Source organism: Tachypleus tridentatus, chromosome 2 (assembly GCF_004210375.1).
Source record: "Tachypleus tridentatus isolate NWPU-2018 chromosome 2, ASM421037v1, whole genome shotgun sequence".
NCBI lineage: Eukaryota > Metazoa > Arthropoda > Merostomata > Xiphosura > Limulidae > Tachypleus > Tachypleus tridentatus.
In genome coordinates this window covers 99009452-99081540 of record NC_134826.1, presented here as the reverse complement: position 1 = coordinate 99081540, position 72089 = coordinate 99009452, and the positions used below count along the sequence as shown (strand labels likewise).

The following is a 72089-nucleotide window of genomic DNA, read 5'->3' as shown; positions in this document are numbered from 1 at the left end:
CTTCGATGCTGATCACTAGGCAATGTAAAGTTTCGGTTATTAGGACGTTTTACTGGTTTTATGTTAAATTCAGGATGAAGTCCAGGAACCCTTCTCATAAAGGAAAGAGATGTTGTATTGATGAGTGGGTCATATTTGGAAACTGATGAATGTGTTCTAGGTGAGTGTATAGGAAACTGGTATATTAAGTAAACAGCGTGGTGTGTCATTTGTCAAGCCGTGCAGGATTTAATTAGATGATGTTGTAACTAGACAAAACCGTAACCTATTACTTAGTATGCACTACTTTCCTGTACCTCATCATTACCTGAAATACTGCTGATGACCCTACCTTACGTCATGACACCTCACCTACGATTTCCGGGAAAACTGCACGACAAACCGAGAGGGGGCGTTCTGTATGCCTCTGACACGCGTTCATGTAGCGCGTGAGCAAGACAGCCCACCAGGGTGCGCGCTCAACAAACACCCCAGAAAGAGGGATTGGTTCGGCACCCGGGCCAAAGTTGTCAGATTTTCAAAGAATCCCGATTGGTTGGGTATTTAATAAATGGGTTTCATAGAGAAGGGTCAAAACCTTGCCGAGATAACGAGCTGCCCGATAAACAGCACGAGACAAATAACTCTCCACCACCCTAACCACGAGTTGTTTGGCGAAGGTCACCTAACCCTAATTAGCTTTGACTTACGAGGGGTTGGCACAGGTAGCAAGGTCTATAGGACGCAATTAAACATTGCAATAGGCTTAGAAATCTTGCTAATTACGTGGAGGATGTATCCTTCACTAAGGTTCTATTGTGTCATAAAATTGTTGACAGTAAAATATTGCATACTCTTCAGAGAATAAAACCTTTGACCTGCAACAAAGGCTGGAGATGTATCAACTCGTCTTATAATTACAAAGACAAACAAGAAAATTTATTTGTCTGGGTAGTTTGACTGGTTTTAGTGGGCAAAAAAAATTCTTAACTAAAGATTAGCATCTCTAAAGAAAAGGTCGCACCAGTTCAGCAATATGTAGACTTTACTATACAACAGCAAATCACATCTTTATACCTGAACAAGAAAGCGTAACCCTGTTTGTGAAACAGCTGGTGACAACAATTCGTACCACAAATCGTCTCCCCGCGATATTACAAGTTATACCCCTCTTGGATTCTCTCTATTCCCGCTGTCATACGAATGTCTCCATTAGTATTTTCCCATAGGTGGTTTAATAATAAGTGATATCAACTACTGTGTGATACGGACAAAAATAAGAGCTAAAAATATGAAGGTGTAGTTCACAGTTATTTATTATTTTTTAAATTAGTGCCAAACACCATCTATGTAACTTCATGTGATAGCATCATAAAAAATGCAAAGACACTCTTCAAAAAAATATGCCTGCTATTTCCTCACTAAATTTCTCTCATGCTCTGTTATTCAGAGTTTAACCTTTTATGCACAGCAAAAATTGTGAGTGTTTTAAAAGTAGTTTTAAAACTCACTTTTAGACACTGTTCTACACTTCTTCAAATGTTCTACATAATTTTATAACTGCTTGTGTTTGAACATAATTAAAAATCTTTAAAACAACTGTATTAAAACTTGATAAAAAATGTAAACTTGTCTGTATTATTTTTTAATTATTGAAATAATTGAGAATTCCTTTTTGTCGTTGTTGATAAGCGCAGTATTGAACAATACACTATACATTGAGGAATAAAACTTCAAATGTTAACGTTATGACTTTTCTGGCTTACCATTGAGCTATCTGAAAGCAAGTCGGTGACAGAACGTGATATAATTTTCTTGATATGTGGAAAGTAAAATTTTATTATGTTTACATCGCTTTAATCTTAATACATGAATCAACGTTGATAAGTATACATCCTCCACTTGTGTTTATATAACTATAGATCCTATTCCCATGTTTAGATAAGTTATAATAAATCACGGGGGCTGACAAAGTATTATTGAGGTCGTGAACATCATTAGTAAGTAGGGTATCCAGGTAAGGATTTAATGCATTCTATTCATTATAGAGTTTGTTTTCCTTCTATACTGAATTATGATATTAGATACATCTTGTTGGTTTGCTATGTGCATTCATTTAATTATAAGCTCCGTTTTAATTCTGATTTCTAAACTAAGTTCTTGCAAGATTAATGTAGTATTTATGACAAGATCCAATTCTTTCATAAGTACATAACTTTTATATCCGTGATTCGTATGTAGTTGTGGCAAATACATGATGGCAAGTAAAGTAATAGATAATTTGGTTGTAACACGACGAAGTATTTGACAATGTAGTGTCTCTTATTGAATTTAATTAAATTTTCTATAACAAATTCAAACATTGTCATCCTTGTTGCTGTTGTTGTTTCATTATGATATTTCTTCGAAACAGAAGTATATGCTCAGTCAATATACAATTTTGTGTAATAAGTTTAATGGCATTACGACAATCACCACTATGCTACTACAGTTAAAATCGCTTATTGTTAATTTGCAACCGAAACGACATATCTTATTGAATTTTATTACGCTACAAAACTTAGTTCTAACGTAAATTGGCTTGAACATTAACAGTGCTCGTTATTTCCTTACTTCACTGGTACCATTACCTTTCCGCTTTGTTCATTTTCGTTAGTAATTAGAAATTCAGACTGATATATTAGGCTCAAGAACTTTATCAAACTTAAAGTAATTATATTCATTCACGTCGGTCTTTGTTTGTCTGGAAGCTCCTTACATAGGTTTCAAACTAAAAGAATACAATTTGGCAGCAAGTAAACTTTGTGTGGCTCGAGGGGAGCTCTTATTTACAGGTTTGGCCGGGTGGGTTAAAGCGTTCGACTCGTAATCTGACGGTCGCGGGTTTGAATCTCCGTCGCACCAAATATGCTCGCCCTTTCAGCCATGAGGGCGTTATAATGCGACGGTCAATCCCACAATTCGTTGGTAAAAGAGTAGCCCCAGAGTTGGCGGTGGGTGGTGATAACTAGCTGCCTTCCTTCTAATCTTACACTGCAAAAGTAGGGACGGCTAGCTCAGATAGACCTCGTGTAGCTTTGCGCGAAATTAAAAAAACAAATTTACATGGCATAGCTCCTTATTAAGGAAAGCTAAAAGTAAAACGCGCTCAAAAATCTAGTATTAGACTTTGTGTTTTTGGACAAAATTTCGTGCACTTTTTTGAGATAATTATAGAAATAACTGTTTGTTTGTTCTGAATTTTGCGCAAAGCTACACGAGGGATATCTACTCTAACCACCGTCCCTAATTTAGCAGTGTAAGACTAGAGGGACGGTAGCTAGTTATTGCAACCCACCGCCAACTCTTAGGCTACTTTTTTACCAACGAATAGTGGGATTGACCGTCACATTATAACGCTCCCACGGCTGAAAGGGCGAGCATGTTTGGTGTAACGGGGACTCGAACCTGCGACCCACAGATTATGAGTCGAGTGCTTTAATTACCTGCCCATACCGGGCCTGGAAATAACTGAGGATAACAGAGGAACTTCGTCAGTACCTTAGGACGTCTGTGGATCATGAGGGACCTTTGAAACTCTTAGTGGTGTGTGGGTGTTTTATTTTATTGTTAATAAAGCATAAGTTGTGAAATTTAAATGCTGTCACTTAAAGTACATGTTACTCGATCGGGTTTTATTTGAACTTTAAGTTCCAATTAGCCTACATATTTGCATACCAAAACAGTGATTCCGAGAATTCACGATGTTCTTCCTGTTGCCAGAAAAAACAAAAACATAAAGAAAACGCTCATCTACCTTCTTACTAGTTTATCAGCTCAAAATTAGAATAACTCTTAACAAACAGTCCTTGTTTCACTTTGCTCGAAAGTGAAAGAAAAATATATAAAAACTTAATTTAATACCAACAAATGAATTTTGAGTTTTATAAGCGTGTTAATATAACTTAAGGCTTTTGTTTGTTTAGAAGTAACCCAAAAGATACACAATGGACAATCTACTCTCTTGCCACCGCTGGTATCGACAGCTGGTTTTGAGCGGTTGGAGTCTTGAAGGCATATCACTGGAGGGCTAGCTTAATGCTTTTGTAAAATCCAATGCATACTAACTAATAAGTTGAAACTAAATTTTATGGAATAAAATTTGTGAGCATATTTGCAAAAACACGTTTTAGACTGATAACGTTTTGAGTTCAAACTTCCCATCGATCTCAAATTTTATTTCATCCAGAAATTTCAATCTAGTCTAAATGTACCTTTTATTATTTTGTTAAAAGATTATTTGTTTTAATGACTTATAATAAGTTATGCTATATTCAGAAAAATTCCGAATTGAACAAAAGTATGGTATGAATGCTTCATATTTTAGGGTAACACACTAATAAGTGTGAAAGAGACAATACAAATTTAAACTAACGAAACACAAACAAATTACGTCTACAAGTTAACTAAGTTAAATGTTATGATTTAAATTAATTTTAACCCCAAAGCAGCGCAATTAAAGGATGTGTCATTTGGAGTCGTCTCTCAGCAGCTAATCGATAAGTCTGTGGGCTTATAGTGATAAAAATTGGGTTTCAAAACTTGAGGTAAACAGAGCACGCTCAACTCTTTGTGTAACTTCGCTCTTAACATCAAATAAACATTTCTCGTTTCTAAAGATTTCTAATCTACCAATTCACTTTAAAAAATGTAATACGCACTGCTAAAAAACATATTTACAAAATATAACTATATATTTGTGCTTGGTTTTAAGACTATTGCATAACTTCGTATTAGCTTTAACTTAAAGATTGAAATCAAACTCATGACATAACTAAAAAACTTCTGTTTTACAAAGATTTTTCATTATTAGTAAAAGGAATCTGGTTATTAGTCATGTTCCCCCCAGTGGCTCAGCGGTATTTCTGCGGACTTACAATGTTAAAAACCGGGTTTCGATACCCCTGGTGGGCAGAGCACAGATAGCCCATTGTGTAGCTTTGTGCTTAATTCAAAACAACAACATTAGTCATGCGATCTGAAATATAAATGATTCGTTTATACTATATGTTATCGCCTCACTCATTTTAGTCTTTTACTTGCCGTTTGGAACCAAAACATAAAACTCAAAGTGCTAGAAGTTATTAAACATAAGCTACGGCTAAATCTCAGGGACAATCACATGTTTCACTTATGTGGATAGTCATCGGACGGACAAAAAGAACCAGCCCATCAAAGGAGGCTTTTAATGGAATGTGGGACCATTTTCAAACCAATGTTAAAGTTACTCGAACACCATGACAAGACAGTCAATCAAAACACAAGCACATTATACTGATATTGTCGACTCTGGCTCACTGCAGTAGTAGGGGATCTGTACTAAGATTCAATCTTTAAATTACGCTAACAGTAATTGTAACAATATTCGTTACAAAACTAAATATATTATTATAATTTTAACTGGACACTGAAGGTCTCTCTGTACAGTTTCTTCGGAACGTTCCACCTAACCATAACCATAACTGACAGTACTTAAGTTTTTAAACCAATTGAAGCTTTGAAACTTTATTATGTTGCGTATTACAATTTCAGATAGCTATAACTTTTAATTTTAATTTAGACGTTAATTAAATATTAATATCTATCGATTTTATGATGTTTGCCAACGGGGTTGATACACATAATTTTCTTTCTTAACACATGTCCTCCGCTGGGACGGCGGTAAGTCTATGGGTTTACTAACGTTAAAATAAGGGGTTCGGTGGACACAGCAGATAGCCCAATGTGGCTTTGCTATAATAAAAACACTTCCTAATAAAAATATATATTTAATATACAAACGCCAATACAATTTATAATAACGCTTATTACAAATAATGAGTTATATACAAAAGTTTTACAAACGTACAAACAATACTGGATCTTCTATCTGATCTGGAACTGAATCTTTTATCGACGGTTCACGGTGAACGAATTACTTCTATGTTAATACACCGGTATACTTTACATTACGACTGGCTAGCTAGCTGCTTCACTGAGCACATATAAGTTTTTCATTGACAAAAATACCTAATGTTCTCGTAGAAGTACTGACGTTCGAAGTTAATTAATTGAAGTTAAACGGTTTGTAAATTTCGAAATGTATAAACGTCGTGGTGAAATATCTGCATTTTTTCGATTACTAAGTGTCTATAATAACTATAATTTCAGAGTTTTGAAGTATACTGACTGTACTAGAGCAATAATATTATTAAACTGTCTTTTTATAAGCTTTACGCGAGGTTCTCGAAAGTTCAGTTGACAACTACACTGATATTTACATACATGCATCGTACATTCTTGATTCTGGAGGTGGGTGGTGATGACTAGCTGCTTTCCCTCTAATCTTACACTGCTAAAATAGGAACGGCAGGCGCAAATAGCCCTCGTGTAGCTTTGCGCGAAATTCAAAATAAATAAATAAAATAATGATTCCTGCGCTTGAAAAACTTCTACAGATTTATAGAATAGGTGGGCATTTCGTAACATGCATTCAACAGTATTAGTTACGCGCATTTCTAAATATATATTTAAGTAAGACAAACATTAATATTAAAATGAATATACATTAGTAAATACGTCATGCTATTCTTTTTATTGGTATTCTTACGATTAATTTCTTTTTCTTATTTCGTTTCTGCTCATTAACACTGCTTTCGAATAGTAAAACTTCAACGTTTTCGACAACAATAATAAAAAACTATTTTATTTATTATTCGTTAAGCATGTTAAAGTTCTATATATTTTTTTTTATATAGCAGTTCTATTAATATACTATGTTCGTTCATACGTATATAAACACCAAGACTGTAAACTGTCACTATTATCATCCTAGTTTCCTTATAGATTTTTGTCTATGTTGCAGATTTTTTTACACCTTTTAAGACCATGGTTACGGTTTCATTGTACAGAGTAAGTGCTAAAACCCACAACCAGAGCGTGCCAACACAGCATACTTACATGACAAATAACACACCAAATAGCGTTTTTAGAAGCGACGAGACGACCACAGAGTAACTCTGCTAGTCAACATTGTATCCCACAGTCCTTGTAATTTAGAACCATGTAACAGAAGGGCTTCCGACAGTGAAAGAATTTAGACATTTTTCTAAATGAAAATACTCCAATCTATCAGGAAGGAAATAATTTTAAAAATAATAGATGAAGCCTATGCTTTGTGAAACACAAGTTTCTTTTGAAATTTTTGAATAAAGAAACTTTAGACATTAGATGATTTGATACAAAAGTTACACTCTTGGTAAAAATTCAATTAATAAATGTAATACTAGGTTAATAAATAAATAATCGCTTTAGATAAATAAGTTATTCGACCTTTGCCTTTTTATTTTACTTATTAATGATTACGTACAGTTGCCACAATTGTAATTTTGTTTCAAAATTAAAATATTTAAATGGAAACATATAAGACGGAATGTTCCCTGTAGTATCTGAATGCAGTTACTTTGTTCGAAAAGCTTTCTTCATTAATTTATTATAATTAACTTACATGTCAAATACCTACAATGTACGAATTGTAAGAAAACCCTACATAAGGTCAAAGTTACAGGTTCACAAATTGAATAGACTAAACACGGGATGGGTCTGTAGTTAACTTATCGTCATGAGAAATGGATGGAGTAGAAATACGAGACCTGGTGCATGGCCTATCCTTTAATTTACCTCCTAAAATTTTGCAATTTTATACCAATTTATCTGCTTGCAAGTTGATGTTGAAAGACTTAAAAGCAAATCTGTTTCGCTGTATATCGGAGGTTAAAACATATAAAAATAGTATAACCTTAATAGCTCTAAATTGTAATAATTTTGTGAAAAATTCATTTATTTATTTTAACAAAAGAAGAATATTTGTTTGTTTAATTTCGTACAAAGCTTCATGGGTTTTATCTGCGTTAGCCGTCCCTAATTTAGCAGTGTCAGATTAGAGAAAAGGCAGCTAGTCATCACCACCCACCGCTAATTCTTGGGCTACTCTGTTACCAACGAATAGTTGGATTGACCGTCATTTTCTAACGCCCCCACGGATGAAAGGGCGAGCATACTTGGTGTGACGAGAATTCGAATCCGTGCTCCTCAGATTGTAAGTCGAACGCCTTAAACTACCTGGCCAGAAGAATATTAAGTTACTAACGCCTGAGTAAAAACTAAAAAATGACTGTCACAAAACTGGATAAAGGAAAGAAGTTGAGGGTACCAAATAAGCTGGATTACACGAACAATGTACAGAAGGCAGTTCGTGATTAACTTTAAAAACTGGATAAGGATTCTAGTTAGAGAAGGTGATTAAGGCGTTCGACTCGAAATCTGAGGGTTGTGGGTTTGAATCCCCGTCGCACCAAACATGCTCTCTTTTTCAGTTGTGGGGTCGTTAAAACATGACGGTCAATCCCAATATTAGTTGGTAAAAGAATAGCTCAAGAGTTAGCGGTGGGTGGTGATTATTAGTTGTCTTTTCTATAGTCTCACGCTACTAAATTAGAGACGGCTCAGATAGCCCTCGTGTAGCTTTTGCGAGAAATTGAAAAACAAACAAACAATGCTTCGACAACACTGACAAATTACAGAGATATTAGTTTAAGTTAAAGAAGAATAAAACAGAATAAAAGGTTTATCATGATATAAGACCCTAAGGGCGCAGCGGTACATCTGCGAACTTACAACATTAGAAATCAGGTTTCGATACCCGAGATGGGCAGAGCATACATAACCTGATGTGTAGCTTGTGCTAATTACAGACAAACAAAAATCATAATATCAGACCAATGGGTCTGAATAACAGCATCATACATAGCCTATCGAAAATACATAAAGACAATATTTTTGTGAGGGCAGTAGTTTCAAATATTGTACTTAGAATTATGAGTTATTAATATTTTTAAATCATATTTCTGAAATTTTATACATCTAATGAAGTTACCCTGAAAATGTTTATTTTTTATTTTGATAATGAGTTTCGAGATTTAGGTTTGAATAACGACACTTTCCTGGCCAGATTTAACATTGAATTATTGCTTAGTTAAATTTTATGTTCTACTACAAATTATTCACAAAAAAACTGTGATTAAAGTACTATAATATATGATTTAAAACTAATGTAATTTACTTCTAAGAATCTCACTCAATTGTTAATGTACATACACCTCTGTCCAAAATCTTAACGCCAATGAACATAAAGAAAAAATATGCATTTTTTGAGTAGAGCTTCGAAAGATGAAAATAAGAAAAGGGAAAATAAAAATAAAAAACTTTTTTAGCATTTAATAGGGAAAATGTGGACACTATGAAATTAGCCGAAATACTAGCTGGTCAAAAGTTTAAGACCATACTGAAACGAAGCGTTAATCGGTAAACATGTAACGAAATTTAGTCATTTGTGTTCAAGCATTAGCTTTGTCAACATCTAACACTGACATTTCTTGTGTTACATTGGGTAAACACATGGCAAACGCTAAAACGTTGACAGAGTTTGAACGTGGCAAGATTGTCGAGCTACAAAAGCAAGATGCCATCGCTGGTAAGATTTGACGTAGTAAAACTGCTGTTGCAAATTTCTTAAAAGACCCTGAAAAATACGGAACGAGAATTTCAAGTTATCGGCCCAAAAAAATTTCGCCGGCGTTGAGCAGGAAGATTCGACGGGTTGTCCAGCAAGACACCAGCCGATCGTCGAACCAGATTAAGGCCCTTACGGACGCAGAATGCAGCTCAAGAACAATAAGACGGCATCTACGAGAGAAAGGCTTTAAAAACCGTAAACGTCTTCAATGGTCACACCTCCTTCCACACCACGAAACAGCTCAGTTAAACTTTGCTGATAAGCACCAAACATGGGACGTAGAAAAGTGGAAGAAGGTTTTGTTCTTTGATGAGAAAACAATTTAACCTGGATGGTCCAGGTGGTTTCCAACGTTACTGGCGCGATAAGGATTTCCCACCGGAGACATTTTCTACACGACACAATGGAGGAGTTTCCATCATGATTTGGGGTGCTTTCTCCTTCCATGAAACAATGGAGCTTCAGGTTCTACAGGGGCGTCAAACAGCAGCTGGCTACATTGGCATGTTGAAGAGAGCATCCTTATTGACTGAAGGCCCTCGCTTGTGTGGAAATGACTGGATCTTTCAGTAGGACAACGTTGCAATCCACAATGGGGATCAGTTCGGAGGTGGATGGCAAGGGAAGTTTATTAAAATGGACGTCAATTCCAAACAGTGCATGATCTTCGCGAAGCCATCTTCACCACTTGAAGTAATATTCCAGCCAGCCTTTTGCAAACGCTTACATCGACCATGCCAAAGCGAATGTTTGCAGTTATTCGCAATGACGATCATGCAACTTACTACTGAGACCTCTTGTTGGGCATTTCCTTCCCTGCTTAGAACTTCTTTTTGGTATGGTCTTAAACCTTTGACCAGCTAGTATTTAGGCTAATTTTATAGTGTTCACATTTTCCCTGTTAAATGTTAAATTTTTTTTTTTCTCTTTTTTTATTTTCATCTTTCGAAGCTCTACTCAAATAAGTGGTTGAGTCTAACAACGCAAAATGCATATTTTTTCTTTATGTTCATTAATCTTAAGATTTTGGCCAGCAGTGTATGTATGTGTGTGACTAAAGAGAGCTAGTACCGCCTCTAGACAACAATCACTAACTTTTATTAATGTCATCATGAAAATAAATGGCTGGATAGGTATCCAATTAAAATCAAACGACTTACTATATACGTTATGTGAATAACACTTTTACCGTTGGGGAAAAGTGGAACCTTTTGATTTTAAATATCCAAAAATCTCATGATCATAATAACAAGCTTACTGTTGAGAATGTACATGATAATAGCTTGAATTAATTTTTGGATACTTTAGTCCACCGTAATCAGGAAGATTTTCTGGTTTATATACACATTTTGATAGCTTTTATTCCTCAACGTATTTTAAGCAGATCTTCTAAAATTATTCTTTAACGAGTTTATGAAATTGTAAGAAACAAGAAGTTCTTAATTAATGAAGCTCATAAGATAATGCTTTCAGTTATGTTCATACGAAAATGGTTTAACTGATTGAAGTATTAAAGTATTGACTGATAAAATTACCACCGCTGCTATACCAAGTTTTGAGAAAACATGTACCAAAAAGATCTCTAATGTTAGTGTTGCCATATGTGAGTCAATATTTCTAACGTTTAAAGAAAAATCAACGAAAATCATAAACAGTGTAGATTATCCACTCCAACTGGCATACGTTTTGATGTCAAGCTTTAGAATTTATTTTTAAAATTATTAAAGATAGAATTCGAAAAGTAAAAAGATCGTTTGTTGTGTACAAATGTTAATATGCTAGTTGTGCTAAAAATGATATTGATCCTACCACTAGATGGTTAAATACTTTTATAATAGAAAATACACAGAATACAAGAGGGTTTCTTCTAATGTTGGAGAACGTGTGGTCTGTGTATGTATTGTGAAGATCCCAGTGACTATTTTACTATACTCAGTAAAACTGATGATATGCTACGATTGCGGTAAGAGAAAGTTTATTTATTGCTAAACTTGTTTATTGTTGAAGCATAGTTTTAAATCAACAAAGGTGGGCTTATCCTTTATACATCGCACTGTAAGTTGTTTTTACAATTGATTTTACTGAATTTGAATTAAGTTTTCGAAAAATGTTATTCGTATACCAATAATCCTGATTAAGCTACGTAGATACATAGACAGTGCGCGGATGCCAAGAAAATTATCTGTCCTGTCCTGTATATGTTTGTGAAAGTTTAGTGATATGAGCCCATATAAAAGTATTCGATTGACAACTGCTTTAAATCATTTTTGTACACAATACTCAAATATCAATGACTGAGCTCATTTCTGAGGCTAGCCAATAATCTATAGACTGAGACCATTTCTTAGAATTATAGTCAATTGTCTTGTAGGCAATACTTGAATGTTAACAGCATGAGTTAAGTTCTGTAAAAAGTAGCCAAATATAAGTATTAAGTCAGTTCTGAAGACAGTATTGAGATACCTCTAGCCTTATCTCATTTATGTAGATTGTAATAAGATGTTAATAGTCAATCTTAATTAAGCATGTAGTAGTCAGGTTACAACAAAGTGAATTAAGTTCCGTAAAAACAATACTCTGATAACAATAACCTGAGCTTTGTTTTTTAAACGTTATCATCAATTTGATTTAACTCTCTTGGCAGTATTCAAATATTAATATTCTTAGCTCAGATGTTCAAATGTTAACTAGTTACAACAATTTTTAATTTCTGTGACAAAATTTCAATATATTGACTTTATTTTTTCAGAGCTTCACTGAGCAGTGTATACAGATACCAATAGATAAAGCTCATTTCTAGAGACTGTAGAGAGATATTATTAGTCCCCCGCTGGTACAGCGGTAAGTCTACGGATTTATAACGCTAAAATCAGGGGCTCGATTCCCTTGGTGGACTTGGCAGATAATTCACTGTGACTTTGCTTTAAGAAAAACACACAAATATTAATAGATAAAATTGATATCTGAAAAGTTGTAGCCAGATATAATTTGATTGAGCTCAAATATTTAAACAGAAGCTATACATCCAAAACTTGGCTTAATTTTCTTTTTACAAATTTAGTACTAATAAAAAAATCTATAGTAGACTGTATTTGGACGACACTAGCATAGAGTAACTTAAGGTTGAGTGTAAAAATAAAGATTCAGACTGTAAAGATCACAATATTTCACACAATTTTGTGCTTCAGATAATGGTGCGATGTATATTGTTTTATAACTACAATTGCATCTGTACCGCTTTAGCTGTCTCAGCAAAAGAATTGTAAGTATCGTTTGGAAAACTTTCAGGCTATATTTAATAATATAAACTGAACTTGTAGACGTTATGATAAGGATCTGTAATACATATATTAAGTTTTGTAGAATATATTCTTGGGCATAAATATCCATATTAAACTCTGAAAATATTAGATAGGTGCTGATAATCTTTTACTTTGTTTTTAATTAACTTAAGGTAATCATAGACAAGTTCCACTAATATCAAATAAGCTCCAAAGAGCTTACAATTATTGTTTTATTTTTATTTATATTTCAGAGTATTAGTTTTTATAATTTAATTGATAAACGTTTTTCAAGGACTTTGTGCAATTTCTAAGATCACCTGTTTACATATAGTACTGTGTGTAATGTTCACAAATTTGTATATTCCTGTCAGTCTCTAGCTAAAATTAATGTTGCTTAAAAGTTAATAATTAGGTAGTCTGTTCATCCTGATCCTTGTGGCATAGTGGTATGTCTTTAGAGTCAAAAGGCTAGAAACCAGATTTCGATACTCGTGATGGGCGGAGTATAGGTAACCTCTTGTGTAGCTTTGTTATTACCCCCCCCCCGTAAATAATCTTTTAGTTTCCACACAAAACTTAAGTTGGTTTATTACTTGCAGCTTATATCACTACTTTTCATTGTTTTATGACTTATTTTAGTTTTTATCATATAAAACTTTTAAGCGTAGTAGATAGGTAAAGTTGTTGTAGTATCAATACTCGCCAACAGTTCTGCTAACATAAAGTATTTTTGACAAAACAATTACAAGACACAGCTTCATACAAGGATAATACAATAGAAACCTGGTCTTTTCTACTCCTTCTTACATTGAGTATAGAATTTGAGTGTTTACATACGGCTAAGTGTATTTAGTTAACGTAGCCCCATCTAGTGGTAAAAATCAAATGCGCGACTGTTTGAATGTGGTACATCACACGTAAATAAACTAGCTTTAGTTAAAATTTAAACAACATTTGTGATCAGTCTATAACCTCTTTGCCGTTGCTAATGCCATTCCTGTGAATTTGTAGTTACAAACAAATATGCAACATTTTAACACATATGTAAGTTTTCCCACTTACAACCCCGTTGATGGGGTTTTTAAGACAACCCATTTGAAACAGAATTATTGTAATCTTTCACTACTAAAGAAATATTTATCGCTAGTGCAGCTGTTTCTTAACGATATGTACGAACTTTACACATAAATCAGAAATAATTAAACTCAAGTGTTATTGAATCATCATTTGGTTACGTAAATATTTGTCTTTAAATAGCAGTCAGTGTTTTGGAGACAGAGTGTATTTGCTTGTTTATTTATATGTATTTGAATACTTGAGATCAAATGAAGTGTTTGAAGTTAGATGTATTACATGAAGTATCTGAAATTATCTGAAGTCAAGTGTATTACTTGATACCAGTTTGATTATTTGGGGTCAGGAAACGTTAATACTATACTTAATTATCATAAGAATAACCAAAATCTATAACATCTTAAATAATTTTAATTTAATGTACTACCATTAGATGGCAGCCTAGTCAAAAATAATATGAAACTATATTTAAATCAATCTTCTAAAAATACATTGTTTTCACGTATTAGTTTTTAAATAAAAAACACATTCTTCAATCAAGCTTATATCCTTTATTGCAACAAAACTGAGTTTTCTTAGTTAATTAATTATAAAAAGTAGTTCATAATTAAAACTATATAATTCTTTTAAAAAAGGGCAATCGTTCACTAGAAATTTCGTTATTAAGCACAAAGCTACACAATAGATTATCTGCACTATGCCTACCACAGTTATTGAAACCCAATCATATCTCTGGTAATCCAAGAAAATCTCTTTGGACGTCGCTTTATATGATGTATGTCTTTGGTCTGACTGTTCCAGTTAGTATCTGTGCAATACTCCTGCTATGGTTACAAGCCATAACTAGGATATATTTTACACTTGGAAACATAATTGATTTTTAGCAATTGCAGCTTGTTTTTTTTATTTTTAAGATGTATATTCTACATGATGTTTCAGCCATAACATTAGTTGATGGCTTTACTTGAAATAATATTGGAGCTCACAATAAAACATCATTTGAATGTAGGATGGATTTTTAATGGTGTGGTTTACAAACACATATGCAATTCACTTCTTTTGTATATATATATATTTGATCAATATTGCATAATTTCACCAAGCTACAAGTTACCTTGTTCTCCGGTATACTAACAAGAAAATGTATAGCACATCTAAATCGAAAAAAACTGATAAATGATCCACGACCTGCTTTTTACAACTCTCGCATGTTTAGTAGTGGTACCAAAAGTGATACAGAGTCAAGCTTCTCCTTTCACTGTAAGCTGATAACCATTCAAGTCTGTTTACAGACTCGAAAGCTGGTTTACATGCTAATGGTTGACATACCACGAGATCAAGTCCAGTTGTAACAGCATCTGGATCAAATAAGAACTCTACCTCGCTTCTACATCATTTCACAGGCACTTACCAAGTCATGTTTTGGTTTAACACTATGTTTGAATGACTCAGCCACTTTAAAGTTTTATAATATCATTTTCACTAACAGTTGTTTCGAAATGTAAGTAAAAACATTTCAAGAATCTCACTAATATATCATTTAAAAGTAGTAAGATATTCTTCTTAACTTTTCTCCAGATTTAATTTCTTTGCCCCTTCAGAACTCAATATGCTCATTGACGTATGAAATTTGATTACTTGAAAAATCATCATTCCTAGTTTAACTAGAATGTTATAACTGCTTTGTGACGATTGTATGTTTACCTCTTATTTTAACAAAAGTAGTTGTGGAAACACCTTTGCTCTTGACTCAAATTAATGGGTATAATATTCCTATTATCCTTGAGCCATCTTAAAAATTTCAGAATCTGTGAATTACATGGTTCTCGGCCACAAGAGACGAGATGTATAACTTGAAAGGATAAGCATAAAGTCTCTCAGTCATGTTTAAATGGCAATGCTTCTTATGTTCATCCATTGTACTGTTTTCTTGAAATGTTTTAAGCATATAACAGAAAATATCCAATAAAGATATCATTTTTTGTGAAAGAAATGTTTCTGCATTTGTAGTTTAAACCTTTAAGCAGAGAAAAAGGAAAGTTCTAATATATTTAGTCTTCAGACCAACTACTTAATGATCCTCTAGAATTTCTCTGGTGCAAAAAGCTGATTTAGCAGTGAATAACCAGACTTACTATGTAATCACGCAAAGCTTAAATTAATTAGAAAGAAAAACAAGCAATAACAGTATAAGAACCTTTACTCAAGTGTTTACTTGTTTGTTTGGAATTTAACACAAAGCTAAACAATGAGTTACCTGTGCTTTGCCCACCACGGATATCAAAACCCGATTTCTAGTGGTGTGAGTCCACAGACATACCGCTGTGGTACTGGAAAGCTACTCAAGCGTAGGTTTAAAAAAGTATAAGATAAGAAATTGGACTATTAGCAATTGCTTCCCCCTCCACCCACTGGCTCGGTGGCAACACAGAAAGCTTATGATGCTAAAAATCAGATTTAAATAGAGTGATGGGTATAGCACAGGCAGCTCATTATAAAGCTTTTGCTTTAGAACAAATACATAAACAAAAAGCTACGCCATTGAGAAACAATCTTACAGTATTATTGCAGAAGTTGTGATTTTCTTTCGTTTGTAACAGATTTACTGTCATATATTTATCTTAATGTCGAGGTCTGTTTTATTTAAATGTATATTTAGAAGTACATGTAACTTATACTGTTAAATGTGGAATACGAAATTCCTGTCTATTTCTTAAATTTGTAGAAGATTCTCAAGCGTAAAAATCAACAACGTATATATGTATATTAAATACCAGTCGTGTTGCCAAATGAAATTTCTTGAATCTCGTCTAATGATTATAAAAGATAGCTTCGCAATTCAGAATTAGTTCGCTCATCGTGAACTGTTGGTAAAATATTTAGTTTCAGAGCAGATAAAAGAGTCATGTTGTTTGTAGGTTTGTACAATTTTTGTATATAAATCATTATTTGCAAACACACCGTCATTATAAATTGTTTTATTGTTTATATATTAAAATATATTTTTGTTAAGAAAAAAACTGTGTGTATCAATCTTTCTGGCAAATATCTTAAATTTAATACATATCGACACTTGGTTAACTTCTAAATCCAACTTACATTGTAAAACAGTTTCAGATTATTTCTAATTGTAATATGTAACATAATAAATTTGAGGCTCGTCTGAGAAAAATTATAATATGTAACACGTTATACATTTCTACATGTTAATTTATTGAAAGTGTTTAAAAATTTACTTCTATTTTGTTCATCCTCTCTGGAAATGCGTTACTGTTAGAAATTAATACTTTTCTCGAACAATATTCAAACCTCAAATTGCGAGTTAAAATACCTCAGATGCTGTCATACATGTATGTATATTATTAGTCATGTTTTATAACTTTATAATGTGTAAATTGTAACAAATCCAATTCAGTTGTTTAATTTTTTTTAAAGTCAAAATACGTTCTTTAGATGCGAAAAATTGAGACTGTAGTTGTAGTATAAAACATCGAGTTAATATCTACAGATTAATCAGTTACTCGTTTTTCAAGTACGAAATAGAGATTCCATCCGATATGACTAGTTCAAACGTCTACAACTGTGGTTTTTATTGTCGGAGCATGACAGTTAAAAAATATAAATAAAAATAGTAATATAATTAGGAAGAGTTCAGTCAGGAAGCCACTTCTCAGACTGCCAGTATTTTTTAAAGAAGTGCTAGATCAATCTTTATTATACGTCATCAGCTGTGCAGAACGTGGCTTGGACCTGGTGCCAGCAAGCACCACGTGGTATTTTGTTCCTTAGTACACTCCTCCTTCTCTTCTGTCTATGTGTAACACTTCCACTAGTTGCTACATACTTCTCAGCGCCTGGTAGAGTTAGGGTGTTAACGTGTATTGAACCGGAAGGTTATTCATGATAACTATAAAAAAACCTCTAAATTGTATTATAGTTTAATTTTTGTAATATAAACAAGTTTCTTTCACAAAATGGCTCTACTTCACTTTCTAACAAAAGATCCTCGCCATCTTTGTATGTTTGTTTTTATAATTTTATATCTCAACTGTCCAGTAACTAGCCAGTGGCTAAACAATTTTCATAATATTTTACGGCGCCATGAAAGAAGTACAAAGGAGGGAGAAATCCGTCTAGTAGGAGGAAGCACTCCCAATCAAGGCAACGTTGAAATTTACCATATGGGCAAATGGGGTTCTATCTGTGACGACGAGTGGGATCAGAGAGAGGGTGACATTGTGTGTCGTTCTTTAGGATATCTCGGAGCAGAAAAAGTAACGGATAACGCGATGTACGGCCAAGGTCGCTGTAAGTCAATGTGCTTTATTAAACAGCTTTCAGCTGTCATTTAGAATAATTTACGCAAACCATGAATTTATGTTTCTTTGATCAAATAAAGTCTATAGTTTAGTGTCAAAGAAATCAGTATTATAACCAAATAATCAACACATAACATGTGTTAGGTGTTTTATCTTTTACAGTGCTACACGTTATCTTTTTATTTCTGTTTTTCTTAATGTTTTGACGTTTCTATACAAGCATAAAAGCATCCTTATTAAAAGCATTTATATAACAAACAAGAAATAAGGTAATATCTTGGTACAATGCTAGCTATATGAAAGTAATTTCGTTGGAAATGAACTATTAATTGAGTGTAAGCTCCTGTTTTTGTTTTTGTTTCTACGTCCCCGATGAATACCCACGCTTTAAACTAAAAAATTAAGAAAATCTGAACTGTAGTTTCTCAGAAGTGACAGTGTTCATGCAAGCTGAATCAGAACATTTTTTTAAAAATAAATGAATGCATATGTAAAACATTATCCAAGAAGAAACATTGTAAAAAACTGAGAAAATTAAAGTTAGCACTGATTTTAGCATCCTAAACACTGAAAACATTAGCTGTAGTCCTGCAAGTCTGGCCTTTATTTATTTAAACCAGAGTTGGAAGAGCAGTGATTTATTTTACAAAATATTATTTGGAAACAGTTAAGTAAATAGCTATTAATACCAATGATATCCGACAACAGCAAAATTAGGAGTACTGGTATAAAAAGTGAGTGGGTCTCCTATTTACACTATTTGAAGCTGTACCACACAAACCGTCCGTCCAGTGAAAAGGTTCCCGTATAATACCCAGCATCAAACCTCACTTTCATTTCGCGTTGGCTTAAAATATTTTCTACTGACTTCTCATCTTAGTTGAATCTTCACTTGCGATAGTAAGACGGTAAAATTGAAACAGTTGCCAAAATTTAAATTTTATATTTTCTTAGTTATTTACAATGTTTATCGTTTTTAAACCTTTACGATTCTTCCATCACAATATTTTATTATTTTTATCATTGGTACGTTTAAATTGAAGTATAATGACTCTCTGCAACAGCTGTATAAAGTTAATTTATAATGATCTACGTCAATATATTTTCTTAAAGAAAAACTAAACGATGAAACCGTTAGCGCTTTCAAGAGTTGGACACATGCGACTTGTTTGATTTGCACAAACTCATAATTCTCAAGTTTTTCAACGTGCTTCACACACATTTATAATCCTTACCGTTTTTTTTATAAACACAGAATTAAAAACTGAAGTCTCATTCACAAAGAGAGGGTTTTTTTTTCTGAATTTCGCGCAAAGCTACATGAGGACTATCTGCGCTAGCCAGTCCCTAAGTTAGTAGTGTAAAATTAGAGGAAAGGAAGCTAGTAATCATCACCCACCGCCAACTCTTGAGCTACTCTTTTACCAACGAATTGACCTAACGTTATAACGCCCCCACTGCTGAAAGGGCGAGCATGTTTAGTGCGACAAGATTCGAACTCGCGACCCTCAGATTACGAGTCAAACGCCCTAACCACGAAACCATGCCGGGTCCAAAGTGAAGGACTAAAGAATTAAGAAAAAGTGTTCTAAGTTTTAAAGAGTTTTTCTCAACTCAATATTTTAATAAAAAGCAGTATACAGACAAGAGTTGTTGCACTTTAAAAGTTCATCGTCCCCAAGTGGCTCAGCGGAATTTCTGCGGACTTACAACGCTAAAAACCTGGTTTCGATACCCGTGGTGTGCAGAGCACAGATAGCCTATTGAGTAGCTTTGTGCTTAATTAAAAACAAAATAACAATAAAAGTTCATCGACGTATTACTGTCTATTTGAAAGAAAAAAGAGAAAACGAGAAAGAGTGGTGTTAACCCTTACTCTGGTAAGAATATTCAATTCAATTAATTCATTAATAATGTCCAAAATTACAAAATGTATTGATTTATTTTAATAATATTGACTTAATTATTTTTGGAACGGTTCATTGTGTTTCTCTTTTATCAATAGTGCAGAGATTTAATGAATTGGCTAGTTGAGAGATTATTTCATTTGATCCTTACAAGAAGTTTATGATTATTTGATCATGTTGAAACGTGCGAGAACTGAAACCAAGAAAATCATGGAAATGAATGCTGTTTGTCTCTGTTAATTTCGTTAAATCATATTAACACAAACAAGATAATTACCAAAAAGAATGTTCAAAGTGTATTTGTTATATGTGGGGCTGTTTAGTTTGTTTTTAATTGTTATTTTGTTTACGTCTCTCTTCGGCTTTTGTTTACACTCTAATTGCATTGATAGTTCGATCTATGACTCTTTCCCTTCTCCAGATAATGCTTTCTTATTCTGCTAATTAAACTTTGTTATATCTGCTTATAAGTATAGAAGAAAAATTAGTTGTTTACCAGTTTTATGATCCGCATAAGAAAAAAAACACGGTTTCAGTGTTGCCATATAAAGGAAACATCCAGATATTTCTAGAGTTAGTTCTACCAAATGAGAGGTTCCCCTCTGGTACAGCGGTAAGTCTACGGATTTAAAGGGCTAAAATCAGGGGTTCGATTCCCCTCGGTGGACACAGCAGATAGCCTGCTGTGGCTTTGCTATAAGAGAACACACCCATCAAATGAAAGATTAGTTCCATAAATCGATAGATAGTTCCTTCAAAAAAGATATAATTAAACAATAGTTACTTCAATAAAACTGAAGAATTAGTTACATTAAATGATAGAATTAATTTCATAACATGATAAAATTAGTTTATCAAACAATGGAATAATGTAGATATATTTTCATTGTTTTTTTTGGAACATGTAGTTAAATATATTAACATGTTTACTACTAAATAACTAAATATACGCCATTTGTAAAGTTGCGTATAAGTCCTGCTGGATATGGATTTATTATACTATTGGTTATGAACGCTGCTGAACTTAAATTACTCGCCAAACTTATCAGAATTTCTCTTAAGTATAAAATAGCTATAAAGTTTAATATTATGTCTGATAAATATGAATCATATTTGATCTTTCTCAAAGGTTCTGTTAATGATAAATCATCTATAATGTTGTTTAGGATTTCTGCTGAAGGTAAGTCTTTCAAAAAAAAAAAAGAGAAATATTGCTGAATTAAAAATATCTGTAAAATTACTCCAAAATTATAACGATAGGAAAAATTCTAATTATATCTGGGGCTTGAAAGTGTTCCGTTGTCATTTTGACAGTAGTATATTGATAGTTACGAAGTGTCTTTAGTATTGTTTAGTTACAGCGAATTGTGATGCTAAAAGTGATTTTCAAATCTTCATATATATGAGAAGTTTATCAGGATGGTGTAATAAGTACATGGCATCTATGAAACAATTTTAAGAAGGTGGTAAAATTAAGGCGTTGTTGGTTTTACTTAAGTAAAATATAGTATGAGAAAGGTTACTGAGGAACCAAAGTGAACACACACTATTTTGTTAGTATTGTTCGAACGTCAGTGACTCACGTTCTCAGGTAGTTAACAAGTTCCAATAAAGATATTTAGAATCTCAAGTAATTATTTAAAATGTTTAAAGTTATCCGTGGAAAATATGTAAAAGCAAGGAAAACATTGTAAAACTGAACTTTAATTAAATGAATATCACATGCATTAGATGCAGTACGTTAATTAATACTTAGTTTAAGTAAATTCTAAACTTTAGCGACTTATCTTGCGGTTACTACCTGTGAAGTTCTGACATGTATACAATTTATATAAAGCTATTAAGAAACTCCTAAAGATACAGTACACATTATATACACAAAACCAAACAAATATACAACTTACAGAAAACTATTATGAAAATCATGAAACCACAATACAAACAACGTATACACAAAACTAAATAAATATACAACTTACAGAAAACTATTATGAAAATCATGAAACCACAATACAAACAACGTATACACAAAACTAAATAAATATACAACTTACAGAAAGCTAGTAGTAAACCCATGAAAGCACAGTACGTACATCATATACACAAAATTTGATAATTATATAATGTATAGAAAGTTGTCATGGAACACTTGAAAATATACGGTACATAATTATATACACAAAACCTGATAAATACACAGTTTATAGAAAACTGCCAAAAAAACTCTTGAAGATATAATGTATATATATGCGTGTTATAAGCACAAAACCTAATAAATATACAGCTTATAGAGAGCTCTTAGAAAATTTCTGAAAATATACAGTTTACACAAAACCTGGTAACTGTATAATTAGTTCAAAGATAGTCTAAATCATTCTGAAATTAAACAATATTCAGGATTCATAGTAAAGTTTATTTGTATAAAGTCTGCTCAAAATTCCATTGTATTAAACGAAATATTGGTAATTATACAGTTTGTTTGATGTTATTCAAACGTAAACTAACTTCTAATCAATATATAGTTTTGTCAATATATATTTTTGCACAGTCTTCGAAAATGTCAAATAACCTTCAACAGATATGCTGTCAACAACTTTTAAAACGTATATAGAACACTGATATATTTTACCCAATACTTGGCTCTTACAAATTTGTTTCAGAACATTAGATACTCAACACATATTATATTCAGTAAATTTGATATGCGTATAATTTATGTATGCCCTTTGCAAAAGACAATTAAACATACACTATATTCATCTGTGCAAAATCCTTGGAGAATACATAATTTTCACAAAGATATCCCAATCTCTGGGCACGATTATACTGTGTATATTAATACCACCATCACAATGTCTTGTAAATGTAGCTTCGAACAACGTTACACAATAAATAGTTAAAGTATAAAATTATAAATATTTTTAACATATTAACTCTATTACCCTTGTTCATCCAATTTGTGTCTTCAAGGGTATATTATCACTTTTGAAATATACATTTAAAGTTACTAATAAGTTCTCCTATAATTTACTGTTTTTACGTTCAGGATTATCATATTCTCACAGAATATGGCTTACTAAATCTGATGAATGTGCATATTCATAATAAATATAATTGTTGTTTTAACCAGAAAATCTTATTGGTAATGTTTACAAAAGTTCTTCAGAAAACTGCTCGTGCACATGAGAAAGGTTGATCTTTAAATACCGTATAGTTTGATCATTAATTATGCTGGTCGTAAGACATTAGTCTCGGTCTTGTTATACAATTTAACACTATTTTCTTTGTTCTGTTCCTTAACTTTTCAAAAACAATAGTATATAATAATATTTTAAACATACTATGTCCGCTATATCTATTTCCATTTGAGATAATTTGAATACATATCATAGTTATCAGCCATGATAAATGTTTTATTCCAAAACATGCATAGAGATATTCCATATGTGAAGTACTTCGAAGTATGATTATACACTTTCAATACTTATTTTGCTAATATACAATGCAGGAACTATACAAAACGTTTGGTAAATACATTTTGCGTTTCAGTAAGTACAATGTATATATATATATTGTATTCATAAAGCATGAATATGTACCATTAGTACAAATATATTGTGCTTAGGAAAATTTTACTCGAGTTTCAAAACATATAATTTATATTGAATATTGAGAAACCCATGTAAATATATAGTTAATACAAATTTATTCTCTCAATTCTAATTAAAGTTGTAGTAAATCCACCATACTCAGAAATTCTAGAAAGGTATACAGTATGAACAAAGTTAGTTCAAAGTAGAAAATTTTGTAAAAATACAGCTTATATAAACCGATTACAAAAGTTGAATAAATTTTTATTATATTCACCATACAGATAAACAATTGGTAAATATACAATTTTCACAAATTTATTCCAAATATCAAGTAAACAAGTAGTTGATAACCTGTATTCACAAATATAAATATAAATAAGCAGTTTGTACAAAGTTTGTTCTTTCCTTCAAATTCTGAATAAGTATATAGTATATAAAAATATTTGGAATATTCATGTAATTAGCGAGTAAAAAAAGAGTATGAAAGCCAAATAACAGACCACTCCTTTATCGTGTTAAAATGAACTGCACTAAAGAAGAGTCACGTTTGGAGAGTTTACACTGTTTGGATGTTATCCAGTTAATTATAAATTACCACAAACAACGCAACAGTTTAAAGCCTATAAAAGTACTACCAGTAATACTATGCCTAGTAGTAGCAGTAGAGAGTACATACAAACATGGTCACCAGAACTGAAATAAATAAATAAAATTTGGGGTGATCAGTGATAATCCATGTAAAAACTGTTAGCAAGGTTCCATATTTTACTAGAAGAGCTGTATCCAAGACTCTGAAGAGGTTGGATAAAAATGATTGTTAGTAACAGTGAATATCGTATTACAAAGTTACATCAGTTCAAGTTTGAGAGAGGTGAAAAAGTAGCATCTATATACAAAACTTTGAAGAGGCTTGGTTGAAAATAGCACTACTAGCAATAAACGGGATCGAGGTATGAACCCCTGTTATGAAGTTAGGTGTAAAGAACTTCGGTTTAAGTTGAGAATGGTGAGAAGCAGAAAATGAGTGGAGTGAACGGGTTAGTGACACCTTTTTAAGTTCAGTCTGTATTGAAGCTATAAGACCCCCTATGGTTATGAAACATTGTAATCTGAGATATGAGTTATCGGTGTAAGGTCATAAAGAAACCAGTTTGTTTGGTGTGGGTGGATAAATTGGTGTAAAATACAGAGAGAAAAGAGGAAAGGAAAAAACGAGAGATGTGAGAGAGAATGAATAAGCTAAGAGCGGCGAAGGAATAGTGTAGTACGCTGCCAATAAAAAACAAAACCTGTTTCAAAAACTTTGTGTTTCTGATTACACAAATAAAAAGCATTTTATTATGTTTACATCAGTATGAGTCAATTTTTGACAGAAATGACTGCAACCTAGATAAACTTGATGAAAGGAATAGGAAAAGTGAAGTGCGAGAATAGAACAATCATACCATTCTGATACTTCAGACTTCACATGAAAGACGACGATCAAGCACAATAATATAACACATCGGGATAAGAAACTGAAATTTTTAGGAAGAGCTATTGATTGTCCCATAATATGTTCTTTACGAGATATATGGCAATGAAGTACAGGTCTTGCCAGCATCTTGCTGTAAATACAGGAATGAATGTTACATGCAGAAATGTCCCCCGCTGGTACAGCTGTAAGTTTACGGATTTACAACGTTAAAATCAGGGGTTCAATTCCCCTCGGTGGACTCAGCAGATAGCCCGATGTGACTTTGCTATAACAAAACACACACACATACCTGGAGAAAAGTAAGACACATGTTAGCACGAAGTGGTATCAATGAATGTGTTGTTGTTCGATAACCGCTGGTGAAAAGAGGTGACCAAACTTAAAAGTTGAAGTGGAAAACAGATAAACATAGTGTATGAAAATCTCTAGGAGTAGGATTTTTACTACCTATTTTGAAATGTGTGGCAAAAATATAAAGCAATTAATTAAGTGTATTACCTTTTGCTGGCATATAAGAGAAATATAAATGTGGTTGTTGACAAAAGTCACTACAATGAAGATCTATTAAAATTTTTGAATAGTTTGAAGGTATACGTTAAAGTAGCTACAAATGTAGGAAACACCATAAGTTACACAGTTCTGATTATATTGTTTTCAGATTTTATTGGTTTCCAAAGACACATCACTCAGTTATTCCCTGCAGACCGACTTTATTTTTCGTTGTTTCACTTTTCCATTACATTGTTTCCAAACACAAAATTGGTGTACCAACATTTATGATAACTTCTTTCTATACTAATTAAGAGACAATAATAAAGTCTATATGCTTTAATAGTATTTAAAAGGATAGTACTCTGTGAAAATTGTCCCTAGAAACAAAGTGAATTACATTTATCATAGTTATTTAGAACCAATAAAAATTTTATGAAAATTAATGAAGTTACTTGATATTCATATTTGCACTGTTAATATAGGTTTGAGAAAACTAGGTATGCATAGTTACCTTAAGCTATTTAGAAATCTAACATGATAAACGTATTTTAATTAAATGTTAAAAAGAAATCCTGAAGGACGTATTTTAAAAACTGATGAGTTCAGAAACCTCAGAAAACATTGCAGTTGATCTTTATGCTGAAGATTATTAAGTTACACGTAATATTAAGTTGTTGAGAATTCCATATAAATCAAATGATTAATTAACTTTACTTAACAGGTTCTACAAAATTCTTTAAAATCTGTAATAAACCTGTCGTTAACACAAAATATTAAAAAGCACACAAACACAACCTAATAAACCTACAGAATATACAACATTTCTAAGAAACCTTTTTTTTCTAATATTTGACAAAAATAACATTTTTCGGGTGTATTTGCTTATATTCTGTAACGGGCCCTTGATTATAGTGGTAACATATATACGTATATTCTTATGCTATGCTGCGTTAAAATATGCTTCTTCATACAATCTTGCCTAAAAACCGGTCCACGAGGAAATAATCCTATACGAATATATGTCTGACCCTGCTATTTATTAATATCGATGGTAAAAACAAAAATAATTAGAGTTAAAAGCAATTGCACGAATGCAGAACTTTATATAAAAATTACTTATAAGATTTTGAATTAAATTTAAAAAAAACAACTCTTACCTAAGCTGGAAAACATGAATAATAATATATTGTAGCATTATATATTACGTTTAAAAAATATTTGTGCTTGACGCGGACAAATATGGATGTTTACATGTAATATAATAGTCTCTAACTTAATATATAATGGTATTCCTATTTTTCCAAATAATCAAAGATCTTGCTGTAAAAATGATAATAAATACTTATAAAAATAAACATTAAAACTTAGTATAAAAGTCCCAGCTTAAAGAAGATTCTAATTCGAATCTTCCACATGATACATAGTTGAGAACTATTACGATATAATTACTGTGATACGTAATCTTTGTAAATGCATGTTATCAAATAATCTAAATCTTTAATTTTAATCATCATGTTAATCTGTTTTCCAAATATTACGAGATGTTCTCTAAACATTATGAGTAAATAATTAAAGATGTTATAAAAACATTTTCATTCGACTAGTATTTGAGCGCAAGACTTCCGCTTGAGACCAGTATGAAAAATAACAACAAACTGAGCGTTATCAACAAAAGCAGCGTTACAAACATAGGAGGTTCTCCCGCTGGTACAACGGTAAGTCTTCAAAATTATAACGCAAAAATCAGAAGTTCGATTCCCTTTGCTGGACTCAGTAGATAGTCCAATGTGGCTTTGCTCTCAGAAAACACATACGAACATCGGGTACCTTTTATTCATATAGACCATATCACTGCCCCTCATATGACGGTGAATGCTGATTACTTTTCCTTCTCAAAATTAAATCTTAATAAATGTGTATCACATGTTTTCCAAACGTTAATTATAGTAATAATATATGTTCAAGGAATGTTCACCCTTTTTATAGTATTTCACGAAAACATAATTTTTTGTACATTTGGTCATCACCTGTCAGTAACCCTCGATTAGGATTTTGACTTATGTGTATTTTCATGTAATACTCAAACATTCTTTTTGATAAAAGCTTAAAGATTGAACCATACTAACAAATGATTGTTGCAGAAATATTCCTACATGGTTGAATATTTGATCCTGCAACTTATAAATTGACATGATAAAGGCAATGATTTTTTTTTCTGAAGGACAAATGCGCGAAGGTTAAATTTTTGTAAAAAATGCTTATAAATTTGTTCACTAAATTTTAACATGTTCTCTTTCACTTAAGGGTCCCCCGCTGGTACAGCGGTAAATCTACGGACTTACAACGCTAAAATCAGAAGTTCAATTCCCCTCGGTAAACTCAGCAAATAGCCTTTTGTGGCTTTGCTATAAGAAAACATACAAACACACATACAATTCTCTTAAAATGAAAAACATCAATAATAATGAATTCTATTGCCATCTATTGGTTAAAAAAATATTTAGGTTGTTTGTGGCACATACAGTCGCAAGTATTTATTACATAATATAGAATTTTCCCTGATTTAATCTATAATTATATTCGTACTCTTTCTAATATTTAAAGATCTTGCTGTGAATATGTATAAAAATGAAAAGTCCTCATTTCCGTAAGACTTTGACATTATAGTCGAGTAATGTAACGACTGTAATGCACAGCCTTTACAATAAAATGTTAACAAATAATTCAAATCCGAAATTTAATCTATTACTCCTTGTTGTTATTCTAATATGGTAATATCTTGCTCTAAACCTAATAAATTAATCATTTTAAAAAGTAACAGAAAATCACCCATCTACTTAGATTTAAACTGGAGACTTCCTCTTGAGAAACATCACTGAGACGATATGAGTGTTACCAACAGAGAGCCGAGCGTTACCGACAAAGGGAACGTCAAGCTCAGGCAGTAGCTTTTATATGTATATAGCTATAGCATTGTTCAGATACTTTATTCAACACATATAGATATGTAATATATCTAAGAAACAATGGTAAATATACAGTTATATAACATTGGTCACAAACTCTGTTTGACCTATTATTATAAAACATTACTAAAAATCCATGGTAAATATGTATTTATATAGCAGTCCTGAGAATGTTTGCCAGTTCCACATGATTGCCTAGGTTAGCAGACTAGTGATTCACATTATCTCTAGCTGCTAATTCTTGTTCACCCAAATAACATACTACATCGATTAATCTTTTTTTAAAATAACTCTATTCCTTTTCACCTTTTCATTGTGCATTTACATATTTATTTTACGTTGGCTATTTGGTTGGAATTCAATCTGTGATTTTCCAAATCTTGGTAGGCCTAGAGCTAGAAATGTAAGACTTTAGGAATTTTCGTGTTTTTTAATTTCCTTATGTATTTTATTTAAATCATTAACTCCACTTGAGTTCAATGTCCCAAATTTACTGTTCAATAATAAACACAGCCAGCAGAAAAACGTTTACAAGTTAGGACAAGCAGTTAATCAAAATGTCCTGTCATACTGGTTTACATTGAATTTTCGAACGCACTGCTTTGTCAGAGCTGGCATCAGTCTACCATTTCTGATGATGCTTTCTTTATCAATAAAACTTTTTGTACCAAACTTGTTCACTACTAAACTTTTAACAATACACTTACAAGTTTTTCTTATTGTCTTTTAAATCCTTTTTCAAACCTGAAGGGTGACACTTCACAAAAAATGTATGCATACAAAAAATTACAGTATCATTTACTACAATGCCCGAAGCAACTGCACATCACGTGACATCAGAGAGGTAAAAAAAGAACCATGAGCGCGAGGTGCAGGCCATGCTGGAAAAAACAAACGTTTCTAAATATCGCAAGAAAATGAACTATAAATTATTATTTGTTTCTTATTATATTTGGTTTTTATTGTACATTTAAATTTATAAAATAGTAATTATGAAATGCTAACTTATGTATTTCCATTACATTTTTTAATGATTTAAATAATTCAATATATAGACTTTAAATTGTCAATAAGCTCCAGTTTCGCCTATATTTTGAAATAAGATGAACAGGTAATCACTTCCTTTATGCCACATAAAAGACTAATATAACATTCAAGATACGTTGTTTTTTTTAAACACAAGTATGAATGTGAGGTATTTTATTCTGAAAAGTGTTCATGTAAAAAGCATTTTATAGTTTAAAGAATATATTACGTAACAAAAATGTTTTTAGTCAGAAATAAATCCTTTTTTAGTAGGAAAAGAAAAAGCTATAGTCAGTTCAAAAAGGAAGTCTGGTTTGAATTTTGCACAAAGCAACATGAGGGTTATCTATTCTAGCCGTCCCTAATTTAGCAGTGTAACACTAGAGGGAAGGCACCTAGTCATCACCGTCAACTCTTGGGCTACTCTTTTACCCACGAATAGTGGGATTGACTGTCACATGGCTGATACCACAGAGATTCGAACTCGCGACCCTCACATCACGAGTCGAGCGCCGTACCCATCTGGTTATGCCAGGCCTGCTTTCGTCCCTATAACGTGATTATGTAAGGTATAGTGTAGTGCTTCCGTATGAATCAACGTCAAATTCATAACTTCATATTTAAGTGACACTTAAAAATTTATTTTTAAATATATATTGGGGAAGCACTGCTTCTCTTGCTTCCATGAACCACACGCCTTTGAAACATATGGCCTCATAGTATTGGTCAGAAATCCTAGTTAACATATAACTATTTGAAGTTACACATAAATCATGAGAAACAATAGGTTAACTAAAAATGCTGATGTACTTGTGCTACTTTTTTTCGAGAATAAATTAGGGTAAAGGTTATAAGATTAGTATTTGCGAGCTACGATTTGAATACAATGACACGTTATAGCTTCCTGTTGATCAGTAGTTTGCCTAATATTATATTAAAATACGTTTTATAGTAAAGTTAGGAGTAAGGTATACATCAGTTTTTCTTTATATATGTTCCCCGCGGGAAAAGTGGTAAATCTACAGAGTTACAACGCTGAAACCGGGGGTTCGATTTCCCTTCGGTGGACACAACAGATAGCACAATGTGGCTTTGCTATAAGGAAAACAGACACACACAAACACTTTATATATATATACACACATAAAGTAAAAATGAACTAATCATGAACTTGATATAGAAATTTCTGTATATACATATACATTGCTGTGAACAATATACATTCAGTGGCACTGCAAAAAAATGCCAATAAGAACGTGTTATATTTACAGACAACCCATATGACATTAAAGCTTAGAAAAATTGATAATACATTGAATCAAAGTGTGTGTTTCCAATGAGGATAGTGTACAACAGCACTTTGCCTATTTCATCATCCTGCCAACAAGAATGTTCGTTCAAAATCATCAGACCAGTTGTGTTTAGAACAACCAATATTAGTTGAAACGTTATTTTTATTCATATTAGTTATTTATGAGACTTTAAGGTATCAAGACGTAGGTTACATTAGCGGGCGAACCGTGATCTTTTAACATGTAGCAGATGCGATATTTCATCACAGTAAGACCAATGATAATTTAAATTACAGTATTCGTTGTTGTTACAAAAACAGCTTTCGAATAAGAAGAGTGTATAGTAACATTGCAGCTATACTTGTTGTTGTCGACATACGTTGTATCTTCTATTATATTAACTGAAGTTTCCAGCGTCTTGTATATTGCTACAAGAAACCTACATGTATTCCAGATGATGATAAGAACTGTACCCGTTTTAACATCAGCATGAATTACATGGTTTAGTTCCACAACAGAGACACATACAGCTATACAGATCTATTAAATAATTGTGTTGAAGATATCGTCAGGTAAAATTAACCCAAAATGGTGAATAAATAATTGTATATAAAGCTATTAAAACTTCTATTGAATATATAATTATTCAAATTTACCCAGAAACTCCCGTGTGCACACAGTTATGTAAGGCTATTCTGAGATCTGGCAAACCATTTCATCAGACAACCATCTCATTTGAAAAACAAAATTGTCTTAGGTGAAGACAGCTTCAACTTTGCCTAGATGTAATTTCATTTCCCGTAATTCTATACTTCTCACTCTAAAATATGCAAAATATTAATGCATCAATATTATAAATTCCCTTTACGATCTTAAACACGTCAATTAGATCCTAACTGTGTTTTTTTTCGAGAGTAAACTATTTTAAGAAAATTAATTTCTTATCATGTGAAAAACTCTTCATCCTAAGTACCATATTAGTAATCCTCCTCTGAGACCTTTCTAACAATTCATTGTCTTTCCTAAAATACGAAACTTATACGATGAAAGTATAACCTCTTTAGACTTGTACTGAACACTTCTGTGGATACAATAAAAAATCCTATTTGACCTAACACTTGTAACAGTACACAGCTGGGATGATTTAAGAGATTGATCAATCATTACACCAAGGTCTTTTTCCTCCATGACACTTTTAAGGTTATTCCGATTCAAATTATATTTATAATTGAAATTATGATAACCCACGTACATTATCTTGCATTTATTATAATTAAAACCCATCTTCCATTTATTTCCCAATTCACTAATGATCTATATCCGTTTGTAAATCAGCAGCGTCCTCTTAACAGCTAGCAACACATATGACTTTAATATCACCTGCAAATTTAAGTAATTTATTGACCACTCGTTCATCTATGTCATTAATGTAAATAAAAAAAAAACAATGGTCCTAAGACTGAGCTCTAAGGTACATATAGATGCAGTTATGTAAAATCTCTCAGAAATCTATGGTAAAGATAAAACTATCTAAAGTTACTCATAAAACCTGATCAACATATACTTACGATAACTTACCCAGGGTTAACTGAAAAAAAAAAACTCAGATATATCGTTTATGTATATGCCTATTTCAATCTTCTTGCAATATATGTCTATATTTTTCACGTTTCTAATTCACTTAAAGCAAGAGGTATATTTCAGAAAAGATAAAATAGCATTTACCCCTCAAGTTTTATCCATATACGGTGTTGTGTTTAACGCTAATCGTAACAAAAAATACACATGTATTATTTTGTGTAACACTGAAGAATGACGAAACATACACGGATAGTATTCAGTGTGGCATTAAAAACTTACTACAAATGCACATATATTATTCTATGGAATACTGAACAATAACAAAGTATACAGGGATAATATTCTATGTGACACTGAACAGGTATGAAACATCTATTCGTGAAGCCCGAAAGCTGTTGTTGAGGTATATGCTTAGGAATAGATACCAGCAGCTGTATAACATTCATTTGGAAGAAACTCTACACCCTTGTTCACTACTTATTTATCAAAAGCATACATAAAACAAACATTTCTCTGTTTAAGTCAAACCCTGCAAGAAAGGTGTTGTTTTCTTTTCCGTTAAACACTTGATTGGTTGGGTATATAAAGGAGTGCTGTTTACGAATGTAAAAGAGGAAAAAGGTGTACATACACAATGAAAAAGTGGTTTGCGCATGGTCTATAATAGCAAAGACAAAAAGCTGGAAAGATGACTTGATCAATTGAGTCTGATGATAAATTTCTTATTCCTAGTTATAACAGAGTATATGGTAACAATTTTGAAACTGAAGCTCTGTTGGCGACTTAAGTGTCTGCGTCGTACGCAGTGGTGTGTCTACGTGCTATACAACACTATCAGAAAACGCTTAACTTTCGCACTTTGTCCCAAAATACGTTCTTTACAAGTACATTCATGATCAGATATGCGCCCCCCAGTGACAAAGCGGAATGTCTGCAGACTTCCAACGATAGAAACCGGATTTCGACACCCGCGGTGGGCAGAGTACAGGTAGCCCCATTGTTTAGTATCTTAGATATAGAAAAAAAATGTTAGCTGATTAAAGCAATATGACACAATATGTGGACCCACTAGAAGTGAACGTAGTAAGTTGATAATTTCAGGGCTGAACCTCTTCATGCTACTTGAAACTTGTTAATGTTTTTTGTAATTTCGCAATACTTGTTGATAGATTGGAACCGTAGTTTGTACTTTGTGTAAAAAAAAAAATAAATGTCTTCTGGTCAACACCTGGTATCACTCAAAAGACAATATGACGTCAATAAATGCAGTTTAGTTTTTAACAGGTTCTTTAACGACTTCAAGGACAGTGAATTATCAAGAATGAAATGCAAAAAACTTAACTATGACCAAAGTTTTGTCCACTTGGGACACGAGATTCTTATTATTTAAGATGAATTCCTCCATCTTCTGTGCCATGCGAAAACATAAGTATTGAGTGTCCATTGACCTTTCTGCAGGCTTCACCACACTCTAAAACGCCACTCATGATGAGCTAACAAATCTGCGACTTGACTTATTTGTTTGTTTGGTTTGGTTTTAAATTTCGCGCAAAGCTACACAAGAGCTATTTGCGCTAGTCGTCCCTAATTTTGCAGTGTAAGACTAGAGGGAAGGCAGCTAGTCATCATTACCCACAGCCAACTCTTGGGCTACTCTTTTACCAACGAATATTGGGATTGACCGTATAATTATAACACCTCTATGGCTGAAAGGGCGAATATGTTTGGTGCGACGGGGACTCGAATCCGCGACCCTCGAAATTTCGAGTCGAGCGCTTTAACCACCTGGCCATGCCGGACCCGACTTGACTTGAAGGTAAGGATAAGTTGTAAGATTACATATATCTAGGGACAACGCTACTGAGAAGGTTTGAGATGTATACAACGGTTGACGACATAAGATTGTATGTGCAAAATCTTTTAGAAACTAGATCACGGAAGATTTTGTCACTCAGAATAATTCATGATACACGTATTGTGTTATCATCTCTAACGCCTCAGTCACATTGTAAACCAAGACTCTACAAATTGTGTAAAGTTTTAATAATAATATATATGATTAAGTGGACTGTATGATGAACTTATCTTTCCGTCTGTCCGTCCGTATATTTATCTCTATTTGTCTGTGTGTTTCTATTGATCCGTAAGTTCATCCAACGCTTTCTATATTTATCTATCTATTTCATTTACCTCTGTCTGTCTTAATGTATATTTGTCTATCCATTAATTCAACAGTTTATATGTGGAAATTCCTAATAAAGTTAACATATTCTCCCTGTAAATAAGATACTATTTTAATGCTGCTTATTAAAATTCTCGAATAACAAACCCATCTCTTTCTTCGTGCTTACATGCGCCATCGTAAGCAACAAAAGAAAATATCCTGGGAAGGAAATAGAGCACGTGAAGAAAGGTCACGTTCTATGTGTGGGTGTAACATATGGCGTCAGAAGTAAAATTGGGTCGGGTGACTGGTATGAAAGAAAAATATTCTAAACAACATGTGGAAGTTTTTATAAACTATTAGCTTGAACATTCATTATTTACTGCTGGTAACTTATCATAAGTGTATGATGTTTCATATTTGTGCATATTTTACAGATTCCATGAGCGTAAGTGACCATAGTAATGATCATATATAAGTCAATATTATTATTTTAGTACCACTAAGGATAATGTAATTTGCTTTGAATACGCATTAAAATATTATGGTTATAAACGACATACAAATTATTAAATTAATAATGGCTTCCAGCTTACTCGAAGACAACTAATTACAGCCCTAGCGACACCAAGCGGTACAAAGTAACTAGTTCTCAATACGGTATAATGCTCATCGCCCAAGTTCTAAAGCGTTTTGTCCACTACTTTTCATACAACGAATCATACATACGTAGAGTTCTTTACATCTGCTTGCGATGACGTACGTAAACATGTATTTGCATGTAAGAAGATTTCCTTGCAATAAGATAGAAAACTTTTTTAAACAACAAATTAACGTCACAGTCAACTTAAGTGATATATCAAATGATCTTTTAAACTCATGGAAGTCCCGTATTTGTCCTATGGCTTTCCTATACCTTTATATAAATATTAAATTTGTTTATTTCAGAAGTGTATAGAGAGAAAAGGTTCGTAAATTATTAAAGCCAAATTTTTGAATATATTACGGCTGCAAAAATCTTTGAAAATAATCAGTTTTCTTTAATTATATCTAGTAACTTAGTACCACGGAAAGTTTCACAAAAAAATTAACTTTTGAGCAGAAAACATCTTTGAGGGAATGTCGACATATTTTCATATTCGCAAAGAACCTGTGGCTTTGAAACACACCTTACAATATGTCTGAGTCTCTAAGGCTTTAAAGACTAAGTTACAATGTGCGCGGTGTACATATACGGTTTTAAAGATGTCACTTTACAACATACCCAAATCTTGTGTCCTTTAAATACACTACATCTCGTGCCTTTCATGCTTTAAAGACGTTACATTACAACATCCCTGAACGCTTCCTTCCAATATGAGTATAAGGTTGGATGTCTAATTTTTTCACCGATCTGGGCACACAGATACACACAACACGACCTTTGTTTAGCCTTAAAAAAGTGTGTTGTTAAGTCAATTTTCTCAGAAATATATATATAGAGAGAGAGTGAGCGAGAGAGGGGAAGAAATAAAAAGAAAGAGGCAAAAAATCAACAGTTTCTTAATTAATTTAAAAATCATGAATATTACATATTAATTTGGTAATTATTTAAATCATCTTATTTTTAACGTGAGAAATATCTGTAAAATATTTCTAACAGATTGTTTCAAAAATTACGTTTACATGACTAATCATAACGAAATATACGTAAGTATATAACAACACTTGTGTTTATGCGTACTTCAAGGAATAAGCGTGGAAGAGAATGAGGGAAGTTATTTATAAATATGGGTACGAAAGAGCTAGGAGCAACAGCTCAACTGAGAGCTTATGGATTTAAATAAGCATAATTACACCTGTGGTGCCCAAAAGTGGCTCAGCGGTGATCCTGAAGGCTTTAGCTGCTAAAAATCCGATGTCGATACTCGTGGTAAGCACAGCAAAGATAGCCCATTGTACAGCTTTTTGCTTAACAATAAACAAATAAATGCACTCACGGTATTATGTGAAAAAAACATATTTCTTTCCTGCTTGTACCTATAATGTTTTTACTTGGGTGAGAGGATTTGCTGCCAAACACTTGAAATTATTTTCTCTGGGTGGTGGAAAGGCGTTACTAAGCATCCGTAACTCTTAAGATAGAATTGCGCCCACAAAGATCTGCAGTGGTTTTCCTGACGGTGGGCTGTAAAATACCTCTACATATCTCTAATTCTTCACCAAAGTTACTAGTCTGTTAACAATAATCTCGGATAAAGCGTTAATTTTTTTTATTAACAATATATGAATCTATAACCGTCTTTAATTTAGTAGTGTAAAACTAGAGGAAAGGCAACTGTTTTTGGGCCATTCTTTTAGCAACAAATACTGAGATTCACCGTTACAATGTAATGCCCCTAAAGCTGAAAGTGCGAGCATATTTGGTGTGAGGGGTATTCGAACTCGCGACTCTCACATTAGGAGGCAAGGGCCGTAACCACTTGACCATGCCGAGCTCTTAGCAAATATTCAAGAAAAACAACGCAAATCTAATTTATCATAAAGTAATTTCTATTTTCGATAGCTTCTATATAGACATATATGTAATCAAATACTTCTAATGTTGAGTTCCTAATTTGTTTTTAGTTTTGAATACCAAATTGAAATTAAAATTATAGATGTAGTCCGTTATACTTCCTATGATAAAATAAAGTTGTTGTTGTTTTTAAATTTTGAATAAACTAACGGGTAACATTAATTGCGAAGGAAAATATTAAAATGTTTTTTGTTTCTTCTTTCAACTTTCATTTTTTTCGACATGAAATGACCATAAATCACTGACAAAAATGCTACGTGCATACCAGCATGCGAACATGCACATGGGGGTGTTGGAATCACGTGCACGAAGAAAGTGACAGAGTACCGCCTCTTACTAAGAATTCTGACAATCTATAATGTCATACATTTCGAATTATTTCCTGAAATAAACACCCGAATGGTGAAAGAAAGCTACTCCATAAAACATTTATAACGCAAAGGTCAAACTTTTTATTCCCCTGTATTACACTCGACAAACGTTTCAATCAGGAACTATAAAAAAAAAAGCGAAAGAGAGAAAGTAAACACCTGATAGAAGCCTTTTGATTACGTAGCCATGACGTCAATTCATCCTCACAAAGAGGGTGGAAGGCTAACCTCACTAATCACTTCCATATTAGAAACATGTGGTGAAAAATAACAGAATTTAAATGTACTGAAATCACAAAGCACAAAACACGTACAAAAAATATACCACTGGTTCTAATTTGTATTTTACCCTCATTTGGTACTTGCTTCTTTACTTCTTCTGTTTTTTTAGTCACAAATATAAAATTTGGTACTAGTTAAAAATTAGTGTTTATATATATACAATGCATATTATATTATGACGCTAACTATTATCCCTCTACGATGGCACAGCGGAATGTCCGCAGACTTATTACATTAAAACCGAGTTTCGATACCTATAGTGAGCAAAGCACAAAAAAAAGCCCTTTGTGTACCTTTCTGCTTAATTATAAACAACAAGTGGTTATTGTTCTGAATTTTGTCTATAAATATTTATCTTAATAAAATGTGTTTCGGGAAAATCCTTGGAATAATATCATGAATGCTAAAAGTCTTGAAAAACAACTTTGGAGAAGATATATAGTAAACAGTCATTCTTTCCAAAATTTGACAGTTGTTGAAATGTTTGTAAAACCTTGTTTTATAAGTTTAAAAAATAGCACAAGACTGATAAAAGTGTTGTTCATTTGAGGCATCATGGTAAATTTGTTGAAATTATTGTATGTGGCTTCAAACATTATTTTGGTGTTACTGACCCTTCCAGAGATAAGTGTCATGACATTGTGTTGAATAAAAAAGTCGTTTAGATATTTCTAAGTTTCTAATAACTTATGTAGCTGTTTGTTTGTAAATATTGCATTGTTCGTAAGTATAAAAAAAGTGACTTCTATAAACATGAACGACAAATGTTTCTTTTTGTTTATTTTATAGCTCTAATATGGATAGACAATTTATATTGTTCTGGGAATGAAGAACGTTTACAAGACTGTCCTTTTGATGGCTGGGGTGTTCACGATTGCCTTGAAATAGAGGCGGCTGGTGTGAAGTGTCTTGAGAATAATACGTCGCCATCTATCTTACAAAGTCAGAACGACGACCCTATTTCAGTTGAAAGACTAAACGTTCGTATATTATCACAAATTACTAGTTAATTTTGTAAAGTGAATAATTTTAATATTAAGTTGTGTGTAATATTCTTTACAATAATACTTATAATAATTGAAATTACATTGTTATTTACTGGCCAAATAATTTTGTTCCTAGATAGGCATCTATTTTGAGGTGAAGAACAACCGCAAGAACGACAGAGATAAATAAAACAAGCTTTTGAATGTGAGAAAATTAATTAATAGAATTAATACTGCTGCATTTTATTTGTTGTTGTTGTCGTCGTTTTATTATTCAACATTAAGGAACCGGTTAATTTAAGGGACACAATGAGAATAACAAAAAGGTTTTGGTTTGTTTTGAAATTCGCGCAAAGCTACAAGAGACCTATCTGTATTAGCCATCTCTAATATAGCAGTGTAAGACTAGAGGGAAGGCAATTATCAATACCCACCGCCAACTCTTCGGCTTTTTTTACCAACGAATATTGGAACTGAGCGTTACATTATAACACCCTCATGGATGAAAGATCAAGCATGTTTGGTGTGACATGGTTTGGAACTAACGGCCCTCAGATTAAAGTGGAGCGCCCTAACTACCAGACCATGTCAGACCATGGTTGGATAATATTCATTATCTTTGTTGTTAGTGACAGTCAGTATTTGCTGTAATCTGATTTTCAACGGTAATATAGTATTTAATATTATGTGTGCAGAGCTTGATAATTATTCCCGTTAGATGCGCTTTCCTATTTGCCAATAACTTTTAAAATATACATGCATTGTCTCTTTAACGGTTGTTTTTACTTCCAGGCTGTTATCGCACATTTTTCAACTTTACTCTCTGTATTACGCCCTTTCATGAACGTTGTAAATGCGTTAATGCTCTACAATTCTAAAGTCTCTTTGTGCTCATATTTCACTTCTTAAAACGTGTTAACGGTTAGACAAATTATGAGTAATTTTAGGATATATATTTGTAGTTAATCAGTAGGGGGAAGTGTTTTCTTATAGAAAAGGCACATCGGGCTATCTGCTGAGTCCACCGAGAGAAAAGGAATAGTTATTCAGTATATATCAAGTAAGCTTGCAACGTTTTACTCCTTAATGTTTAATCTAACGATCCCCAAGAGACAGGTACATTTATATAGATATAATGTTAGTGACTCGACAGGCGTGAGTTTTTTTATTTGGTCTCTCAAAATTTGTAATGCATTCTAGCATTTACATACTTTTCCTATATGTGTATATATATATAATTTTAACTAATGTTTCACCTTTGCGGCTTCCTTAGGGATAATATACGCAATCGAAGTCCCCCAGTGGCACATTGGGATGTCTGCAGACTCACACCACTAGAAACCGGGTTTCGATATACGTGGTGGACAGAGTTCAGACTACCCATTGTGTAGCTTTGTGCTTAACTTCAAACGAACAAAAACACAACTAAAATATATATTATTTTATACATAACTGAGTGTAATAGTCAGTCGTGTTTTCTAAATAAACTTTTTTTTACCAAAATGCATGTGAATTTGCAGTATCCCTTGTTCAGGCCCTTTAAAGCATTCTTCTTGCAATTCACCTTTTAACATTTCCGGCGAATAGGAATGAACTAAGGACGATTGGTCCATCAACTGAGTTAAAGATTTGACATCCTAATAATTACTAGCAAGAAATATTTTAATAATCGATCTGCCGCAGTCTAACAGGCATTAACGTAAACATCTACTTGTTGCTTAAGTTGTTTTTTATTCTTAAGAGAAATATAGTTAAAACCGCATAGGCGACAAAAATAAAAATTAAATAATAGGTTGAACTAGGGCCAAGTTTTTATATACTTTTATTTAAAGAACGATGACGTATCGAACTAGTGTTCTTGGTCAGGAATGACATTGTTAGCTATATAAATTTATTATTTATATCTACATTTTTTAAACTTTTTCTGCTAGATGTGCAATCAATTCTATATTCTAATGTAGATGAGCATAAAAATTATCATAAATATTAGGATGTATAATATATCAGGGTTATAGTGTATACACATAAGTTTGCTTTCAACATTGAAATATATCTATGCGTTAAATTTCTTAATTTAATAATCAGTGATGACGAGAAAATCCACTTGTAGTAAAAATTATATATTTATAAACGACTGGTATGGATAGAAAAAGCACTAATAGAAGAGCGAACAACGTTTCGACATTCTTCAGTCATCGTCAGGTTCATTAAGATAGAAAGGGTTACTGACTGAGCTGACCACATGTTTAAAGGCGGTTGTGTAATTGAGTGTAGGAATGTAGAGAGCGTGCTTAGATGTTTGATTATATTTATTAATGTAGGTATAAAGGTATTCCTTTGCATTGGTTGGCCTGGCATGGCCAAGCGCGTAAGGCGTGCGACTCGTAATCCGAGGGTCGCGGGTTCTGGCCCGCGTCGCGCTAAACATGCTCGCCCTCCCAGCCGTGGGGGTGTATAATGTGACGGTCAATCCCACTATTCGTTGGCAAAAGAGTAGCCCAAGAGTTGGCGGTGGGTGATGATGACTTCCCTCTAGTCTTACACTGCTAAATTAGGGACTGCTAGCACAGATAGCCCTCGAGTAGTTTTGTGCGAAATTCCAAAACAAATAAACCTTTACATTGGTTTATTTTGGGCTTCTTTAATTCTGCATTTGTTTATGTTTGTTTCTTTATTTAGTAACTGGGTGTTTTCTATGGTTATGTTGTGTTTATTTGATTTGCAGTGTTCGAAAACGTGTGAAGGTGACACACCTCCTACACTCAGTTACACAAACCCCTTCAAACATGTGGTCAGCTATCGGTCAGTTACCTCTTTCTTTTTTATGGACCTGACGATGACCGAAGAAGGTCGATACGTTATTCGCTTCTCTACATAAAAATTTTCTCAACCTAAACCAGCCGTTTTTACATATATATAAAACTAATACAAAGGAATACCTTTATATATTAATAAATATATCCAACATCTAAGCACTTCCTCTGCATTTTTACATTCAATTACACAACCGCCTTCAAACATGTGGTCAGCTACCGGTCAGTAACCCTTTCTTTCTTCGTGAACATGACGATGACCAAAGAAGGTCGAAACGTTCTTTGTTCCTCTATTAGTGTTTCTCTATCCATACCAGCCGTTTTTAAATATATAATTTCTGAATTTAACATAGTTATAACAGAAAGTGTTCGTACCCCTGCGTCCATAGTAGTTTTTTGCTCATAACTTAAAAAGTATCACGATTAGGCTAATAGACATATTATACATTATAAATATTATACTAACACACATCTACATATATTTTTATGTAAATTAAAGGACAAATAAACTGTTTATAAACAAATAACCAAATATAGGAGGAGCAGAATGTGTTCGTACATTTCAGAACGTGTGAAAAACTGATATTCTCGTAAAAATTTTGTTTAGTTTGGCGAATAAACTACATTATACCATTCCAGAACTAGACACTGGGTTCATAATTATTGGAATTTAGTTAGCAAAAAATTTATTTCCGGCAATTCAGCGCCGTCTCCGTCATTATCTCCTTGATCATCATGGTGAAATGGAAACAACTGTCCGGTGATTTAAAAAACCGAATTATTTAAAATACGAGTCTCGTGTGTCACTCTCCGGTATTGCTACATGACTTAATGTCCCAAAATCTACTGTTCAAAGCATAAGTGCCAAGTTTAAGCTTACAGGATCAACTGCTAACCTCCCTCGTTTCGGACGCCCAACCAAAATTCCAGAGAGAACCAAAAGAAAGGTTCTCAGAAAAGTTAGTAGGAACCTTCGTTTAACACGTAATGGCATATAGAAACTGGTAAGGAAAATTGGGATTGAAGTAAGCACCTCTACAGTTACGAACATGTTACGCTCTTCTGGGTTCAAAGTATGCCGTCCTCGTAGAACTCCATATTTCGAGCCTGTTCATTTAGAAGCACGATTGAGGTATGCAAGAAAGCATGTAGATAAACCTTTTACCTATTGGAAGAGTATTCTTTGGTCAGACGAGACTAAAATCTAGCTTTTCGGCCACAATGATGTTCGCTATATTTTCCCTAAGAAGGGGGAACAAAATCTTCCAAAGAACACCGTCCTTACAGTTAAACCCGGAGGTGGCTCGATCATACTACGGTGTTCCTTCAGCTCTTCTGGTGTAGGCAGCCTTTACCGCGTCAACGGAATCATGAAAAAAGAAGAATACGTTGATATATTAGGCACTTATATCAAGAATGATGGTCGGAACCTGTGGCTTGGGCGTCGTTGGATCTTCCAGCACAACAATGACCCTAAGCACACATCGAAATATGTGCAATCCTGGTTGCAGAGGAACCAAATAGGCGTTCTGGAGTGGCCATCGTAGTCACCCGATCTCAACCCAATTGAAAACGTGTGGCATGAGTTGATGATCAGGGTTCATCAGCGTCATCCAAAAAACTTGCAAGAGTTGGAAGTCTTCTGTAAAGGAGAATGGAAGAAAACACCAGTCGAGTACTGTCAAAGGATCATGAAGGGCTATGAGGAGAGATTGCGCCAAGTAATTCACTTGAAAAGCTATACAACTGACCATTAAAGTAGACGCACGAACACTTTCTGGTTTTCTTATGTTTGGTTATTTGTTTATAAACAGTTTATTTTTCGCTCAATTTACATAAAAATTTATTTAGATGTGTGTTAGTATAATATTTATAAAATACTCTGCTTTCATTTTCCTAATCGTGATACGTTTTAAGTTATGAGGAAAACACTACTCACGACGCAGGGGTACGAACACTTTCTGTCGTAACTGTAGCTTATTTACGTAAATACTTTAGCATGGAGTTAATTGTAAAAGCTTAAGAAAACGTATTGAAAACTGTTTCGATGTTTCATTCTTACAATGAATAATATTACATTAATATTTGCTTGTTTAAGAGAAAAGCCATTTTTGAGCCATCATTTTTGTCCACTGCAATGAATCAAACCCCGTATTTTTCTGTTGTTAATCCGTAGATTTACCAGGTAAATTGCATTAAATAAGCGTGTTCCATGAACGGCTGGTTCTGTGGTATAATCGACACCGTTTTGCGTCATATGTTTTTATTATTTTACGATATTTTAGAAAATTATATTTTTGTCAGGATTGCATAAGTAATATTGCTGACCCAGATCATCTGCTTCTGTATTTAAAATTATAGTGTAAAACGGGCGGTGCTTAAAATACAAAAATGCGAAGTCTGTATAAAATTAATTGGTATAACTAGCTTTTCAAGACAATAAAAATGATATTTATAAAATGATATTAACAAATAATAAGAGGTTAGAATTTTGTTATAACATAACATAAAGCTTAAGGACGCCAAAAGATTTATTATCCCTTCTCGGCTGTTTCATACACTAGACTGAACTTAAAAAAAAGAAGAAAAATTAAGCCAACCATTATCATTCAATATTTATAAAAATTCCCTTAAATTTTCTTAAATTTGTTGGATTCAAAAATCATCCACCCTGTTAGAAGAGTAAAACTGTCTTAGTTAAAGATGATGCCTACACTATCAAAACATATATCCGGGTCCTCTACTCTTCCTATTGTCACCATTAAGTAAGAAAGAATATACTGCATTGGTGCTATCAATTCCCTAAACAATCTTAAACACCACATTTAGGCTGACTCTAGCTCTTCGTTTTTCTTACCACCGATTTAAGGCTAACTAACCAATAATTACCAGGACAACGTTTATCATTTCCCTCGAAATTAGGAGCAACATTAGCCAATATTCCAATTCTGTGACACCTGTCCACTATTCAAGAAGTTACAAACAAATGGTAGCAAGTGACTCACATGTTTAATCGTCACCTTCCTTCACAACCCTTGGGAAAATGATACCTGGCTCAGAAGATTTATCATTCTTCAAAGTTCCCAATTTTCCTTATCAAGCACGGAAGTAGTGTGATAATCTTTTTTTCAATCCTGTTTGTACCTAGCATCTATTTAGAATAAGGAATATTGTTTAAATTATTATTCGTACAAAATGAAGAAAAAAGTGAAGTTTAATAGTTCGGTTATTTCATAATCATCAAATATGAGCCTTTATATATTATTCATTAAAGGTTTTACTTCTACCCTAGTGTTTGACTGACTTCTAAGGCATTTAAATAAATCTTTACTGTTGATTGTTACACTCACAGCCAACCAGTTTTATATAACTGTTTTGATTTCCCAAATGTGTATTTAAACAGCTCTCTTGATCTACTATAACCCTCTAAATCTCTCATTGTAACAGTCAATTTAATCTTCTCAATTTATTATCCTTTTCTTTAAGGTTATCCCTTATATTATTTGTCAGCCAACATGACAAAAAACTGGGCCTGGCATGGCCAAGCGCGTAAGGCGTGCGACTAGTAATCCGAGGGTCGCGGGTTCACGCCCGCGTCGCGCTAAACATGCTCGCCCTCCCAGCCGTGGAGGCGTATAATGAGACGGTCAGTCCCACTATTCGTTGGTAAAAGAGTAGCTTAAGAGTTGGCGATGGGTGGTGATGACTAGCTGCCTTCCCTCTAGTCTTACACTGCTAAATTAGGGACGGCTAGCACAGATAGCCCTCGAGTAGCTTTGTGCGAAATTCCAAAAACAAACAAACAAAAAAACAGACAAAAAACATGAATTTTGCATATTTCAATAATTAGTTCTAAGCTAATGTAATATAGAAACCTATAAATGTGTTCTATGTACAGCACTGTATGTTCATGAAGATCTAAAGTAACATATTTTCATTATAACAACATCTTTTATGAGTTTGATGTGCAACATATACAATATTATTATTATTTTAATATTTAAAAATAAAATTTAGTTTGTTTTTTTTAGGTATTTGCAGAATATAATATCACCAACGTTACAGTTCGACTTATAGGAGGAAGAACACCAACCGAGGGAAGAGTTGAGCTACAAATTCCAGGAAAAGGTTGGGGTGTTATTTGTGGAGATGGGTGGGGTGTGCTGGAAGCCATGGTGGCGTGCAGACAGTTAGGATTTGGATATGCTCAGGCATCTATTCAGGTAATTCTATAATTCACAAAAACAATTTTTAAGTTGAGAATGTGGTAGATGCAACGTTTCACAGAATACATAGAGTTATAGTGGTACAACATTATAAATCTCCTGTTGTGGAATCATTCGGTCTCAATTTTCATTTGTCTTACATCACATAGTGAAAAAGTAAACAAAAACACATTTCAACTTTATTTGAGATACATTTCTAGACTTAATGTCAATACCTTCAAGTTATTTGATAATAGTTTAGAGCAAGTTATCCGGTAGTAGACAAGGTCAACTGTTGCATTTTATCAAATAGTTGTCTATGTAAACAGTTCCAAGTTATTCAGCAACAGTCTAGGCCAACATTTGCAAGTTATGTATTGGTAGTTTTGGACAACAGCTGCTTGTTATCCAACAGTGATTTAGGTTAACAGTTGCAAGTTATTCAGAAAAGGTCTAAGTCAACAGAAGCATGTGTTCTATTAGTAGTTTAGGACAACAGCAACTCTTGCAAGCTATGAACTAAGCGTTTAAGTTAACTGTAGCAAGATATTCAGTAATGGTCTAGATCAACTGCTGGAACGTTTCTAATAATGGTCTAAGTCAAGAGTTTCCAGTTATCCATTAATTATCTAGGTCAACAATTGCAAAGTTATTCAGTTGTGGCTTATGTCAATAATAAAATGTTATCCAGAAGTGATCTAAATCAACTGTCGCAAATTTTCTAATAGGGATCCAGGTCAAAAGTTTTAAATTATCCATATATAATTTAGGTCAATCTTTGCAAATTATACAGTAATGGTTTAGATCAACAGTTACAAATTATCCAGTAGTGCTCAAGCTCAATGGTCTAAGTCAACACTTACAAGTTATCCAATAACTGATCCAGGTTAAAAGATTTAAGTTATCTAGCAGTGGTATTGGACAACAATTGCTAGTTATCTAGTACTGATCTGAGTCAATAATTACAAGTTATTCAAGAGTGGTGTAGACCAACTGTTTCAAGATTTTTATTAGTGATCTAGTGGTGTAGGTCAACTGTTTCAAGTTATCCAGCAATGGTATAGATAAACAGTTGAAAATTATCTATTAATGGTCTAGGTCAAGAGTTATAAGTTGTCCAGTACTGATCTAGATCAGCTGTTACAACTTTCTAATAATGGTCTAGATATACTGCAACAAGTTATTTTATTGTGTTCTAGATCAACAGTTGTAAGTTATCCATTAGAGTTCCTGATCAACAGTTATTATTTATCGAGTAGTGTTCCAGGGTAATGGTCAAAGTCAACAATTGCAAGTTTAATCCAATAGAGATCTAGGTCAGTAGTTGCAAGTTATCTATCAGTAGTTTCGGACAATAACAACACTTCCAAGTTATCCACTAATTTTCTAGGTCAATAGTTTCAAGATATCCGATGGTGTTCTTGGTCAGCAATTATATGATAGCCAGTAAAGGTCCATATTAACAGTCGCAAGTTATCTAATAGCGGTCTACATCAACTGTTGCAAGTTGCCTTTTAATAGTTTAGAATCAATCGTTGCAAATTATTCAGTAGTGGTCTAGGTGAATAGTTACAAGTTCTCCAGTCGTGGTAGAGATCAATGGCCTTAGTCAACTGTTACAAGTTATCCAGTAATAATATAGGTCAAACATTTCAAGTTATCTGATAGTGGTCTAGGTCAACAATTGCAAGTTACCCTGTAAAGGTTTAAGTCAACAGTTGAGGCCGGCATGCCCAGTTGGGTTAAGGCATTCGACTCGTAATCCGAGGGTCGCAGATTCGAATCCCCGTTGCAAGAAACATGCTCATTCTTTTAGCCGTGGAGTCGTTATAATGTGACGGTCAATTTTACTATTCGTTGGTAAAAGAGTAGCTCAAGAATTGGCGGTGGGTGGTGATGACTAGCTGCCTCCCCTCTAGTCTTGTACTGCTAAATTAGGGACGGCTAGCGCAGATAGCCCTCGAGTAACTTTGCGCGAAATTCCAAAACAAACAAACAGTCAGCAGTTGTAAGTTAACCAGTAGTGATCAAGGTCAACAGTTGCAAATTATCTATTAGTAGTTTAGGATAACAGCTGCAAGTTATCTAGTAGTAATCTAAGTCAGCAATTACATGTTGTTTATAGTTATCTGGAACAACTGTTGCAACTTTTCAAATAGTAGTGTAAGTCAATTGTAACAAGTTATCCATTAGTGATTTATGTCAACAGTTGGAAGATATTCAGAAAAAGTCTAGGTCAACAGTTTCAAGTGTTTTGTTAGTATTTTAGGACAATAGCATCACTTGTAAACTGTGAGATAAGTGCTTAAGTGAACAGTTGCAAGATATTCAGTAATTGTCTAGGTCAATAGTTGCAACGTTTCTAATAGTGGTCGAGGTCAAACGTTGCCAGTTATCTAACAATTACCTCAGCCCAGTATTTCACGTTATCCAATAATAGTTTAAGTCAACAGTTGTAAGTTATCCAGTAGTGGTCTAAATAAACTGTTTCAAGTTATCTAATAGTAGTCTAGGTCAACTGTCACAAGTAATCAGGTTGTGGTCTAAGTCAATAATTACACGTTATTCAATAGTGGTCTAGATCAATTATAGCAAGTTTTCTAATTGTTGTCTAAGTCATCAATTATTCAGTAGCAGTCTACGCCAATTGTTGCAAGTTATCCAATAGAGGTGTAGGTCAGCATTGCAAATTATCTAAAATGCGCTGAGCAAATTACTGGACTTATTTAAATTTTGTCTATTATCATGAAGAAGAGGTACAAAAAGTTAGCTTTTTAAGAATTCTACGCTTTATTTCAGTTCATACGTATCATACTTTGATAGCTGTGATTATCTGAAACGTAACGGACAAGTTCGTTTTATTTTAACTTACTTACTTACTACAACACACGTCGTACTTATTTAAACCCACTTAATACAACACATATCGTACTTATTTTACTGCAATTACTCCAACAAACTTATTACAACATAGTTTCCAACACCCTTGTATAAATCCTAGTCCAATGCATATAACACACGTCATTCTTACTTCAATGCTTTTATTTTGTTCTTACTTGAATATATTTACAGTACTTATAAAAATATTTCATCACTCATAATATCATTAGTTTTTTTCTCATATAGATACTTCTTTGCGTTGATAATTTGTATGCAATTAATTTGACTATCTTCTTAAACGTTGAATTAAATATATGGTAATGTCTTAATTATTTTTATTCAAGATATGCTTTGTCCGTTGTGGCATATAGTTTTCATCTTAAGCACTAACGACTTCTCAGAAATTAGATTATGGACCATTGCTTTAAACGATTACGCTATACACAATAAGCCTAGAATGGGTCCCCAAAACACTTTTCCAATATCCTAATTTTCAGCCCTAATATCATTATGTGCCTTATTACTAAGATAAGCCAAAATTGGCTTAATTGACGAAAAAAAACATAGCCTAAAGGACATTTTTTTCAAGGAAGAAACCATTTTTTTATTTATAGACCTATTTGGATTTACTTTTCGAGGTCAACATTTGAGTATAAGATGTGTGTAAAAGCTAAAACAGGGTAATTATGCAATAAAAATAATTTTATCTAACTTTAAATAATAAAATTTAATGTGAAATTTTGCTGTAATGTACCTCAAAATCGTACTTATTTTTTAAAATTTCTAAATTGAAATTAACGAATATGCAAAGAAACACTTATGCTAAAGTAAAACAGTTTGTTTTGGAGTTTACAGAAATTTAATAAAAAATACGAAAATATTTAAAAAATGATATGAATCAACTATATCCATAAGATCGGAACATCATTTAAAAGGAGAAATTTGGTCTAAACAAATAGTGATAGTGATGATGAAGAAAACTTTCATATAAGTATTTATTTAGTGACGGAGAATATTCGAGCAGCTTGGATAAAGTTTTTATGAGATTCTACTACTTCTAACATGAATTGTTGTTGCTATTGATTTTTAGTTAAAATCGTTAAATAGTTACTTACGAAATTAGTGCCTCACTCCGCAGTATCATTAGTTATTGAAAGCGCTCTAATCCACTCTTGCGATCTTAGAAAATTAGTTCTTTCTTGCCATGCTGATGGTCGTTTAGTAAGCCAGGCAACAAAATCATTCAACATAGAGTGAAATGGAAAACGTATAGAAGGTTTATAGGTTACTCAAGAAATATCCCTTCAATACCCACTTGAGATTTTTTTGGTTTTATAAAAATTGGTTTTCCTTTTGAGTAAATCATTTTTTGCGCTTTGTAAGCATACAATCTCAAATCCATTTTCTCTTTTGCTACTACACACTCATTGTCTTAAAACAAAAACACAAAAGGCAGCTATCTTTATCCCCAATCTCTTTGTCGATCTCAGTATACATGAGCATTTCTTTTAGATGTAAGATGTCGTTTAATGTCACATTTTTTGCCCTTTGGCAGCCTAACCAGTGCTTTACGTAAATTCTTGAGATTAATGTGACAAATCTTTTCTTTTTTATTGAATATTTTATTTATCGAGATGTTCAACTCACTGGAAAAGAGACCGATTTTAATATTATAGAAAATAAAGGACATGACTTTGTTGACAGGCCCTGTTTAGCGAAACTTTCTTTCTTTCGACTAATTTTCGCCAAACAAAAATAAATATAAGGAAAGCACACTCATAGTAGTCGTCACGAGATATCGTGTAATTTGGTCTCAGAAAAAGAAAATCGAAGAGAAACTTTGTAAAAAGTCAATTATTGGGTATTTTAAGTGTTTGATAGCCATCAAGTGTTTCTGTATCAATTTCTTCCCATTTGACGGATGCGTTATCTTTTCCTATTAGTTTTTCTAATAAATATTTTGGAGTAAGTTCCAAAATATGATGACGACACACTAAACAAAGTAAAAGAAGACCAAGTTCTTTTTCTCAATTATAATTTCCACTTTTTTCATCCACCTAGTGATGATCTAAATGTGACGATCTCTTAGTATACGTAAAGTTTCTATAATCTATGGTTATCCTGTGCTATTTTTTAGTTCTTGACAAGCAAGAAGTTTTTCTTCTGATTATTCCTTTGACCCTATCCCGATACAAGAATTGCCAATCGATTGTGAAACGTACCTTCCGTATCACAGCATGTTTTATTTTCTTAACGAACAATGAAGTTGAAGAAAAACTGACATTTTTCCATTCATTGTTGTTATAGTTATCTCTCGCTGTATTAATCGGTTTCCTATCTGCTTGATTTACTTGCTACCATACTTCTCAGGTAGACTTCAGATGCTTGTAAAAGTGTTGACATGTAAAGTATTTATCTTCAAGATATCTGTTTTGTTTGACCCCAGCTACAACACTGGGGTAACTTAAAATGTTTCGTGATATTTTTGTGAATATTGTCTCTTATCTCTGTCTTCTTATTTCAAGGATGCGATCAAATTTGGGAGCTTTCTCCAAGTCATCATCATCTTCCGAGTCTTGTTTTTAGAACGGTATTATAAAAACTGATGCACTACTTTTTTATGAAAAAGCTAAAGTCAATGAACGGTTCGGCCTAACTTCTTTTCTGGTCCGGCATGGCCAGGTGGTTAATGCACTCGAGTCGTAATCCAAGGTTCGCGGATTCGAATCCCCATAGCACCCAACATGTCCGCCAATTTAGCCGTGGGGGCGTTATATAGTGACTATCAATCCCATTATCTGTTGGTAAAAGAGTAACCCAAGAGTTGGTGGTGGGTAGTGATAACTAGCTGCTTTCCCTTTAGTCTTACACTGCTAAATTAGGGACGGCTAATGCAGATAGCTCTCGTGTAGTTTTGCGCGAAATTCAAAACAAACCAAACCACTTTTCTCCTCTGACACCGTAGAGCGTAATTTATATGCAACTCAGCTAAGAATAATTTTCTTCCTAATCTTCTGGTGCTTTGGACTGATCTTCAATAAAGGCAATGCGTGATTTTCGTGGATGGGGTGAGCGCAATTTATCTGATTTGATTTTTTATTTAGCATTCTCACCAAGCAAAGGACGATTTTTCTTATGAGAGCAAGGTCTTCTCTTTTATTTTTTCGGTATTACTTTGATGAGATTTGTGTTTTTCTTAGTTTCTCCAAAAGTGGTATAAACTGAGGATTTTTCTCACTAAGTATAAGTGAGAGAATTCAGTCATACTTAACTTTAATGTCAAAGATCAGTAAACAGGGTTGTCAAAGAAATCAACAAACAGGATCAAACACAAAGGTTGCAATGATTTGTAAAAGAGATTCAAAACTCAAGCGCTTCCAAATAGCTCACTATTCCTCTGAAGCGTTTGAGTTTTAGGTTTCGTTTAAAAACTACAAGTATTTCAAAATAAAGATATTAAAAAGTGTTTCTTTGGGACACCTTAGCCTACCATTTCGGTAACCCAAATGTTTTTCTTCTATTAGCCTATGTATATATGTTTAGTTATAGCAAAGCTGCACCGTGTACTTTTCTGCGTCCACAGAGGGAAAACGAACCGCTGACTTTAGAGTTATAAATACGAGGACTTATCTCTGAATCAAATAACGTTTTGCAAATGAAATAAAGGCCAATAGTGCAAATATATTTTCGTTATCGTGTTTTAATGAATTTTTTTTATCCAACAACACCTAGTTAATATATAAATATAATTTCCTTCACCAATGAAAGTACCTACAAAATAACTAAATACTTTCATTCAACAGTTTCGTGTTCTTGTTTTTCTTGTTCATCATAAAAAATACTATTTCAACTTTTAGTATATTCTGATATTGTCATCACAATCTGGTGTTATATATAAATTATTCTAAATGACATTTATGTTTACAAAAACTGCTTCTTGTTGAAAGAGGAAAGGTATTTATCACGTGATTCCAGGAAATAATATGTACGATATCTGGATCAAGAGTAACTTGATAAAACGGTATTTCAAAGGACAGATGATAGTGCTACGAAAGCTTTTAAACTTCGGTTTATACAGAACCTGATGATTGTGAAAGAAAAGCTGTTAAAATATTAATTTATACAGAGCCGGATGGTTGTGCTATTAAAGGTGTTGACATTTTGGTTTCATACAAAGCCAAATGATGGTATTACGAAATCCGTTACATTTCTGTTCTCAAGAGTTTGATGATGTTACAAAAGATGTTAGATTTCGGTTTAAACAGGCTTGTGTTTATTTCCGTAGGAAGATTAAGTTCTGTAATCACTATCTTGGATCACATTCTTAAGCACATTTCTCGCAAAAACAAAGTTTGCGCTTTATTTGTTTGTTTATAGAAGGATAAGGTTATACAATGGTTTATCTGTGCTGTGACAACAACGCTTACTAAAACGTAACTTTTATCGTCATAATTCTGCACACATACTGCTGAGCCAATAGGAGGCATTTATATCATAGAAATCCAAGCGGCAGTTCAATCGGTAAGTCTTATAATAGTAAACTACCTACTAAAATCATTAAACAAATGAAATAAATTTATGAAAACAATCTTGTGTAACAAATTTACTGGAAATAGCAAATGCCATAAATTGGTGAAAATGAAAACTGAAACTTATAATGACTAAAATGTTTTGAATCACAAGTTGGGTAAGCTTGCTATTAGTTTACTGATAATACTATTAGTAGACTTTCTCTTATAATATCATTTTTCGTTTAAAATTAAACATTGGTTACCATATAAAGGAAATATATACACAGTTTATTGTCATACACAAGAGTGACTATAGACGAAGGTTTAGCAAATTTGATTCAATTGTTTAACTTATTTTTGTTGAGAAATTAATCATAGGAAACAGTCATGCGTTTTAAACACTGATAAATTCGTTAGAACTTGAATTTCACTTTCGCTCGAATGAGATAAGAAACGATCGACTTGTAAATACCCTCCTTGATCATAACTGTATATAGAACATACAGAGATTTATTCATATCAAAGAAGATTACAAAGTCACTGAACACTAAGCAACACTAGCTTCCGAAAGTCATGTAACATTGAATATTATTACAAAATCTATAAATGCTATGTTTAGAGTCTTACTACAGGGAAGAACACCCCAAAGTCACTAAACACTAACTAAAACTGACGTTTACGAGACTTATTACATTGTAAAGTAAATAACTGCTAACCAGTACTAGCTTTTGAACGTTACATTAGAGAACTTATAAAGTCACTAAAGTAGCACTTTGTCTGAGAGACTTGTTAAAGAAGAACACATTATAACTTCAGTTATTTCTAAACAGCAAAATACTTGGAATGTTTGTTAAGTAAGTTTGAAGCCGATTTTTACGAATTCCAATTTTTTTGTAGATTTGTTTGTTTTCAATTTTGCGTAAAGCTATACGAAGGCTATCTGCGCTAGCCGTCCCAAATTTAGCAGTGTAACACTAGAGAGAAGGCAGCTAGTCACCACCATCTACCGCCAACTCTTGGGGTACTCTTTTACCAAAGAAGTGAGATTGACAGTCACTATATAACGCTCAACAGCTGAAAGGGCGAGCATTTTTGGTGCGACGGGGAGTCGAACCCGCAACCCTTAAGTTACGAGTCGAGCACCCTAACCACTTGGCCTATTTGTGCAGCACAATTTAAGTTCCATTTTTCAAATAATTCATAGAAAGCGTTTAAATAGCGTTTACTTGTCCATTGCTTCAGTCAAAATTATCATATAGCACAAAAAACGCTAACTTTAATTATTGTGAAAAAAATAACAAAAACAAATTCAGTCTTAACAGTAAAATATTCCTATAAATGGGAATTCAAAATTTAATTTAATATTTTTTGAAAATATATTTTCTATCATGTCACAACACAAAAAAAACAAAAAAGCAAATTATTTCTACATGGGGTATTAATACAGTGTTGTATGATTAATATCTGTAAGAAACAGTGTTAGACTTGAAAACTGCACTGTGATGCATTTACGGTCGTTATATGTATACTTAAAATCCAAATTTCGACAGTCCTTCTATTTTTTATGATATTTAAGTAAAACTGATTAAATTTCTCCTTTTACTCGGCCTATTGGAGTCAGGTATATTTTTGTATGGTCTACAGAGATATCATTAGATTATTTCTTACTTGATTTAAAACTCAAATTACCTGTACGACTCTTACAAAATATTTACTGTACGTACAGAGCTCTTTTTTCGGAGGAAAATACGAAGATTTGGTCCTCAGTGGAGTGAAATGTACAGGAGACGAGAATAGCCTAGCATATTGCCTGTATGATGAAGCTGGACATGTAGAGTGTCCAGGAAAAGATGAAAACATTGCAGGGGTCATCTGCACTACTGGTAGGTTTATACCTCCAATGTTGTCTGACACAATTAAAGGTAAAAACCACTATTATTAATTATAGTCGATTAATTTCAATAACATAAGTATCATTATCAGGCTTAGCCCTAATGTTGGTAAATGTGCTATCGAAACTAATCTGCTATAGCTAGTAATAAAGATTTTACTTTTAATTTTGCAATAAAACGCCGAGTTTTGTGTTTTTAACTTTTAATATAGTAGCATAACATGCCTTAAAAGAAATTATTATAACTCTAAGTTAATCCTCCTCACTGCTAGAAGTAGGATTATGATCATAGATGATGAATTACAGGTTTTTATTTAACTTGCAACTAACCGCTTCTAGAAGTGAATAACCCTAAGTAATCCATTAATGATGGTACATAAATATTGTACAACTAACCACTACCAGAAGATACTTAACAAACCATAAGTAGTAAATTCACGATTGTACATAAACAATTTTCAATTAACCAACAATATAAGAAGGTTAAACATGATAAGCAATGTATTAACTATGGTTTATTGATGTTTTACAAATGGTCACTACTTAACTTTGACTTGCAAACGTAATAAATTCGATTCCTTTTGATTCGGATATTCGCGTATTTTACTTATTCTATTATTTTGTTTTACTAAAGCTAGTGCACCCTGTTTTACTTACATTATTATTTGGTTTACCTGAGCTTGTGCCTCCTGTTTTATTCACATTATTATTTTGTTTACCAGGCCTTGTGCCTCCTGTTTTACTTATACAACATCACTCGACATCACTGATTATACAAATTGTTTCATGTTAGCTTTATATAGCCTTGTGTCTGTATTTTATTCATTTTCGACTGGTTAACGTATCTCTTCAGCGCAAGGGGAAGACGGAAAACCTCCCGGATAGTAATAGGAGTGTAAGATAGGAACACTAGTCCCTATATCACGCCCTAGGGATGAGAGTTAAGAGCACATACCAAGTTTGATTAACATCAGTCAGAATTGAAAACATCAAAGGCAAACATACAAACAAACAAAGAGTTAGTCCCCTTGATGTAACCAGAGGACATATCCAGACTTAGACCCCTATCGTACTCCCAGAAAAACCCTAAGGGTGCCAAATTTGGATTAGATCGATTAAAGTGTAGGCATGAAAAGTGGACATAAAGATATACAGAAGTAATTGTTAGTTTATGCCTGATGATTTTATTTATTCAGTTTTACGAAGTTCGGTATTCAGTGTAAGTTAATGTATGTACTTTTAACAGTTATATATACATATACATTTACAGTTTTACCAGACCTTGTTCCCGATGAGAAAGAAATTGAACGTTCCAGTTACCTTGAAGACCGAGAGTTGTTGTATTTACAATGTGCCATGGAAGAAAATTGTTTAGCGTCTGCAGCTTACCGACAAAAGCAGAATAACGATTACGGTGAGACATCATTACATTATAGACTATAAAGTTAACATCAGAGGAATGTTAACAGTTAACGTTAACATATCATTCACATTCCGAGTACACAAATCATTAGCCTACTTTCAACTAATTATACAATGCCATTACACGAAATCTTATAATGATTATAATGCATTTATTCTTCAGATGAGTACCGTTATTGTTCGATATATTTTCTCCATTAATTAATACTAATATTGAATAACAGATATTTCTAAATTTACATGAGCCAGCTTTATTCACTACATAAAAATGTGTTGAATAAATGGAGATATTTAATTTTTCAACGTTTTCCTAAAAAACATTAATACTTTTAACAAAGATGACTACTTGAAAATAATTATTTGTTAAAAACATTTTATATAATTCTCAGACTAATGTATTGGAACGTTATATTTGAAGTTATGCGTACATTTAATTTAGAATTAATGCTGAAATGTTTTTGGTGCGCTTAGGCTTAGGCATACAACTTGTTTAGAAGTGAAAGCAGCGTATAGCATTGTAATTTTTCTTCTGTATTACCACACAGAAATACGTTACAATCATATGTTGTAATCTTTTGGAGTTCTGTACAGTTATTTGTGGTTTTGTATTGTCAAAAAATAACATGAATAAAGTCAGATTCTTACATAAATATTACTCGTTCAATCAAAGATTTACAACGTAATTATCTTGGTCACTTCAATTTTATTTGACTGATAGTAAGTATTTTAGATACTACAGATTATCACAATAATAATCATGATTAGAAGGTGAATGCTGTATTAGGGAAGAACAGAGACTATGTTAAAGGCAAGAAACAAACGCAAGGACAGGTAAGACTCTTCTTAAGGCCTCTGACAACATGTAGTGTGACTTTTGATCTTTTTCTTTAAATTATGTATTTTATTTGTCTGTTTTATTCATCGTTGTTTTTCAGTTTCGCGTAAAACGTCACGAGGGCTCTCTGTGCAAGCCGTTTCTAATTTTGAAAAAAATGATATACCAAAGTGAAGGCCCAGTCAACAGCACTTACTTTGGGTTACTTACTCAGTGGACTCAGCAGATAGCTCGATGTGACTTTGCTATAAGAAAAAAAAAACACGATCGTACTCAGGGAAAGGATTCAAACCAGTGCCCTACAAATTACGAGTGGAATATCCTATTCACCAAGCAATGTCATTAATTATACAGTTTGAAACATGATTTATCTACACATATTTTTATGTCTTAAGTATTATATTTTTTCTTTGTTTCATTTCGTTTTTTAAGGTAATTATTAGAGTACAAGAACGCAAATAATACTGAACACATAATGTAACACTTCGTGGAAACTTGTAATTCCCACTTTGTAACATAATTTTATTGTAAACTGATCTTGCATACAAGAGAATGTTTTTTTTTTATTTCAGAATTAGCGCGCACAGCTACACAAATGGCTATCTGTACATACTATATACTCGTCCCTAATTTTGAATTAACGAAGAGGTAGCTAGTGAACAGCACCCACCACAAACTTGTGGGTTATTCTGACTTAACAGTGGAATTCGACTGTAACTCTTTTAACGCACGTTAAGTTCCAAACTGCGTAACACATTTTTGTGGCAACAAGTCGCGAACGGTGAAGTCTGAAATATTAAGTCTAAATATGTTAACTGATTTGCCACGTAAAATAAACATGATTTTACACATAATTCAACACACAGTAGTGTGCTTCTGATTTTAACGTCGTCTCAGAACACCGTCAAAATTTGTTGTTTTTTTATATGGAGTTGAATAAGCTTAGAATTCATTGCCACGATGCATATGACATAATGCAAACAAGACAACTTTCATTTATTGTCAATTATGCATTAATGTCTCATCATTTTGCTCACCTTACAGTATTTTCTTCCTAGGATGGCAATATGAAAGACGGCGGCTAATTCGTTTCACAGCAAGAATTGGAAATATCGGAACAACGGACTTTCGACCTTTTCTACCGAAACATGCATGGGAATGGCACATGTGTCACCTGTAAGAATTAGGGTTAACTTCTTCAAGAACTAAAAAGGCTAACATCAAATATAACGTAGATCTACCTAACAAAAGTAGTGTTCCTACGCGAAATTCAAAATAAAAATTTCTTTTTATAAATTAAACTTTTGTGTAATTTTTTATAGTTATTTTCATTGAATTAGTCGTATCAGTCCATCCTTATTGACTCTCTAAACTGAACCTTTCCAGTGTTTTGGATGTAAAGAAAACAAATTTTGGCAGCATATTAAAATTATACTTATTAATTATTCAGTGAGTTAAGCTTGCATATAATAAGGCATAGATGCTCTTGGCATTAATAAAAGAAGTGTCTTTTTTATAGTGATGTACACTTCTTCTGGCTTTAATATACTTCAATATATCAATGAAAATTTAGACTTTGAACAGTGAGATAAGCTAATGTTAATTGAATGAAGCGGGTGTATTTGTGTTTAACTAAGGTTTGTTTGGTTTGGTGTTTTTTTTTTATTTCGAGCAAAGCTACTCGAGGGCTATCTGCACTACCCTTCCATAATTTAGCAGTATAAGACTAGAGAGAAGGTAGCTAGTCATCACCACCCGCCACCAACTCTTAGGTTACTCTTTTATCAACAAATAGTAGGATTGACCGTCACATTATAACACTCTCACGGGTGAAAGGGCGAGAATGTTTGATGTGACGGGAATTCAAATCCGCAACCCTCAGATTACGAGTTTAGTGTCTTAACCACCTGGCCATGCCGGGCCGAAAAGGTTGAAAACTATCTATATAAATTTTCTTAAATGAAATACCAGAGTTCCAGATAAATATCTGTGAATATCCAATAGTAGTAGGTATATGGTTTATAAAATAATTAAAGATACGTATGCTGTACAGAAATGTGCAGAAAAATAGAGCAATATATATTGAACATACCGTTTTTACTTTGTTTGAAATAAGATAAATAAAAATAAAATTTAGTTATTCGGTTACATCATTTAACATATTAATATTATTATGCTGATTGACCCAGTAGATATTTTGTTTTGTCCAAAATGAGTACGAATTGTTAAAAAACTGCATATTATAAGTTTCAAATGAGTAAAAAAACGAACTACAGTGTTATATAGAATCAAAACTTTATAGTTAAGGTTTAAGTTCCATTGATTTTGAAGATATTTTAGTCAAAACAGTAATCTATGTTTAACCGAAGCGAGTTAAACTGTTTCTTACTATTCGTTTAAGAGCTAAGTTTATTTTTACCCTGTCTGACTGATTATTCTATACATGATTAGAAATCTATTTTCATAAAGACTCACATCTTTTTTATTAGATTTTTCATGAAAAAAACAATGTTTATTTATTTTTCACTCATCTGTTTTCTTAATTGTTGTTATTATTGAATTCAGACATTATCACAGTATGGAGGTATTTGCCCATTTTGACATTATAAACCAGCAGGGACAAAAAGTTGCCGAGGGTCACAAGGCCAGCTTCTGCTTGGAAGACAACCAGTGCCAAGAAGGAATAGAGAAAAAGTACGCATGTGCAAACTACGGAGATCAAGGCATCTCTGTTGGATGTACTGATACCTATCTCCACAATATTGACTGTCAATGGATCGATATCACAGAACTACCAACTGGTCTTTACTTTTTTAAAGTAAGTTATATTTTAAAGATGAATTCAATTTGTGAAAGATACAACTGTATTAAAAACAACCAAAATACAATACTAAATATCTGAACTATTTTTTTACTGTAATTGCTTGATATGTAGATAAAATAATATAATTGAACTTTTGGAACTATCAAATGTCTATCAAAACGAAATTATATTCATCTATTGTAATATATTTATTGTTATACATCTATTTTAATACCTACGCGTGTTTTAGTTTGACACACATGACGTAATTAGATGCATATTGCCCATGTTCCACCTTTTCTCTAAATTGGTGGAAGATTCTCGATAGCAAGAAAAAACAATATGTCTTTTCGAAAATTGTTGAAAGTTCGAGAATCTCGCGTGAATGGTATATACCACCGACGCGCCGTGAAACAATTATTATTATTTGTAAACTACAGTAATTTTTCGATAAGTCTCAGAAGATGAAATCGTGGTTGATGCTTATTAAACAGAAAGCTACATAATTTGATGAGTAACGTTATAGATTTCGAACATCACATACCTTTTAATTTCAAAGAAGTAACTTTGGACGTTTGCGTTACTACGAGAACATTAAAAATTTTAACGGTATAAAGCAAGCTTATAAGCGGTGTGAGGCAAACCAAGCCAGGTAGTTTAAACGAGGTGAAACAATATCAGCTCAGAATTAATCTTCCCGTCGTTGATACGGATCGTCGATAAGATATTCACTTCTAGACCAAATAGAAGACTCGGTATAGTGTATCATATCAATCTTGTTGGCAAATACCATAAATTCGATACCTATCGACATATATTTAACTTCTCGATTCAAGTTCAAATGGCCCGCCATGACCAAGCATGTTAAGGCGTTCGACTCGTAATCCGAGAATCACGGGTTCGAATCCCGGTCTCACTAAAATGCTCGCCTTCCCAGCCGTGGGGGCGTTATAACGTGACGGTCAATCCCACTATTCGTTGGTAAAAGAGTAGCCCAAGAGTTGGCGGTGGGGGTAGAGACTAGCTGCCTTCCCTGTAGTCTTACACTGCTAAATCAGAAACGGCTAGCGCAAATTTCCAGTTGTTTAAAATCTTAATACAGGTAACATAATATATCGGAGATCCATCCCAGATAAAGTATATAAATTGGTCTTGAAATAACCTCGTTAATGTTTTTATCGTTTCAAATTCATAAAATTGTTTTTGGATTACACATTTTAAGCTGTTTTCATTTTAAAGTAAATAGTTTTGAAAAGATTGCTACAAATATCTTAAGCAAAAAGGTTTTTGGACGACATTCAGGGGATTTCAAGGGATGTTTGTGTTAATAAATAAATGATTTTTATGCGACAAGAAAATGAAACAGACTTTTAACAGTTCGATATGTTAAGTGATAAATTATTTCTGTATAACAAGGAAATTAAAATACTTTCAATGGTTTTACATACTAAGAAACCAATGACTTTTTTACAAGAAAGAAAAGAAATAAAGGATTTACAAAGGACAAGGAAATAGAACAGATTCTCAAGGTGTTAGTATTTAAAAACAACTGGTTTCAAGGGAACAATGAAATGAAAGTCTTTCAACTGTTCAGTGTTATGAGAAACAAACTTTATTCATAGGACAAAAATGTGAAACAATCTTTCTTGAGTGCAGTGTACTAAGAAATAAACGATTTCCATAGGACAAGGAAATGAAACAGCCTGTCAACATTTCAATGAGATGAGAAACAAGTGTTTCAACTAAACAATAAATTGAAAAAAATGCTTTCATCGGAACTATGTGTTAAGAATCAAACTATTTATATTGAACATGAAAATGAATCAGACTTTATTGGATTAAATACGTTTAGAAACAAACATTTCTATAAGACAATGAAGTGAAACAGGGCTTCAAAAGTTAAATGCGCTTAGAAACAAGGAAGTAAAATAGACTATCAACAATTCCATGTACTAAAAAGAAATAATTTCTATAAGACAAGTAATAAAGCATATTTTCAACGGTGCAATGTGATAAAAAGAAACGATTTCAGTATGACAAGGAAATAGAAAAGACTTTCAACGGTTACATAAGCTGAAAAAGAAATTATTCCTATAGAACAAGAAAACGAAACAGAATTTAATCAGTTCAATGTATTTAAACACAAACTTTTTCCATTGAACCAGCAAATGACACATATTTTCAATGGTTTAAAGTAACAAGAACCAAATGATTTGTGTTGAACGAAGAAATAAAAGAGACATTTAAGGATTCAAAGTGACAAGTACCAAGTGATCTGTACTGAATGAAGATATGGAAGAGAATTAAACGTTTCAGATTGTTCATTGATGGCAAAAATGTAATACCTTTTATTGTTTTAGCGCAAAATTATGCAATGGGATATCCTGCTCTGTCTACTTCAAAGATCAAACCTTGAAGTTTGGCGATGTATGTCCATAAACTTACTGCTAATTCACCGGAAATACATATAGCAATATTTCACTATTCGTAAGCAGTCTTAACGAATGATAACTATTATAAAGGGGAAAAATGTATGATATATTAAATCCAGAAATCATGATAATCTTAAATGATTATTCTGATGACTCTTTTTTCATTTTATTTACTCGCTGTGCTGGTTTCTTATATTCCTTGGGGCGCGGAGACTTGTCCCTCGAAACGAAATTCTAATATTCTTAGGTGCTTTAACCGATTTGTTTTCACTGATTCTTTAACTGAAAACCACATCAAATGACTAGCCAATATCACGAGCTCTGGAAAATACTGATTATAATTGTTTTTCCCTTTAGACATTTATCATTTATTTAATAACAGTTATTGTTATAACTGCATAATTTGGTGTGAAAGCATATTTCCTAATATACTAAAAATGTAAAATCGATTTACACCCTATCGCCATCTCTTGAGAATTATCTAAACCTAATTTCAAAAGGTTTGTTTTTGAATTTCGCGCAAAGGGCCATCTGTCCCTAATTTAGCAGTGTAAGGGTAGAGGGAAAGCAGCTAGTCATCAACACCCACACCCAACTCTTGGACTACTCTTTTAGCAACAAATAATGGGACTGACCATCACATTATAATACCCCCACGGCTGAAAGGGCGAACACATTTGGTGCAACGGGGATTCGAACATGTGACCCTCAGATTACGAGTCGAACACCTAAATCACATGGCCATGTCGGGATTTATTTCACAACGTGTTTAACAAATATCACTGTGATTAAATCAACGTTTCCTGTTACATTTTGTCACAATTTAATTGAAACTTAGTACCTGAACCCTTAGATGTTAAACTACATTGAAAGCGAAGGTGGAACGAAGTCTATCGGCATTCTGTCTTTTATTTTCCTGAGATGTTGGCGCCCAATAACAATAAAAAAAAACTGATATCTTTTATTGTTGTTGTTTTAGCGCAAAACTATACAATGGAATATTCGTACTCTTTTTACTTTAGGTAATCGTACCTCGGAATTTAGCGTGGTGAACCCGCAAACTTACCACTAACTTACGTAAATTAATATTTCACTATTCGTAAATAGTCTTTGTATTTTACGTAACGAATGTTTCATAACATAATTTATCTCGGAACGGTTTTAAATAGCCAGAACTTTTAATTTTAGTTTAGACGTGTATCAATTTTATGATATTCGCCAACGAGATTGATTGATACACATACTTTTCATTCTTAACACAAAAATATTTTAGTATAAAATATAACAGAATTTTTAATAATGGTTATTATAAAGTTATTACAAAAAGTATTTATATAGGCAAAGTTAAAAAAACTTATTCAGTCTTCTATCTGGTCTGGAACTAAATATTTTATCAACAGTCCAGGTCCACGAGGCACAAATTACTTTTATGTTGATACATAAATACACTTCATTTGACGAAATTACATCTAGCTCTATATTTTACACGTGAGTTTTTTTTCTGCTGACTTTATGCAATAGCTTTATAGAAATACTAACATCCAAAATTAATTCTCTGAAGTTGAACGGTTTGTAATGTCTAAATCTGTAAATGTTCCTGGTCACATTCTGTAGTTTTTCGATGAACAAGTTTAATCACAATTGTAGCGTCCGGAACTTATGGTTTACTTGCTGTAGCTTACTAACACTATTTTATTACTGTCTCCGCATCTTGCACTAGCTAGCTTTTATACTCATCTTGCGAGATTTTCGAACGTTCATCAATATTCGAAAATACTTTAGTGTTTTTGTAAAAGATATAGTGTCGACTTTTGTTCTCAAGAATCTTCTACAAATTTAAAGAACAGATGGGACTTGCGCAATACACATTCAACATCAATGCATCCAACCGAAACAAACGCAAACACCAAAGTAAATGTATAACACTAAGTCCGTTACAACTCCCTCCTTAGAAAATTAAAAATTGCCGTTAGACAATGTTTAATTAAGATATTAAATATACTTTGATAACAATATATTAAGTAGAACACAAATCAAATAATTGTACAGTTTCAAAAATCATTACAATATGCAACACAATTAATACAAATAATCTTATGATAAAATTACATAGCACGTGAAAATGCTTAAAAACAAATGTTTTATTTTTAGCTTAACGCAATAAAATATTACACGACTGAAGTGTTCTTTTAGAGCTAGGATAGCTTTCAAAGGAGTAACGGGAATGTTCTGATTAAATTTTCCAACTAACTGACAGATATGACAAGTTCTACATAGCTGAGAAACATCTTGCTTAATTTTTGGTCAAAAGAAATGGTTCATAATTTTTTCACGCGTTCTTTTTTATACTTAAATGACCTTCAGTGGGAAGTTCAGGGGTAACTTCAATATTTCCGAAAGACATACTTTTGGAACAACGATTTGATAAGCTACAGCACAGCCTTCTGAAGCTAGCACATTTGGTGGTCCATATTTTCTCAAGAGCATACTATTTTTCAAAAAGGTAACCATTTGAAACTTTCTCCAGTTTATCGTTTGAGAGTGCATATTTAAATAGTGACGATATCTCTGGATTATTTGAAACTTTCTCCAGTTTATCGTTTGAGAGTGCATATTTAAATAGTGACGATATCTCTAGATTATTTTCTTGCTCGCTGATCAGTTTCCTTCTAGCAAATGTAACTTCACCAGATGAACGAGGTCTCTTATTTTCATTATTGTTACTCACCAATACATTGTCAGTAGGACAGTTATTCACAAGATCCCTGTTGGATCAAAAAATGTCTATAATACTGTTCTCTGAATCCGTGTATATTATCTCTTTTTGCCTTAATTTCTCGCCTGAGCTCGAGTCACAGCATAAGAGGGAAACACATCTGAATTATTCTCAACAATATCATCCTTAAATGAAACAGTGAACGGCTCGCTAACCATTTTGAGTTAATTAACGACTTTTCCCCCAAACAAATCGTTTTCCAACAATAACGCTGCACTCTTAATTGGCGGAGTAGGTCTAATGTATATCCAATTGCAACTGGTCCCGAAACTAGGTCTGATGTTAAATAAATGTTATGTAGAACATTAACAAATCCACCCTTAATACCCTGAGCAATAACAGACTCACCAGCGGCAGAACTCGAATCTAAGGCCAGTAGACCTTCTAACAACAAAAACTGAGTCGCCCCAGTATTACGTAAAATACGTATGGGTATGGGATTAGCAGTCTCATTTGTTAAATACACCGAACTTATAGACACAGAAGGTTTAAATTGTTCCATAACTACATCAGCCTTTTCATCAGTGACCAAATCAGCAACGTCAGCTGTTCTGGTGAAACTACGCTTATATGTGGATACGAAAGCACTGAGTGTTTTCTCTTTTTCCTTTTCAATCTCCAAAAATCGGACATAAAATGACCAGGTTTTTTTTAAAAAGATGGCAGACAAGCCTTGACGATTTTGGTGAAGTTGTATCCCGTCTGTAATATGATATCGAACTAGAAAAGTTGGATTTTTAAAAGAATTCTGAACTTTATTGGAGTAAACAAATAGAAATATTTGTCGAAATGGTAGTAATACTTTTTTTGAAAAGTTCTTGTATGTGTTAAAGCGCAGCTGTATCCTGTAGTTTTTCAACTCTCCTTTCATCCAAGTAAGTTAACTCTCAAAATTAACCTCTCTTTCGTGGTCGAATTCCACATAAGTTTGAGTATCTTGGTTGCAATAACTTCAAAATGTTTGACAATAAGTTTCTGATACTAACACGTATACATTGATAATAGTTGCTTTAACCTTATCAATGTAACCAGTAAAATGTATCCGTGTTTGTTGACCATTAAGTGTAGCCAATAAAAATATTATTGTTCATTAATCCCCTCAGTGTAACAAGTGAAACATATTATGTTTATTTACCCTTCAACAGAAATGATAAATTCTGTTATTGTCTAGAACAACACTGTTATTATATTTAAACCTTAGACGATTTGTTTTCTTATTTTCATTTAGGTAGCAATTAATCCAGAATTCAAAGTTCCTGAGATAACTTTCAACAATAATGCAGCCACATGCTACTTTTACTACAATGCCGTCTCAGCAAGAGTATGGAACTGTACTCTTGGAAGACCTTGACAGGATTGTATATGCGTGTGATTTTGTTTTTGTAAGTGTGTGTTTATTAAAGAGCTCTTTATTTCAAGTAACCGCATGTGATTAAAAAATGTTACTGCCAATATTTTTATTTATCAAAACTAATATAGATAAGTTGACCTTTTTGATGTTCATCTATATACGAGTCTCAAGCAGAAGCTTGTGAATGGTCCTGGAACGATATTGTGTCTTTAGGGTTAGTATAGCTCTTTATTTGTTTCAAGTTAACAGGGTTATAAAAAATATTTTAAATGCATGGCTGCCATTTTTGTTAATTGGAGCCATTCATAAGTCTCGCAGGCTTAGTAATATAAACTTTTAAGTATATATAAATAGATATATACCCTACTGTTTTCCGACGTTTAAGTTGTAAAACTGCCTCATTTTTAAGATCTCCAGCTATATATATATATACATATTATTTTTTGTTGTTGTTTCTGCTTTTTATTTCTAGATCGTAGCATTGTTGGTTTGTTCTTTCACCAGCAATATTAAAGTGATTCGTTTTAAGATATTAGCTTATTGCTTAAGTAAAAGCATATAAAATCTTATCTAATCCGTCAATCTGCTAAACCTAAATAATAACATATTGCAAACAGATTATGTGCCTAAGCGTAGTCTACTATAGTCTTAGTTATACGAGTAATGGGAAACATGTATCACGAATTATTTTCTTAAGACAGTATAAACATGCATATGCCACATTTGTTCTTTCAATATATTGATTGAAATATGTAGTAGTTAAATATGAGGTGTTCTTTATTTTAAAGTTATTAAGCTGAGAAATTGCTCCATATATTTGGAAAAATAAAAATGTTTCAAAAGCTGATTGAGAAAATCTTTTCTTTTTAAACTCCTGATATGAACCTCTCCTTCGAGTTGAATAAGTTATCTGGAGAAATATAGGTTTTTATACCCTTTAAAATTAATTCACAACTACTCCCTGTCTATAAGGTTTTAGAAACTAGTGATTAGTTTAAAAAGTCCTAAATATCCTAATTTGGCCAGACTTAATGAAATATTGTTGAGGTTGCAGCCAAAAGTATCTTTAATAACAAAGATATCCAACTGACGAAAAGAAGCATTCTGTTGTTTATGGATGCAAATATCATAATTGATTTAATATTCTTGTGTTTCACAATGGTCGTTATTCGATTATTATTAATTTTGTTCCACACTAAGCTCTCAAATGTTAGCTACAAGATTTCAATAAATATATATATATATACCTTTAAGAAGGGATCAATGTTGAATCAAAAGGATTAACTTTTGATTTATTAGTAAGCTACAACTTTAATTTCTTAAATATACATGAAATATATGGAAATTAATCACTTACTGTTGTTTGTGAACTGTCACTATTGAAATCAATTTTATTGAATTTCTTCAAACAAGTATTACATGTTGCAAAATAATTACTGTTTGGGTTTTGTCATTTTGTCTTTCTTTTTCTTTTAAATTACCTATGTTAAAGGAATTCTCCACAGTAAACAAATATTGAAGAATAGCGTGGTGAATAATATTCTTTGTACTCAAGGCTGTTTTATGGTATCAAAAGAAACCGCGTTTTATTTTTCTTAAATTATTTAACCTTCATAAACTCTGTAGAGCATTTAACAGATGGCGCCACGTACTGCTTAGTCAAAGAAATTTTGACGAAAATTTAGAAGATAGTGAAAATATAATAACGACTGAACTGAATTGTTTTTCTTAGCATACTTAATTTAACAAAAGAGGGTAATTATAAGATGAAACACGTCTTAAATGAATTACAATAAAGGATTTACTAGAGCTATAAATAATCACCCCAAAATAATGCACAAAGAATAATTTTATTGTTCCTGCATATTCCTTAGAATGATTACAAAAGTGTATTAATTATATATATAGTTGGAAAGTCGTTAACGGACAAATTACTACACAATTAATTCATAAAAAAATTAATAATGTCCAGGTTTGTGTTATTTTAGTTTAGAAAGTGAATGAGATTGTTCTTTCCACAAGATCAACAAGTCGGTTTCTTGCTTTGCACTTTATTGCATGGAAACCAAAAGAAACGTGTTTTTCTACATCTGTCTGGAAACCTGAGATGTGATAAAATAATAATATGACTTTATAAACTAACTAAATCTCCCTTTGATTTGAATTTCGTCACGTCTTAAGTACGCATTTAAAACTGCCATGACTTGGTAGATTGTAGATGACACTGCTCATGACTAGTTGGGTTGCAGTTGACACCGTATTTGACTAGGTAAATTGCAACTGATATCGTTCTTGACTAGATGGGTTGTAGATAACACTGCACTAGTTGGATCCATGACTAGTTGGATTGTGGTTGACATCGTTCATGACTAGGTGTAAACTTTAAGTATTTTCTGGGTACTGTCCACGTGTTGTTATATCATAAAACATAGTAGATGTGTTTTGGTATATCCATTTTGCCTTGAAATAGGTGGCGCTGTAACTAGAGAGTTTCTCTTCAAGCCTGACATCATTTTATATGTATTACTTTCACCTCTGTAATCTTCTAGAATATAAAATATTTTTACACACCAAATACTCATCCTTTATCTTATTACTATTTTATTATCTCGTTACTTCAAGACACACGTTCTCTATTTTTTCATTTTGTCGCTTCAAAACACATGCCTTTTTTTTCATCTGGTTGCTTTAAGAAAAACATTCTTTGTTTTGTTTATTACATTGTTGTTATTGTTGTTGTTTTGAATTAAGCACAAAGCTACACAATGGGCTATCTGTGCTCTGCCCACCACGGGTATCAAAACCCGGTTTTTAGCGTTGTAAGTCCACAGACATACCGCTGAGCCATTGGGGGGGGGTATTACATTATCACTGAAAGACACACATCTTATATTTTTTCATCTTGTCTTTTCAAAACACACATTCTCTATTTGTTATTCATCTCGTCGTTTTAAGACACGTTTCCTTCTACAAATTCTTTTATCTCGTCGTTTCAAGTGCAACTGATCCTCTTCCTCGATCAGTGCTGCACTAATCCTTTTATGTTTACTTTTCGTTAGCTTTCAGAAACTTTATTTAAATTAGCGATAGATCATTTATTTTTATTCCATCTTTCTCTAAAACTTATAGACTAGTATGAAAACTTCAGCCAAACAAACGTCCCACATGTACACGATCTCTTCCTTTGTTTCTGACATATTTCAAATTAACGGAAACAATTTTCCGGGAGGCTTAAGCGGTTCTCACATTAGTGTCTGTATACATAGGCCCCCAGATTAACGACTAAGACGACAATCATACAACAGCTGGTTAAAACATAGGGAACAAATGTTCTTTTTTGCTTTTTTAAATTATGCGTCAAGATACACGAGCGCTATCTAATCTAGCCGTCCCTAATTTAGCAGTGTAAGACAAGAGGGAAGATGGCTGGTCACCATCACTCACCGCCAACTCTTCGTCTATTCTTTTACCAACCGTAGCATTATAACGCTCCCCACGGATGAAAAAGTGAGCAGGTTTGGTGTGATGAAGATTCGAACCCGCGACCCTCAGATTACGGATCGATCGCCATAACCGCCTGACCATGTAGGGAATAAAACTAAATGTCCTCGTTCTGTACAGTATAACTGCTCCCAATGCTGATCACAAAACAAGCATAACGAAAGTAACACATACATCATTGAACACATGAAAATTTCAAAGCACTCTGGTACGTTTATTGTGTAGTCTATGTTCGCTGGTAAAAGATAAACGTCTCTTTTTGACACTTTCAAAATGTTTGTTATTTCAGATATTTTCACATATATTTTCTGCGTACACTTATAGTGGTTGAAACTGCGCACCTAAAACATAAACATATATCATTCAAGTGTGATCTGTGAATAGCTGTGCACATAGGGTGTCTCAAAATCAATTTTTAAATGTCCTAATTATCGGACCTATTACCATTATGTGGTTAGTAACTAAGCCATTAACAAAAAAAAAATAGCGTAACTGACGAAAATAGCATTGCTTCAATGGACTTTTTTAGTAAAAAATATCTTATTCTATTTTCTAGCATTTTTCAGATTTACTTTATAAGGTCAAAATTTGATTAAAAAGATGGTGTGATGTGCCTCAATACCCTCTTGAGAATTTCTTAGTTTTGTAAGGATTTTTTTTTCAAGTGGGAATTAGCTTTATCTTTTCATTATTTATAAGCATAATTAAATTAGTTTTCATGAATAAGTATTTTCGTTAATTTCAAAGGAGTCTACATTTTTCCCCAATTTTTAACTTAAAAGGAAAAGTTAACTTTCATATTTCAAATCCTACGGGACCGGCATGGCCAAGTATGCTCAGGCGTTCGACTCGTAAGCCGAGGGTCGTGGGTTCGAATCCCGGTCGCACCAAACATGCTCGCCCTTTCAGCCGTGGGGGCGTTATAATGTTACAGTCAATCCCACTATTCGTTGGTAAAAGAGTATGCCAAGAGTTGGCGGTGGGTGGTGATGACTAGCTGCTTTCTCTCTAGTCTTACACTGCTAAATTAGAAACGGCTAGCGCAGATAGCCTTCGCAGTAGCTTAGTGCGAAATTCAAAAACAAATAAACAAAACCAAATCCTACAATAATTTTTAATTACACGTCTTCTTTGTGTACCACATGCGAATCTATGAAATAAAAATTAGTCATTATCTTAATAAATATGTTATCACCCACAAAATGTCCAATGTCATGAAGTGTAAACTTTCTACTTACACTATCCACATAAAATTTAGTGGTAATATCGTTTTCTGCAGTAGAATCACCAAACGTTCACAATTCCTTTATTTTGAGTATCGTTTCTCATTAAATGCTCCCTAGAGGTACAGCGGTACGTTTGTAGACTTACAACGCTATGAATCTGATTTCGATACACATGGTGGGCTGATCACAGATAGCCCATTCTGTAGCTTTGCGCATAACTTCAAACAAAGAAATCCTATTAAAGAATTATTTCCAAAATATTGTAGTTTTCTCGCAAGTTTCACTATTAAAGGCATTTTTACTTAATATTTTCAAATAAATATGCTGAATTTATTTCTAATCCCCTTACACTAGTTTCTGATGTTTATTGAAATCTTAGGTTTACCAATATTTTTGTTCAGTTTCACTGACTGCATCATATTCTTTTATCGATTCCTTTACATTTTAATATTTTTATCACTAAAAATAGAGTTTCAATGCCTGTGGTAGGCAAAACACAGT

General features: G+C 33.0%; 1 protein-coding gene across 1 annotated transcript; it reads left to right on the top strand.

The window, feature by feature from the left end:
* The first annotated feature begins 17661 nt into the window (after positions 1-17661).
* On the top strand, positions 17662-67708 carry LOC143244671 (lysyl oxidase homolog 3-like). The gene is made up of 8 exons (XM_076489768.1): positions 17662-18237; positions 38746-38936; positions 45787-45978; positions 55078-55234; positions 56513-56656; positions 58558-58675; positions 60065-60317; positions 66739-67708. Exons 1-8 carry the CDS (start codon positions 17904-17906, stop codon positions 66859-66861), a joined length of 1512 nt encoding a protein of 503 aa, XP_076345883.1. The 5' UTR covers positions 17662-17903; the 3' UTR covers positions 66862-67708.
* Positions 67709-72089: the final 4381 nt, after the last annotated feature.

What these genes read in the sequence shown, in the direction of transcription:
- LOC143244671 (XM_076489768.1), top strand. Translation starts at nt 17,904, where the DNA reads ATGGCTCTACTTCACTTTCTAACAAAAGATCCTCGCCATCTTTGTATG. An exon ending in TTTCAGTTGAAAGACTAAAC is followed by an intron (nt 38,937 to 45,786) that starts GTTCGTATATTA and finishes TGTTTTTTTTAG; the next exon opens with GTATTTGCAGAATATAATAT. An exon ending in AGGGGTCATCTGCACTACTG is followed by an intron (nt 55,235 to 56,512) that starts GTAGGTTTATAC and finishes ATACATTTACAG; the next exon opens with TTTTACCAGACCTTGTTCCC.